Here is a 58572-nt window from a genome sequence, read left to right as displayed (position 1 = left end):
TATGGGCAGTTGTCCTGTCAAGGACATGCGGCACTGCCGCCCTGAGGCATTATCCTACCGAGGACATGGATTGATCCCAGTGACTTGACAGCCCACGACGACATGACAGCCCACGGCGATTTGACAGTCCACGGTGATTTGACAACTCCTCAGTTGTCTGCACCATCAATGATAGAGCCATACTGTATTCTACTATAAAACGGGGTAAGGCAACAGTATTGGTAAGGCCTAAGTTCCAAGTCCCAAAGTCCCAAGGGCTGGGTCTCCGGGAAGCGCCTCTTAGCTCTTGAGCTCCCTTTCTCTTTCCCGCTCTCCCGCTAAGTCTCTGATTTTCCACTGTTGTCTAGTCTCCTCTCTGACTTGATCGTCGAAGGGTCTCTGCCGGAGGCATCTCCGGTCCGTGCAGACTTCTCTTGCAGGTGTGTGACACTGACGATCGGACGACGGAGAGATTGGCCGCAACAAGAGCAGTGATACTAATGCAGCTGCGGCAGCAGTGACGGTAGCGATCGATGGTGTCAGTGAAGATGAAGATAGAGAGATTTCTATATTTATGGATGGGCATGCCACTGCAGTGGCCGATGATGAAGAGGAGGATAAAGGAAAGGGCAGCAACAAGGTGGACTACAGTGATGATGAGGTGGAGAAAAGAAATTATAGGAAGAAAGGGAGGAAGCCCGTGAAGGCTCGTCCTCTCAAGTCTATGCTATAAGTGTCATCTGCTTGTAATGCATATGCTGTTATAATTATTTATTTTTGTTATCCTACGATGGATGAAGTTGTCATGGATTAGATCTTGTTTATGTTAAAAAATATAGTTTTATAGATAGGTTTTGCGGGGATAGGGTCTGTGTTTGAAATTCACGTACGTAGTTGTTTTTAATGCTCTAATATAATTTTGATGCTCCAAAGATCTAAAATTGGAGAGATGAGTTGTTGAATGAGCTCTAAGATGGTGGAGGATGCCCATAATTTTAGGATTCAATGAGTAAAAAAGGAATCTAAGCCACGGTAAAGATTTTGAAGAGTGTAGGCTAATGATAAAGCTGAATTCTTCTTATGCAAATAAATACAAAAGTAGTGGCTTTTAGATGAGGTTGAACTAGTCTTGATATCTTCAAGGCCCCTTCTCCATTCTGGCTTGGATAACACAGCCATGCATCTTGCATCTAAGATACCATTGTTTTAGAAAATTTGACATGTCTTGAGATCAAATGTTTGAGAAATACATTGGTTGGGGTGTTATGTTCTAGCCACAACAATGCCGGAATGACCCTTTTTCAGAGGCACTGATCACCAAACTATTGAGTGCCTACTTAGATATTCCTGCAAAAATATCTAGGAGCATGACCGGTCTATGTCTCTTTAAAGACCTGCTCAAGTCTCAGCCTAAAGCCTGAATGTTTGCAAAAAGAAGAAAACAAGATCTAGCAATGTCTTATTGTTTTTCCTTCCCATGAGTTGGGAGGTGTTGGATTGGTATAGGTCCTTTTTTTTTTTTTTTGGGTAGAAATATAGGTCATATTTAAAATGAGTGGTCTATCCACCAATTTAGCAGAAAATTCAGTCAAATTCTGTTAGATTACCCAAATAGTCCCTACATGAAAATTCCACCTAAAAGTAGATTACCACTAATCATTTATCACATTGTTTGATATGAGGGCTCTAGCTTGCCAGGTGATGGACTAGATTTCATAATTCTTTTAAAATATTTTTTTCCCCATGAGATTTATATCATGCGCAATGGGACACGAAAAGTCTTGGTGACTTCTAACTATGGTTGCTGCCGCTGGAGCCCAGTTACTTTGTACGGTGAAGCTGGGTTAAATAATTCTAAAATTTTGAATAACGAAGTTATACTATTTAACAGTTAGAGTAATAGTTTCAACCAACCCTTGTTGCATTACTGAGATAAATGCGTGAACAAATATAACAGTTATTATTTTCATTATTTCAATTATTTTCTTTATAACTGACTATCATAATACAAACGGTAGCCATCATTTTTTTTGTACTTTTTTAAATAGTCATAAAAGATAAATAGAAACTAACACCGTTATTTTTTCATTATTGTCTATCATTTTCCACGATAACATACCACAGCAAAAGCTATTATTTTAGTGATTATATTAAAAAATTAAAAATATTTTTTTTGAAATAAATAATGGCCCTTATGACCATTTCAATGGTCAATAACGAGTTTTTTTTTTTTTTTTTTGGGTGCAGGTGGGGTGGTTGGTATAATGTGGCTGTGCTTTGTTACAAACTATATATGGTTCCTTGGAAAATTAGAGAGAGCAGGAAGTGTGATGGAATCATAGGAATATGGGACAATCTGTAATTGAGTACTGGATGGAATTGGTCAGAGAAGCAGGTGAGAGACATTATGAACTGCTAATTTCTGATGCTTCGCATCAAGATCAATTGACATGTCTTATGCCTTGTCTTTCATGAAGGGCTTATTCCCAGCCAACTCCTTTTTTTTTTTTTGGTAGAAGAACATTACTTCATTAAGTTAAAATACAGTTAGGAATTTACGTACAGCAGCCTGTAACACATCTACAGAAAATACAGGCTGAAGTGGAAGGACTTCATACAAAGGATAAAGAGCTTGCCATCTAATACAAAGATAAGTAATACAAAAAGGAAAGAACCAAAAAAAAAGAATCCCTATGCAGAAGTAACTGTATGTCAAAAAAATGACGTATATAAGCACCAGCACTTGGGAGGGTGTATCTCTGCAAGCTATGGAAGACCAACTGAGTCACATGAAGAGCATTAACCGCTACTAATATTAAGGCAGCAAAACACAGAGCCAACATCAGAATATTTGAGGCAAACTGATGAATATAGCACAGCACCTGTAGCCAAGGAATAAATAGACAGGTATACTCCCAATAACACTGTAAGTCAGGAGGAGAAGCCCAGGACTGAGATTCTTCAAGTGACCACCAGGGCATTAAGCTGGTACAGTGAAAATAGCAACTGCAGCACTCCTTTACTAGAAAGCTGGCTATGGAATTCATATAAGCATCCTGCATTTCACCTGAGCCAAAGATGAGAAAGTATATGTAGATGATACCTGGATGAATATAGACTGTTGGTGCAAAAATTCGTCTGCGCCGGAGAAGCTGGAGTTGAGGAGGCCGCGGTCGCCGCCGGGACCTGCAAGGGAAGTCTAAACCGGAGGTGGGGTTGCTCCGGCAAGACCCTCCGATGCTCAAGTCAGTTCTCTGCCTCAACAAGAATGGAGTGCTCAAACGGAGAATTTAGCAGAGTTTTGAGATAAGAGAAATGAGCTTAAAAAATAACGTATCTGAGTCCCCCCTTTTTATAGGCGGGGGAGGCAGCGGACTGATGGCGACGTGTGTAACCGTCTGGTAGTGGGCCGCCCACGGTCAGGGAAATTAATTGTGGAGAGTGGTGGGGTAGACTCGTGGCTGTTGTCATAGTCTGCCACGTATGGCCTGTTGCGGATAGTGGGGCGGCGTCCGTCGCCGCTAGCTGTCAGTGAGTAGTGGGATCGTGCAGCACCTGCCGCAGGGAGTGGGACAGAATCGTGGCCGTTTGCTACAGCCTGTCAGGGAGTAATGGGTCCGTTGCTGGAGCCACGTAGAATCCGCTGTAGGACCTGGAACAGGATCATGATTGTTGTCGCGATCTGCCGAGGGGGTGCGGATCTGTCGATTGAGGTTCGGCCGCGGTTGAAGTCCGGCCTCCGTAGGAGCCCGGGTGGAACCGCTCTGATGTCGAAGGTGGAGCCCGGCTCCCGTAGGAGTCCGGGCGGAGCCGTTCTGGTGTCGGAGGTGGAGCCCGGCTCCCGTAGGAGTTCGGGCGGAGCCGTTCTGATGTCGGAGGTGGAGCCCGGCTCCCGTAGGAGTCCGGGAGGTGCTGCTGCAAACAAAGTCAAGGGTGAAGTCCGGCTCTGATAGGAGTCCGGATTGAGCTTACCAGCGATTGATATTGAGAGCGGAGCCCGGTTCCCGTAAGAGTCCGGGCGGAGCTGTTTTGATGTTGGCGGCGGAGCCCGGCTCCCATAGGAGTCCGGGCGGAGCAGCGCTTGCTGATGGCGGTGGAGCCCGGCTCCCGTAGGAGTCCGAGCGGAGCTGTACTTGCTGATGGCGGTGGAGCCCGGCTCCCGTAGGAGTCCGGGCGGAACTGTGCTGATGTCGAAGATGGAGCCCGGCTCCCGTAGGAGTCCGGGCGGAGCCGCACTTGCTGATGTCGAAGATGGAGCCCGGCTCCCGTAGGAGTCCGGACGGAGCCGCACTTGCTGATGTCGAAGATGGAGCCCGGCTCCCGTAGGAGTCCGGACGGAGCCGCACTTGCTGATGTCGAAGATGGAGCCCGGCTCCCGTAGGAGTCCGAGCGGAGCCGCACTTGCTGATGTCGAAGATGGAGCCCGGCTCCCGTAGGAGTCCGGGCGGAGCTGCACTTGCTGATGTCGAAGATGGAGCCCGGCTCCCGTAGGAGTCCGGGCGGAGCCGCACTTGCTGATGTCGAAGATGGAGCCCGGCTCCCGTAGGAGTCCGGGCGGAGCCGTTATGGTGGGAATTTCGGCCGCGGATATTTTATACCCAACACCAGTCCCCCTACTTCCAAGTTTGAATTTCAAGCGAAGGAAGTACACAGAGAGAGATGCGCAGCCGAAATTACCTCCTCGATCCCTGTGCGCAGCTGCCCCCACTTAATGTGCGCGTGTCAGAATTCATTTTTTGGCAAAGGCGACTTGAAAAGTCTTTTCGAAACCCCCGTTGAAACGCGATCCCAGGCGTCGCCCTGTGGGAATCTGTGAGCGGTCAACCCTCGATAGCAACGAAGCGGATAAGCGCGACACGCGGCACACACCATCTGGCCCAGGAATTCTCGCCGTCATAACTGCGCCAGGATCCGCCGGCTATTTAAACCCTTCGATCCATTCACGGTCTCATCCCGGCGTTCTTCTTTTCCCCTGAGAGTCTTGCTCCCCTCGTGCCAATTCTCGCCGCCTTTTGCCCATCAATCCTGTTGGTGCAAAAATCCGCCTGCGCCGGAGAAGCTGGAGTTGAGGAGGCCGTGGTCGCCGCCGGGACCTGCAAGGGAAGTCTAAACCGGAGGTGGGGTTGCTCCGGCAAGACCCTCCGACGCTCAAGTCAGTTCTCTGCCTCAACAAGAATGGAGTGCTCAAACGGAGAATTTAGCAGAGTTTTGAGATAAGAGAAATGAGCTTAAAAAATAACGTATCTGAGTCCCCCCTTTTTATAGGCGGGGGAGGCAGCGGACTGATGGCGACGTGTGTAACCGTCTGGTAGTGGGCCGCCCACGGTCAGGGAAATTAATTGTGGAGAGTGGTGGGGTAGACTCGTGGCTGTTGTCATAGTCTGCCACGTATGGCCTGTTGCGGATAGTGGGGCGGCGTCCGTCGCCGCTAGCTGTCAGTGAGTAGTGGGATCGTGCAGCACCTGCCGCAGGGAGTGGGACAGAATCGTGGCCGTTTGCTACAGCCTGTCAGGGAGTAATGGGTCCGTTGCTGGAGCCGCGTAGAATCTGCTGTAGGACCTGGAACAGGATCATGATTGTTGTCGCGATCTGCCGAGGGGGTGCGGATCTGTCGATTGAGGTTCGGCCGCGGTTGAAGTCCGGCCTCCGTAGGAGCCCGGGTGGAACCGCTCTGATGTCGAAGGTGGAGCCCGGCTCCCGTAGGAGTCCGGGCGGAGCCGTTCTGGTGTCGGAGGTGGAGCCCGGCTCCCGTAGGAGTTCGGGCAGAGCCGTTCTGATGTCGGAGGTGGAGCCCGGCTCCCGTAGGAGTCCGGGAGGTGCTGCTGCAAACAAAGTCAAGGGTGAAGTCCGGCTCTGATAGGAGTCCGGATTGAGCTTACCAGCGATTGATATTGAGAGCGGAGCCCGGTTCCCGTAAGAGTCTGGGCGGAGCTGTTTTGATGTTGGCGGCGGAGCCCGGCTCCCATAGGAGTCCGGGCGGAGCAGCGCTTGCTGATGGCGGTGGAGCCCGGCTCCCGTAGGAGTCCGGGCGGAGCTGTACTTGCTGATGGCGGTGGAGCCCGGCTCCCGTAGGAGTCCGGGCGGAACTGTGCTGATGTCGAAGATGGAGCCCGGCTCCCGTAGGAGTCCGGGCGGAGCTGCACTTGCTGATGTCGAAGATGGAGCCCGGCTCCCGTAGGAGTCCGGGCAGAGCCGCACTTGCTGATGTCGAAGATGGAGCCCGGCTCCCGTAGGAGTCCGGGCGGAGCTGCACTTGCTGATGTCGAAGATGGAGCCCGGCTCCCGTAGGAGTCCGGGCGGAGCCGCACTTGCTAATGTCGAAGATGGAGCCCGGCTCCCGTAGGAGTCCGGGCGGAGCTGCACTTGCTGATGTCGAAGATGGAGCCCGGCTCCCGTAGGAGTCCAGGCGGAGCCGCACTTGCTGATGTCGAAGATGGAGCCCGGCTCCCGTAGGAGTCCGGGCGGAGCCGTTATGGTGGGAATTTCGGCCGCGGGTATTTTATACCCAACATAGACCATAGAAGTTAAGAGAATCCAATGGTCCAAGGAAAGTGTAAGTAGAGTAACCTGATCTCCCTGACTCCATGAGATCTCTATTTTCATTCAGCATGTAATGAAAATAGAGCCTCATGAATTCCCATCCAAGCTCCTACCAATTTGGCATAAGGTACTGAACAAGTGGGTAAATTGCAAGTAGCTGCCCTAATAAGATGACCCTGATAGTCCCTAATAACGTATGCCGGCAGCAGCACCGTCAGGTCCAACAGCACCATCAAAATTCAACTTCAGAACCCCAAAGTGAGGGGGCTGTCGGGCAACAGAAAAAGAGGTAGAGAGCCTCTGTGATGATTAAAAGAAACAGCCCCGGTTCCTTGAAGCATCAGAAGTTAAAAAATATTGATGCATTACTCCCAATTGACGTATAAGATCGGAAGGAGTTAAAAAAGTACTCGCAAATATACGGGCATTTCGAGCCTTTCAAATGAACCAGGCCACACAAATACATAAAGATTGGTACACCCTTTCGCTCGATCCATGGGATAACAAATCAAATAAATCAGCTAAAGAAGCAGGATGTGAGTGATAGTTGCTTATTTGAGTAAACACCTCCCAACAATTAGTTGCAAAAGGGCATTTAAAAGACTGACAACAAGAACTTTTATTCTTTTCTGATGGAAAAGGGAAGCAGTGAATTGTCATCCGACTTTTATTCATATTCATATGTATATGTACAACAGAAAAAAATATACAAAAATAGAGCAAAGAGTAAAATATTAAGAAAAATATGTTCCTCCAAGCAAGAGCATTGAGGTTACAGCAATAATCAGAATAATAGAAATATGCTCGTCTACATGTAACAAGAGAATGCGATAAACCGGAGTTGAACCTAAACACTCTTCCTCGCTCATCTTTTGTCCATGATTTTCAACTCAATCAAATAATGGGGTTGCAGGGACTTCATGTGCCGGTAGTTCCACCGGATGCCGAGAAGCTTGGGAGTAATCCCAGCAATTTGATCCACAGAGCCTCAAATCCGACAAACCACTTTGAAGTGCAGAGATTCTCTCACATTTTGAATCTTTGGAGTATTCTTTGAAGGACTGAATACATGATGTATTTTTTTCCTTATAAAGATCCTACTATTTCTTTCCAACCACACTTTCCAACACAAAGCCGCAATGAATTGATCCCCCTGTCTTCTTGTCATGATAGTGAAAATCTTTCTTCTCCAACTAGATCAATAATCATTGAAATTACCTAATCAACCTTTAATGTTGAGCTGTAACTTGAGAGCATGCATTAAGAAGTGATCGAGTAAAAGAACACTTAACAAAGAGGTGAGAAGTAGTTTCTTCAGATGCACCACAGAGAATGCACTTTTGATTGATACTCAATCTCTTTTTAGCAAAGTTAGCTCCTGTTTTGGTTCTATTCCTCACACTCAACCATAGAAATACTTTAACCTTCAAAGGAATTGCGGCTTTTCGGATCACCAATGGTAAGATCAAACCAATCTACAATTGTTGAGAAAATTATATGGAGATTCAATAGTGTACCATCTATTATGAGATAATTTCCAACTTGATGTGTCCCCCACTCTAAAAGGTCAAAAGTTATTAAGAATAGTATGTAATGCATCCAGCTGATCTATTTGTGCTGAAGTTGGAGATCCTCTGAGGATGATTTTTCAGGATATGATCCTGGAAGACCACTGGGACCGAGACAACAAGAACATAACCTTGTAGAATAAGAGGTTTGTGTTCTAGCTAATGGTTAGAGATATGGTTCATCCCGTAAATACTACTTTAGTTATTTTTGGAATTGGTTCTCTATGGTCAAGAATTTTTTTCATGGATTTACTACCACTTTAACGTAATGGTATGAAATGGAGGTAAATGATGGGGGTAAAACTGCAGCTCTGAGGAGATACACATGTAATTGAATACGACAGTATGTATGTAAAAATTTCTTTAAAATATCAAGTCCTTCATTTGACCCGAGAACAGGCATGTACTTTTTTAGTCCATAAATAACCTAAATAAAGTATAAAGATGGCTCAACTTGCCACTCAACCAACCATAGCGTCAAGTTAAACCAAAAATTTCTTAAAAATATCAAGTCCTTCAATCTTAAATCGATTTGACCCGAGATCAGGCATATATTTTTTAGTCCAGAAATAACCTAATTAAAGTACAAAATTGGCTCAACCAGCCAAACCATCAGGTTAAACCTCCAGTTTGGATGGAAGCAGAGAAAAAAATAATAGCTAAGCAATTTACCTAGAAAAAACAAAGCAACTAAAACAACTTCCAGATTTGAATGGTCGTCGTTCAGCTAAGAATACAAGTTTGGCTCAGACTTTTGCCAAATGCATATGACGGTAATTTGCAAAAGGAAAAAAGAAAAAAACATGGACTTATGTGTGAGTTTTGTGAAGCCTTGGAGAAGAAGGTTTGGATAGGAATTGCATCTTTCGCACGAAAAAATGATTCATCTTTTTTTTGCATGAATTTATCAATGAATCGCACAAATATCATTTTGAGATATGTATAAACTAATGAATAAAAGAGTTTAGAGTGCTTTGAGAGCTAGGTGAAATGTGATCCAACAAACGATATCATGAAAGAAGATTAATTATTCTTTTGCGTGAAAGATACAATCCGAACCCAGCATTTGGCCTTCATTTTTCCTCCATTATTTTATTTATGCTTATACCCAATTAAACAACATATTTCAGATTCAACACAACATTTAATTAAAACATAACATTTGGTATGTTCAATTTTCTCTGAGCTAACTGTCATTCAATAACAGTAAGATACCGGCGTAATCAATAAAAGATATACGTTTCAATTGTTATTTATTGAAAAATATTGTGATACATGTAAATATACATGCATAAGAAAAGCTAATAGTGAAATAAAATATTAAATATGTCCCATTCCTCACGGTGCTCCACTTCATATTTTGTGTTCCCTACGTTGCCAGTAATGAGAGGGTTTGAACTCTGGGAAATTTTCAAAGTGGGTCATTAATATTTCTTTAATACAGAATATCAACACATTTGCATTTCTCATTATTTTGTATTACTTAAAAAATGATTAAGATTTTAGAATTCTAGACAACTGCAAAAGCATACAATGAAAATATAATAGATTAATAGTTGGTTTGTAATGCTTAATTAAAATATAATGACTTAAAATATCGTACAGAAACATGGTTGAAAGGAATTGCTTGTTTTAACGCTATCTTCTCAACAGAAAAAAAAGAAAGAAAGAAAGAAAGAAAACCACACTAACTATCAAGGTTAATGGTTTTATGATAAAAATCTCATTGGCATTGATTGATATCCATAGATTCTACCATCATTGATATATGCCTATTTTAATTATCTCTTCTAACAATTTATAAAGAAGCAGACCAAACTAAATAAAAGTTTTTTTATGTTTTAGAAAAAAATAATTCTCTTGCTTTTGATGAAACGAGATAAGGTGAATCGGCTATTTTTGCACAATAAAGAAATAATTTTATTTCTGCTAAAAATATTAACTATTACTTATAAATCACATTCACACACTGTGGCAATGCCGACATTCCCAGTTTTCTCTTATTATGCCTGTAAATGTTTGGCACGTGCAAATGCACACAAATTTAACTAATGAGGAGTGAGAATAATATTGGAAAATGCCTTGGTGGGGGCTTACAGAGGAGCAGTGTTACGTGTATAACTTTTCGTCCTAGATTTGCAGTGCGGACCACCATAATGATTTATTTGGACCTGTCGTTAGCCAATGTCCCCAAATCTTTTTCAGTCGATTGACGTATCTTTTTAATTATCTTATCTCCAGTCCAATGTCCCATCCAAAGCCTTCAATTTGCTATTGAGGCTGGTCCCACTTTCTCTTCCGGCCACTACTAAAGCTGCAGATGGGCCGGATTGACCCGCGATTCGACCTGATCCACATAAACTCAATTCAAATTATTTTAAAAAATTTATGAATCTAAATCGAATTAAAAAATTAAATTTATTTTATTTTTTAAATTAAATTTTAATTTATTAAATTTTAATTCGATTCGATCGATAAAAATTTTTAAATTGATTTGGATCTTGAGATAAATGATCTCACCTGAATCCAATATAAGATCCAAATCAATCCAATACAAATTCCGACCATGATTACCTTATGGTTCTCTGTTTATTGAAGTTTAAAGTTTTACTCCTTTTTATTTTTTTTATCTCTTCATTTATTTTTATAATTATAATTTTTTAATTCTTTGAAAGATGGTCTTTTTAAACTTATATTTCTACTGCTCCGTTAATCTTATTCAAGATTTTAAATATATATCAAGAAGAAGCATGATGGAAGTAACGTTAGCATATTTATTTATCTAACATTACAGAAGTGATAGAAGCAAACTAATTTAAAAATGGATAAAATAGAACTTCCTGACTTCCTCCTATCTTCATTCGCCTAGACTTTACATACAGGTTGAAAAAGAACCAAGATTCTATTGATCAAAGGTCGTTGGCTGTCATTACTAACTTTTCAAATTATGTGAAACATCTTGGTACTCCTTTTTACATGCTCTCATTAGTTTGGTCTTGGTACTCATTAGCTTTATAGACTTCATTAGAAATATCAACAAGAATAAGAACATAAGTAAAACTAGATATGGGTTAAAAACAAGCAATAGATTCGGCATCTGTTTGACAATCTAAAAATGGATACATAAGCCAACAATAAAGAGCACATACTACAAAAGTAAGTCCTTGGCAGTGTTGCTGCATAAAACAGTGCCATGACAACTATTTGGTACTTATTGATCTTGTTATTTATAATCTGGACCTGGATCCGAATGAATCCATATTTCATGGATCGGGGTCGGGTTATACATAGATCCGATCTGATCCAACTTAAATGATCCATTAGATCAAGAATTTGATCATGGATCCGACCCAATCTTCTATTAGACTGAGTTTAAGTCTAATATTCAGATCCGATCAAAGAATCGAATCTAATCGAGATCACTCATGACCTGATCCGATTCGATCCATTTGTATCCCGACCCACTACAAAATCTCTGGCTACTTTCCTTCCTTTTTAATGCTGAAATTGTTGGTCACAAAAAAAAAAAAAAAAAAACACCGAAGCCCTGAAGGAACGAAGGCATATGAGGTCTTTATAGGAACTGATATAAATATATATTCGATATTATTATTATTATTAAATTTTATTTTAAAATATTTTTATTATTTTATAAATAAAAATAAAAATTTTTTATTTTTTATATTTTTAAAAATAATAAACTTATAATTTTTATCAATCATCTCTACCATCAACATCAATTATCTCATTATCATTATAGTTATTGTGTCAACCATCTTCGTTACACTACAAATGCCATTATTGCCGCTTCTGTTATATCTCACCTTCATTATTATCTTTACTACTACTATCTATCATCATGCCATAGCCATCATCTCGCTATATTGCTTATGCATTGCCACCACCATTATCGCTACCATCTTCATCGATATTGTTGCTGATATAACCTATATTTTCATGATTTGAATCATTTCTATCATCATTTTTTTTATCACCACAATCATGTTATATTTTTAAACATAATTTAACTATATCAAATATATTTATATTTTTAAATACAAAATTTAAAATAATATTTTTATTTTTATTTTTAAAAATAAAAAAAATAAAAATGATGTCACAATGTGCATTTTTTTTCCTTAAAGAGAATTGGATTACATAAACTGTGGTGTGCCTTTCTTTTTAAAAAGCCATGTTAGTAGAAGCTATAGCCATTAGAAAGATTGAGAAATTTTTTATGCACCACAGCTAGTATACAACTGCACACAACGCTCATGATGGTTGGCCCACATGTGAGGATAAAAAAAAAAAAAATTATTCATGTACTGTGCTCCAGCTTCGTGCATGAGCCAATCACGCACCGCTCATGGTGCACAAAAAATTTTTCTAAAAAAATATATGCTACAGTCAAAAGCCCATGACAATTTTGTGGTTGCAAACTTTAGCGGCGCGGACAAGCAAGCAAAATTTTATAAAGTTGTTGTTTGAAGCAGGTATATCAATGCTCCAATTACTTGATAATTATCACAACAGGTCCCATTTTATTATATTTAAGTATTTAAAAATATCAAGATTTTAAATTTTTTATTTGTACTTATATAATATAAAAATAAAATATGGAATCTGAATTTTAATTTTTTTCAATGTTTTGCAACAACTAAAGAATGTTTTTTGGCAAATTATGATCCTATAACACCCATAATCAAAGGTTAGTGCATGCTATGATTTAAACTTCTATAAATAACAAAGCACGGAGCGTGTATATTTTTGATAACCATAACATTCTTTTGCAGAAGAGTCGCAAATAGGTTTTATGTCTAACTTCAGCTTGTAATTAAATTCAAGAATCTTGATTTGGGCATGGGTGGTAAATTATATACTCAAACCTCACATTTAGAGCTGACTTTTTCAAATGCGAACAAACTTGTTTCACCCGAACTAGAATAAGTCCCAGTCTCTACCAAGACATCAAACACAAGTGGTACAAGAGTAAGTCTACCGTCCAACTATATTGAACTTAATCTGGGATAGAAAATAGATCCAAATGAACCCAAACAAGTTTAACGGGGGTGTTAATTTTTATGTACATGCTAGCTAAAGTCAATTTAAATTGGCTTCACATCAAGTTGAGACAGAGTTAGGTCAAACTAGACGGACATCTAATTAGGGGTGGTATTTAGATCGGATTGAACAAGGTATAGGCCGCGCTGGATGGGATGAGGATTAAGATCGAATATAAGATAAATCAAAAATTGATAAATCTAAATCTAATTTATTTATGAAATGGATCAAAAATTTAGACTCGAATGATTATTTTATTAAATAAGAAATATAGCTTGATCAATAATAGATTGAATCAAATTAAATGATTAAGTATTATCAGCCGTATATCTTATCACATTTTTATATTCATGCAGATTTTTTTTTGAGTAAAATGTGCTCAGGATTATTAGTTAAGAATAGAGTTGAGCAATGGGTGGGCTTGGGCTGGACTTGCTAAGATATTAACAGTTTTTTTTCTCTATCCAAGTCTAACTCGATCCAATCATCGAGCTTATCTTTGCTGTCCAGGCCCAGCCATAGGTGATGGACAGGTTGCCCAAGTCCGTCTAAGAGGTCTGTCTATTTTTTTCTCTTTCAAAATGTAAAGATCCTATGTAAAAAATTATATGGATAAATAGAATAAAATACGAATAATTTTGTATAATTAATAAAAATTTAAATTCAAAAATCAAGACTAATAATTATGTATAAAGAGTCAAAGATCGTGAAGTATACCACTGATACCGCTTTATACCTTTATAAATCAAAAACAATAAGAAGTTTTTCTAAATAAGTCTATGGAGGATTTTTAAATCTCTATTTATTTATCTACGAGGTCAGGTTAATTATTTGCATAGATTTTCAAATTTGATCTTAAAAGAAAGCAGGTTTCTCGGGCCTTGGGCCGGGCCAGGCACCGAGGACTATCTGGCCAGGCGGGCTGCCCGTCCCATGCTTACGTCTACTTAAGAACCTCAAGTGGGGGCAAAAAAAAATCCAGACCGTAACAACATATCCTTCGCACGAGCAGCTAGGTGAGGGCCATTCCATCATGGCTGTTAACAACGGCCAGCAGTAAAACTGCGGGATCCTAAAACCCCGCTATACTTAGAACGGCGGAGTCCTCAAATCCCGCCGCAGGTCATGGAACCTTAAGCTGAGTTCTATAAAAGATAAACCTTGCTGTTTTCATAGAATTTGTTTTACAGAAAATTGAAGCTTTATGATTGCTTGTTTTAAGAAATATTACAGACAATTAAACAACCCCCTTCAGTTGGCGTTCGGGTCTCGTGTTCCTTGAGAGTTTGCATCCGACTCAAATGGGGCAATGAGAGACTCCACCAGGAAAGCGAAATAAGTGATCATTTTCATTAACTCAAATTACTGAGGCTGATACCAACGAAAGATAAAATGCTAGTTTTAAAAGTTTGTGAACTTATCTTTCTACAAGTTTGTGAACTTATCTTGAACTATAAACAACGGATTATTTCATAAGGTGGCATCAAGATGAGGATAGAGTCGTGAAACTAGAAACAGGTTGCAGAATTTTTGCTTTTGCACAATGCTATCGCTCTCTAGGGAGCATTAAGAAAGAAAGACCAAAAAAAAAAAAAAAAAGAAAAAAAAAGAAAAAAAAAAAAGAGGGCTGTTTAGTAGTAGGTCCTCCTCGTCCCCTTCCTTATACTCAATCCACCGCACTTAGGACTAGAAAAAAGTCTAAGCCCGAGGCTGGTGGTACTGGCTAGGGGTTGAAGCTAGGAGTTGAAGTGAAGGCTAAATTTTAGAAATCATGATCTTCTTTTTGGATCGGACTGATTATGGAAGGAATTATGATCGGACATATTTCGAAAATATCCATCAAAAAATAGGTGGCATGCGTATTAAAATATTAAAAAAATAAATAAATCTTAAAGATATTTGAACAGTTTAGATAAACATTACATAACTGTTTTTTTTTTAATGGATGTCTCAATATATAGAGATAGACGATGACGATCCGATTATAATTTTTTTCATAGTCGATCCGATTATAAAAATTTTATCCTTGATTTCGATGTTATCGGTTTGCGAAGAGCATGGGAGAACCCCCCTGCCACCCAAAGCTTAGGTTCAAATTCTAAATACGTTGGACTAATGATTCTAAATACGTTCCAGTGGGGCCCTACCCAAAAGATAAATCGATATCCGGGTCGAGAGGGATAGATACCCACTCTCTCAATTGGTCTTCCGTGACCATCTAGGTTACTGGCAGAGCTTTTTCACATTATTTAGGTTTTTATTATGTAAATAACTTATTGTTGGGTGCATCTCGAATGAGTTGGCTTGTCTACGGGCAAGTTAGAACAAGTGTATTAGGCTTGGCAGATCAAATACCTTAATTGTTTTTCTGATTAGGCAATTTGAATAAATATATCACTGGAGATTTTCCGCTGATCTTGATTTTGCGTTAATAAATCTAACCTGAGTTCAGTCCCAACCAAAACCATTTGGTCCTAAGACTATTCTAACTTGATTTTCCTTCTATTACCCCATTGAAATCACGTCCTTGTATACTAAATTACCCAAAACAAAAGCTTGTACATACTATAAATTAGTATTATCAGTTGCTTGACGTTTTCGATGAACGGTCATATTGAAACATGTTAACGCTTGGTTGGGACTTCTAGGCATGATGCATGCAATGGTATAAGAGGAGCAAATGGGCAATTATTCTTGCTTGTCTGCAAAAGTTTAATTATTATGCTATGCTCTTTTTTTCTCTTTTCGGTAACAATTATGCTATGTTCTTTACCTTATTGGAGTAAACCTAGAGCCTCGATGGGCACAAATTAGGTGTCATGGTGATACATGGCATGGCACAGAATTTGTTTATCTATGATGAAATAAAGTTTTTGAGGCGGCATTGGAAAGTGATCGTAGGTCTAGGATGGATCTCAAATCTGTCGTGTAAAATCTATAATCTATGATTTCAACATTTTTCGTTATTTACACCAAAATGAAACAAACACTTTTAGTGGTAATAGAATTGAAAACATTTTACCGTGCTTTCCCTTTCTTTACAATTTCTTTTTTTTCTTCTTTCTATACATCTTTGCTTAATAAAGTGATGGCGATCCATGTCCAACCGCTTCATATTACCATAAAAATGACATAATTTAAAAAAAAAAAAAAACAATGAGATATAGCAACCATTGGACCTAAAAATTTTAAGTTAATAGGGAATTGATGAACAATGTATTTCAGACTTGACACCTATCTCACATACGACCGATCTTTTCCGTCATTTTTTTTTAACAAAATGGAGGGATACATGTCATTGGAGCTTTTCATGAGTTGGACGGCTCACGCGGCTCGCTTGAGCCCGAAGGTTTTTGTGCCTGATGGATGGGGGCAGATCTCAACAATAGGCTCATCTAATAAGCTGAGGTTAGGCTCGGGGATTGAAGCCTGACCTGGACTCGGCACTTTCTTATTTATTTATTTATTTAAAGAAAAAATTTTTATGTTATTTATTCTTATTTTATATGTTTGCAGATTTAATCAGTAATTATTGTTGATATGTGAATCTAATAGGATAATAGGCATGTTGTAGTTTGTTAGCAATATTGGATTATTCATATTTAGTATCTTAAATATTTTAATTATTTTTTTTTTAAAAGGTAAAAAGATCATTAAGTCCAAGGCCTAATAGGAAAACCAAAGCCTATAAGAGCCTATCTTTGGGCTAGAAGGTTGGGCCGAAGGCTGGACCATCAGTCGATAGAGCCCCGCTCGAGCCCGACATGATCCATGAATAGGTCTATGAGAAATTCTTTATACACCACATGCGGTATAGAAAAAATGTACTATCACACTTGATTGTGCCACATAGCCATCATTTTCTAACGTGCATTTACTGTCTACAGTTCTGCTTTTTTATTTAAAATTTTGAATGATGAAAATGCCCTTTCTTTTCTGAGAAATTATAATATTCTATGATCATATTATGACATTCTACAGTCAAATTATGACCTCTTGCGCACATGATGTCATAATTTTTCTTTCAGAAGTCATAAAGAGGAAATGCCACTTTCGTCAATGAAAATTTCATAAATTTTCAATGACAAAAATGCTCTTCCCTTCCTTATAACATCCTACGGTCAAATTATGACTTTCTATGTGTAAGAAGTCATAATTTGAGTGTAAAATATCATAATATGACTATAGAATATCATAATTTTTTTTTTAAAAAAAAATATTTTCATCATTCAAAATTTTAAATGAAAAAATAAAATTACATATATAGGTCTATACACCATTGTGTATAAAAAATTATTTATAATGGAGAAAAAAAATGAGCCTTTTTTGATGAGGAAAAAAAAGAAAAGAAAATATGAGTCATGCCGATACAAGCAGTCATTGCACCCCCAAAAATGCTTCTCCATCCAATCAAAATGAGTTAAGAGCAAATCCAAGTTCTGTTACTACAATTACTAACCACTGGATCCTAAAAGCGTAAGTTGATAGAAAAAAACATCAATAATGATTATCAAGCTTAATAAATTTGATACACTTGGGATTATGGTGGCCTGTCAGCCCACGCAGGAGACTATACCAATTTTATTAATGGAACAAAATCCTCCACTCCAGATTTGTAATAAATCAACTATGATGAATCTTATTAACTAGAGCCTAATTTTGTAGACGGGGGATTCACTACCAAGGAATAAAGTGGTTTTCTTGGGGGCGGAGAAGACCTCCTTCCGGTTAGCATTTAGAAGAATCATGCAAGTTCACAGTCCCAATCTGTGCATGCTTGTTGAAACTAGACTTTGTGGCCCGAGCTTGGCTCAAGCCCGCCCTTGCTTCCTAGCAAACTAGGTGTTCTAAGTTGTGGAGTCTCGGGACTTAGTCGGAGTGATTATTGTTGTTTGGAGAATGATTGTTGTTATAGTGGATGTGTTTCATAGATGTACCTAATATGTTGCAATTGTCATTTCTCAAATGAATGGAGTTACTTGGCTTTTGTCCAGTGTATATACCAGCACTGACTATAGAGAGAGGAGGACTGTATGACAGGAGATATCTTGTTTGATTGATCAAGACATTCTCACAGAGCAGGAGATTTCAACTGTATCATAGGGGTACATGAGAAGCGTCTTGGGAGACCGTTTGTGGATGACATTAAGTTTAGAGAGTTCAGAGACCTCATACAGTCCATAGGAATAGTGGATCTTGGGTTTGTTGGGCCTAGCTTTACTTGCTGCAACAATTGGCGAGGGGGAGCTCGATTCTAGGAGTAGCTTGACAAAATTCGTAATGGCCTTCTAGATCTAGAGTTTTTTGAGTTACTTGATACATCACTTACTGAGAATATCTTCTAACCACTGTTCAATCCTATATGCTTCAAATTCCTCCTCATCTTATTAGGGTCTATTTTGATTTGAGAAGTTCTGGCTCTCTTACCCCCGATCATGGGAGATTATGAGAAAGGTCTAGCAGTTGCCAGTAAAGGGGGATACCAGATATCGGGAGACGAAAAGGCTTGAGCTAACGAGGTGGCGATTACTACGGTAGAACAAGAATGAGGTGGGTGACATCCTCCGAAGACTTAAGGCTGTGGAGACTGCTATCTTGGAGCTCTAGGAGCGTGAGGACCAGGAAGGTGGGCTCGTCGATCATGGGTTGGCTAATCTTCGAGGTAGGCTCTCGGAGCATCGCTTCCTTTTAAGATAGCAAGAGATACTGTAGAGGTAGAAGTCTAGGATTCAGTAGATCAGGAAAAGGGATCGAAATACGAGATTCTTTCATTAGGCCACCATCATCAAGAGACATTGGAACCAAGTCTAGGTGATCAAAGGGGCTAATGGTCAGTGGAAGACTAAGGAGGAGGAGGTTAGACAGGAGCTAGTTCAGTTTTTCAAATCAAGATGGACGATGTCCTTAGGTGGGGATGATGCTTTTTGGTCCCCTCCCCCTAACGAGGTGGTTGTGGAGGAGAACAAGGCATTGGTCGGCACAGTGATAGTTGATGAGGTGCGGGGGCGTTGTGGTCAATGGGGGAGGACAAAGCCCCCGAGCCTAATAGCTTTCCTTCATTCTTTTTCAGATGATATTGACCTATTATCCAATTGGAGGTGGTGACTACTGTACAGGAGTTCTATACTACTGGTCATATGTTAGCAGATTGAAAACAGACCTTCATTGTTCTTCTGCCGAAGTGGCAGGATGTGTCAGAGCCAGAACACTTCAAACCCATCATCCTATGCATAATCCTATACAAGATTTGTGCCAAGCTGATGGTTGGCAGGATGAAATCGATTCTTCCATGGTTGATTTGCCCAAAGCAGAGGGCATTTGTCCATGGCTGGAGCATCTTCAACAATGTCCTCATCACTTGGGAGTTCATGCATGATCTTTGTTGAGCTTTAGTTTGCTGCAGCCTCATAGCAATCAAACTAGATATGGAATGGGTATATAATCACATGAGTTGGTGGTTTTGAAGATTTTTGCGGGGCTCGATGCCTGAAGGTGGCGGTGTGCACTTGCTAGCTTGGGATATTGTGTGCCAGCTGCTGACGAATGGCGGTTTGGAGATTCAGTCACTTATCATCAAATGCGAGGCCCTTATTACCCAACATGTTGTGTGAGTCCTGCTTGACCCTAGTAGTTGGTGGAGCTTGGTGATGAGGGATAGGTATGGTTCGTGGGTTGCTAGAGTGGTGATCCAAACGAGTCGAAGGTGCTCCTTCATTTAGAGAGAGATTTGTGAGCGGGCCCCTAAAGTCATTGCATAGACTAGGTGGTTAGTGGGGGATGGGCAGTCTGTGAATATCCTATTGGATCCATGGGTGGCTGAGGTACTGTTCAACCGTTGGCTGACTTTCATCAGTATGGAGGTAGGAGACTCTACTAGAGTATGCGACCTGCTTGCCTAGTATGGCCAGGATTGGAATTCGAAGTTGTGACTTAGCTGTTCGGGGAGTCTTTGGCTGAGTGTATGTAGTCCTTAACAATTCTGATCCATAGTACTCAGGATGTCAGAGTGTGGAGGTCATCATGTTTATCGAGAGCAGTTACGACAGACCTCTATCACCAATTCTGGAGAGATCCATCGAAACAGATGGACATTGGATGGATCTAGAGATTTGGAGTGCACTCGTGGGTGAGACTTTTCCTTTGAAAAGTTTCTTGGAGGTAGCTTCCAACCCAATACATCCTGAGGGCGAGAGGCATGGATATCCAGGCTATCTACCTGATCTATTATAGGAAGAAAGAAACCATTGAGCATGTTCTTTTCCTCTGTCCAAGTGCGGCACAGGTGTGGCACTTGGCAGGCATATTCAACTTCTCCTCTCAAGAGGAGACCATGGACTGAAAGTTCCTGAATCTGCTAGGACAAAGCATTGGTGCTGAAGTGTAGAGGCTAGTTAGCATTTGGCTGACTTATATTGCTTACCAAATTTAGCTATCCAGGAATAGCTTGGTATTCGAGGCCAAGAGATATCCGACGAGATTTATTTTGAAGAGAGCCCTAATCTTAGCTATGGAGGTGATGGATGTGACCTCGAGACCTTTGGAGATCTAGGACTTCCTATAGACTCATGTAGTAGCCCGTGGGATATTTATTATTTGGGAGTCCCCTATTTCGAAGTTTCTCAAGATCAACTTCGATGGCAGTGTCAGAGGCAGGAGCGATGGAGCTGGTTTTATGATCCATGACCACGCCTCCAGACTTGTAACGGCCGAGGATAGTCATCTCTTTGACCCTTTCGTTCCTGCTGTAGAGTTTCAGATTGTATGAGCCGAGATTACTCATGCATGTCGGACTCTCTATGCTGATCATCCATTTTTTGAAGGTGATTCGATCATGACTGTGACTTGACTTCAGAAGTGTAGGTGAGAGAATGCCAATCAACCCCTTCTGCGAGACATCACGGCAATACTGTCGGACTGTATGGATCTCATCGTCAGGCATATATACCGAAAGGCGAATACAGCAGCTGAATGAGTGGCTACATTTATCGCGAAGCACTCTAGATCGTGTCTTTGGACTGACTTATGAGAGACGCCTAACCCTCTTTGAGATATTTTTATGTCTGATTATTATGGTTGTATTTATATTAGAAGGATTTGATTGATCCATCTTATCCAAAAAAAAAAAAAAAAGAATAAAGTGGTTCCTTTAACCAGTCAACAATTGGGCTGATATGTAAGCCCAGTACTTATTTGCTTACTCCTGCTCGAGGCCCATTGTTACAAAATGGCCATGGGCTTATTTGCTTACCAATATGATTGTCCAGAGTAATTCCCGCATCTCGGTCCAGTCAATCAAGAGAAGTAGGCAAATCCCTTGGAGCTCTAATAGAATGCGTCCACATTTATTACAGTTTCTACGATGATCATATCAATGATATGCACTGAATTGAGTAATCCAATGAGATGCATAACTATGACAAACATTCACCTTCTACCGTACGTGGTCGAGACGCAACAAATGGTATGCTGAGCACGGAATTAGGGACGGTTAGATCATCCATTTCTATGATTCTGTCGGTTAAGTGGGTCCCACACGGTCACATCCGCTCCAAAGTCCAATAGTTCTAGCTCCGCTTCTACTCAGGTTCGTGACTGGATAGACGCTGAACCGGAAACCAGCCACGCGAGGCACGCGCTGGAATGCACGGTTGGGTCAGCGCCGGTTTAGAGAACGTATTTTTGGAAAATTGACAATCCAAGTGCCACCCATCTCATATCCGGGTCCATAATTCTAATGCAAATCCGATTTGCTTATCAAATGTATAACCTAGAACTATCCATACAACCCATTTAATGAGGAGATCACATCAAGTTGGCGCAAATGATACGTTCAACTTGGTAATGTGAAACTGACATGCTCAAATCTATGCTAATATGCTTGGTCTAACACCGACCTGATTAATCTACTAAGGGATATTAGACCATAAATTGCACGTTTGATTAACCTATAATTCTTGGTATAATTATATTAGGATATAATGAAATGGATAAATATAGGATTGTTGTGTGTGCCAAGTGTGTCGAGCCTGTGGACTTAAACCCAAGCCAACGAGTCGTCTTCATCAACTTGTTGATGACTCAGAGCTTGATTAAATTCAATCCCAATCCACTAACTTGATATTGCATTTGTATCGATCCAGCAGCTCATGTCACCCTCACCTGCTATGAATTATACTTTATTTTTTTTGGTAAACCAAAAAGAGGTGGGGTGGGGGAGAAGGTGTGTCACGGCATAGCTACCCCTCTGGGTGCAACCATAAAGTTCCGACCTCGCTGAAGAATATTCGATTTGATAATAAATTTTAGACAATAAGCATCCTCCTCCCCACCATATGAACGAACCCAACAGATCAGTACGTCACTCTAGCACCATCGTGAACCGGTGGACCAGATGCCTCTTCTAGGCCCCGCATCTAGGCCGTCAGGAATAACTCGCTTCCGTTCATTATTTGATAATTTGACAAGTAATTAAAATGGAACAAGCATGGACTATGTAAATAGATAAAAATTTATAATTTGTAGACATATAAACCTAAAAATTAATAAGAAAAAGACTAACTAGCCTCTGCAACTTCAGCATAACTGGGGAATCCATCTATGCAAGGGACATTTGCTGAATATGCAGTTAGTGTGGCCCACCTCAAAATACAACGAAATTCTCTATCTCCTAAATACACAAAGACAAGCATGAAATGTTCCAATGGGGCAACGAGCTCTCAGGTCTAAAGGATGTAGAATCCACGTTCACCATTCGGAAGCAAGCTAAACCGGGTTAAATTGGCCCGAAAGGCGAAAGGTACCTGAATTTGGCGCAATCAAATGGCAGACAAGGCAACATTGCCGTGCACGTCGCTAGTCATTGAAACTTGTGACAATTACCACATCCAATAGCAGATGATGTATATTCAAGTGGAAAATTTTGGAACAATTAATGATGTAAAATCACGTCCGCCACTAGGCATCGCAAAAAACCCCCTCGTTAAAGAAGCTTACAGAAAAATTATTATCTACACGACATGTACCAGCATGATTGTAAAACACCGTTTGTTCTTACGGTGGTGCATCAAGATCCATGTCTGATGAATAATGCCCATAAAAACCAACGATCGTGATTGGCTGCGTGCACGATAAATATAATGCACATAGCACAAGCAATAATTTGTCCATTACGTGAGAACCGATCTATTTCTTTTTTGACGAGGAACCGATCTATTTCTTGAACCTTAAATTTTGAACGCAGAAGTCAAAACGTGCCAAATGATCTAAAACTGCGAGCTAGTCAATGCTATTAAACTCCAAAACAGAATAGACAAAAAGCGTCAAGTACGTTAAGACCAGTTCCAACCTGGTCATCATCCAATCGTACAGTGGAACCAAGTCTAACCATCAACGTGACTTAAAACGGATCACCTTTCATTTGCATCGCCACTAGCCTAGGCTCATCAAAGTCTTTTCCGACTATTACTTATTGAATCCAGACCAAATTGCTACTGCACAGAATTTAGTTCAGGTCTGGATGGCCTCCCGTCAGGTTATGTGAACATCATGTTAACCAGCAATTAAAGATACAAAACTAAGCCATGTACTTTCCTTCCTTGAGACATATCAACGGCTCCAGTCCACAACGACCCCCACCTACAGCTAATACTCCCAGAAATTATCCGCGGACGCTCCAAAAAAGCACATTATTACAACAACACATGCATTACAAGCAGACGCTAACTATAGCAGAGATTTGAGAGAACGAGCTTTCACGGGCTTCCTTCCTCTCTTCCTGCAATTCCTCTTCTCCTCCTCCTCCTCCTCCTCATCATCATCATCACTCCTATCCTCCTCGTTGCAGCAGCCCTTTCCTCCATCCTCCTCCTCGCTATCTTCCTCGTCATCACCCATCACCGGAGCATTATGCCCATCCGCCGACTCCGAATTCCCTCTGCCTTCTTCTTCAGTGACGTTACCAAAATTATCACTGCTACAACTACTTCCTCTCCTCTTTCCCCGCCAAGGCCCGAACCCATAATAATAGTAGTAGTAGAAGTTATTGCCATCTCCGGCTATGTCCGCCTTCCTCTTCTTGCGATGTTTATCGCCGCCTCCGGTTGCCTGGTCGAGGGCTTTTCTGTGATTGTTATTGTTGGTGTAGGAGCGGAGCTGGGTGAGGTGGTATTGGCAGAGCGAGTGGGAAAGGTGCGCCGGTCTTTTGCAGTGCCATCCCTTGCCATCACTCTTCTTGCACAAAGGTGTAGCGGTCTCATCAGTCTCGGTAGCAACAGTTGAATCCATCCCTTTCTCCATCCTTTTCCTCTTCACTTTCTTCTTCACCTTCTTCTCCTCCTCCTCTTCCTCCACCTTTTTCCTTACACCACTGCCATGAGAGTATGCATAACCTAGCTTGTTGGTATAAGAAGAACTTAAACTCTATATCTCTATTATATTGGGTGCATTGGGGGTTTGGGTTTGGTAGCAGTCAATCTAACGGCAATAAAAGGAAGGGAAAGAGAGAGAGGAAGAGAAGAGAGAGGATGCTTGCCTCTTGATAAGAGGAGGATCGAAGGGTTTCCGAGCACCTTTGATACCGTCGTCGTCGATGGGGTCGGCATCCTCGTTTTCCTGCCAAATGCCAAATCCCCCCAGTAACCATTCAAGTCCCAAAGGAAGCCGTAAAGGATGAATTAGAGGGAACACAAGGGCCAAGGGCACGCCCCAAATAGAAGCAGCAAATGACCCCTCCCACTTCTAACGCCTTCCCCTTCCGATTGACCCATAAATCGGTCGATCAAAAGTTCCCTTCTTCTTTTGTTTTTTTTTTTTTTTTTTTTTTTTGTTATTCTCTCCGCCCTCGCTGTTGCAGCTATGAACCCAAACTCTCTCACTAATTAACTTTCGAAGACGCCATCATAAGTCGGAAGAAAATAATAAAAGTAAATTAATAAAGAAAGCTACTAAAAGTCCAAGTCGATCATCCCCCACCCACTTCTCTCACGATCCCAGTTTTTAGGGCTTGGAAGGAGGAGCTAAAAAGAAACCCTTAAAGGAAGAAATGACCTATTTTCCACCCTCTAGAAGAGAAATAGGAAGGAACTGAGAAGCAATCGTCAAGAACCCAATCTATTACAAACTGACAGCCTGAAACAAAGAAATAATGGAGATAGAAGAGAGGGATGGATGGATCTGACCTGGGAAACGACATTCTGCTCATTGGGTATGAGATCCCACGGAGAGCGGTTCAGCTGGCAGAGAATCCCGGCGGCGGCGGCGGCGACAGAAGCAGCGTGCGAGTCCCACTCCGGCGATGAGCTGGGCTGCTGCTGCTGCAGCTCCGGCGGCGGCGGCGAGAAGTAGGCGATCGTGGAGCCCAACAGTTTTAAAGCACACTTTCTAATCCTCATCACCAGATGAAATAAAGTAATAGTAGGACCAAGAAGAGAGCGGAGCAGAATAGAAGGAAGAGAAGGGAATGGAGGGAGGAGATCTGGAAATCTTCTCGTTTGGGGCGGGCGATATTCGCAGAGAAAGACGAGCAGACGAGAGTCGAGTCGTCCGGAGAGGATGGGGGGGCGAAGGGTTTTATGGAGACGAGTCCTCCCCTTTTAGCCCATTATATATTTATTACAGTGAAGCCTTTTTTTTTTTTTTTCCCTCCGAATTCTGATGGGGTAATTGCCCGTTTACTGGAGTAGAGGTAGGTAATAGATGGAACGGAGAAAAATGGCTAAATGTAGCGTGGCCCTGTTGGCTCTTATGAGCCTCCAATAGCCCCGCTTTATCCGGTTCAATCACTGTACTCCATTCTGGACTATTTGTACTGACCCACGTCGGCTGACAGCGAGTGAGCGAGTCCGAGCTCGACGGACAATAACATGAACGCTGTCTAGCTCCATTATAGTTTTAGAAGTAAATTAAACTGAAGAACGTTAAGCATGCTCGATTTTTAGACAGTTCAAGTCATACATTAAAAACTTTTGGTGTGACAGAGTGGCACCCTATGGCATTAAACATGCTAGTTGATTATGGGTATGTTGACATCCTAAAACTATGCATGTTGAAGTACAAACTGTCAATTGCATGAAGAAGAGATTCTTTGTTTTTTTTGGTAGAAGCATGAACAATAGTTCACCAAAAAAAAAAAAAAATTGCATGAACGAGAGCGCATGTTAGATCAGCTGATTTGCATGAAGGTATGAACTACACCTTGAGCAATGGTGGACCAAAAAATATTGTGCACAAAACTTGATTTTGAAGTCACTCATTAACGTGTACTTCCTGTGATCTACCACCCGATATAACCAACAATGCATTCAGGTTTTCTCCTTATTTATGCAAAAAGAAAGAAAAGGTGCCAATGCACGATAATACTTTTGGAATTGATGATCATATATACATCGCAATCAGGTTTGGATACAAGTTCAAGCTTACAACCTCTCAATGAAGGAGGGTTGGTTTATAAATTGGATACACCCTTTGTATGTGGATTTTTTTTTATCAAGAAAAGAGATGAAGAGAATCAGGAGACACAGAATCATGTATTAAAAGAAATGTTTTAATGTGAGCAGGGAAGGTCAGACCTGCATTAAGGGGGTGTTGGATGCTTTGCCTCCGCTTTGCATGAGCATCACGACACCCCCCAGAATTAATACGAAGGAGCCAAGGAAGGTCGTTCCAATTTCAGGCATAACTAATTCCTTCTCAAAGGCGATTTATGCTTGTCCCCAAAATTTAGAAATTAGATAAGCCTTTCTTTCCAACCAGGCAACCACCTATTGGCTTCAGTCTGATGGTAACTTATTCATGAATATTGGATGCAAAGTAGCCAAGTAGGCCCAACATCTTTTCATTCTCCCCAGAAAAGAAAAATCCAATGTTCAAACGTGATGATTAACCCGCCTTTCTGCTTCTCTCATCAACATTCTCATTTCCCTTTCTAATTTCTTCCAACTAGAATTTGTTAAAAGAATAAAAGAAGTATAGTAAAGCATAAACAAGATCCAGAATCTAATTGGGCCATCACGATTCCTAATAAATTATACTTCACGAACAGCTTTAGACTTTCGTCATCGTAAACAGCTATAGACTTTTGTCATCTTTTCTTCTTGATCGAGTATTATACTTCACAGCAAGGAACTGGTGGGTACTTCCTAATAAATTATATATATATATATACATGCTGGGCCATCGAATCAAAATGAGATATTGGTGCAAGTTAGCCCATCATGATGAACTAGCCCGGAAGCGTGCAGATTGTGTCCATTACTATTTGAATATTATACTTCATGCCATGTCGCATTATTTAGATCGGATGGTTCGGAAAAATCTTAACTGGTTTGAGATGCGCTAGGAAAACGTAACGGCAAGAGAGCAGATTTCTGCAGTGCAAAGTCTGGACAGCAAAAGACTCGAGCTCTTGATGAGAACCGTAGCAGGCCATATTGCTGGTTTTCATCTCTTTCTTTTTCCTTTCCTTCAACTATGGTGAGTCCTATATATCGCAATGGCTTCCTGATCTCCCTCTCCTCCGATCGCAACTCTTCCCAAACCCACGGCCACCGGCTAGCAGAACCTCTACGTCATGTTAGCGATCATGCTGTAGGCCTTGGCCTCGACCTTTCGGAGGAGATTGCGTAGTGTGAAGAGGTTGTCGATGAGTTTGGAAAGACTTTTTTGATGGAGAAGAATCATATGGTGGAAGAGCTAGCTGGCAACTTGGGAGGTAATGGATGAGGTTGGGGAGGACAAGAAGGGAAAGGCATCGGCACCACGGGCCATGGAAGTCAAGGCAGGGCTAGAACAAAGTTGCTCCACTGAAGGTATTGAGATGATGGTTGCAGAGGCGGCGGCAAAGGCCATGGCACCAGAAGAGAGCCATGAGGAAGGTGTTGAAGTGGGCGGCACGTACGGATGGCCGAGAGAATCTGTTGGCTGGGAGTGAGGGTAGTGATGAGGAAAAAGGAGGACGAAGATGTTGTTATTGGCAGCGAAAGAAACCGAGAAGATGAGAACCGGCACCAAGGGTCGCTCCGCGGCTCTCATCCATCACTAGAACTAGAACACGTGGTGAGGCTCAGATGAGCCTTCAAACTTTAACATGTTAGTGGGCAAATGAGCCAGACTATACCCCACTATTAAAAGATAAAAGGTAAGCATATATATCCTAGCTTTCCCTTTCCCACCAATCTAGAGCTCATCTTTCTTCCTTCTATTTCTTTTGCTGTCCTCCCTTGCCCTTTATATTATGAGTTAGAATAGGAAGGTAGAAGAGAGCAATGGCATCATGCCTCCTTATTGGTAGGGCCGGTCCTGATATTTTTTAGGCCTAGGGCCAAATAAAAAAAATTTTTTTTACTAAAAATTAATATATTTTAAATATTAATTATTATTGAAAAATTAATCTACGTATATTTTGTAATGCAAAATTTTTTATAATTTCTTTGTAATCAATATTTGACAATAATTCTTCTTCAATAGATAGCATAGCTAAACCATTTAATCTTTCTTGTAACATTGTTGATCGTAAATATGATTTTAATAATTTTAATTTTGAAAAACTTCTTTCAGCAGAGGCAACAGTGACAGGTATGGTCAATAATATTCTATATGCAATTGATGTATTTGGATAACAATTCATTTCATTAATATAATTAAGTATATCTATAGCAGTATTGTTTTCTTTTGGCATAATTGCTTTTAGAACTTTTAATTCTGAAAATAAATCAATCCCATCAAGATCATAATGATTACCATTCGTTAAAATATTTTGAAGATTAAGACAAAATTTTTTCAAACTTTCTTCATCCAATGAAATTAATGTTTTGAAATCAAACAAAAATCCAAAATTATTTTCATATAATTGAAATTGTTCAAACCTATGTTTCAATGAAAAGATAGCTTGATCTACTAAATATAAAAAATAATTAATTCTAAATGATTCTTCTGGTGATTGTTCAATATCTACATTAATATTTTCATCAAATTATTTTTTTCTTTTTACTTGACGTTTTATACGAAATATAGGATCAATTCCCATCTCATTTGCAATTTCCTTAGCTGAAATCATGGCAGAAGTAAAGCCAGTCTCTCTATATCTTTCAAAAAATGAAACTAATCCTTTTAATTGATCAATGGCAACATCTATACGCATATCCTTAGATTGTAAATTTTTACTAACTAAATTAACAGTAAATAGTATATCATACCAAATAATCATTCCTAATAAAAATTCAAAATTTTCAAGCTCATGTGTTGCTAAAGATTCAGTTTCACTCTTTGTTTTTGAATCCTCACAAATTTCAGCTAATTGATATAAAGCTTCTCTTATTTGTGGAGTTTGAAATCTTATTGCTTTGACGCTCTCAATGCGACTTTCCCAACGTGTTTGTGACAATGGCTTTAATGTTAAATTAGGTACATTATCAAGTAAAATTTTCCATCTCTTTGTAGAACCACCAAATGCATTATATATACGTTGTATTACACCAAAAAAAGTTTTAGCTTTACTACAAGATGAAGCCATATCACAAAGTGTTAAGTTAAGACTATGACAAGCACATGGTGTATAAAATGCTCTAGAATTTATTTCTAATAATCTTTTTTGTACTCCCTGATTTTTTCCTTTCATATTAGATCCATTGTCATATCCTTGTCCTCTTATATCATCAATGTTTAAATCAAGAGTTTCTATAATAGATTGTAATTCATTAAAAAGGCCTAAACCTGATGTATTATCTACTTTTAAAAATTCTAAAAAGTATTCTTCTATTGTTATTGGTCTTTTTGAAATATTCACACATCGTATGATCAAAGACATTTGTTCTTGATGACTTGCATCTGGAGTACAATCAAGTATAATGGAATAATATTTTGCTTCTTTAATTTTTTTAATTATTAAATTTTTTATATTAGATGCTAATGCAATTACTAACTCATCTTGAATTTTATGACTAAGATAATGATATTGAATTTCATTATTTTGAATACGTCTAAGATGTTCTTGCATAATTGGATCAAAAACAGCAATCATTTCAATTAATCGTAAAAAATTACCATTACTATTTTGATAAATTTTTTCATTCGTTCCACGAAAAGCTAGAGAACTTTGAGCAAGAAATTTAACAGCAGCTACTATTCTTAATAGTACTTTTTTCCAATGTTCTTTCTCTTTATTAATTTGCTCTTGAATATGTTTATCGATTGTTTGATTTTTTTTAAATCTATTCTGTAAATCAATCCAAATGGTCATATTATGAATGTGATCATTACTAGTTTCATGAGCTTTAAGTCTTTCACTAAGGTGTTTCCAATCTCTAAAGCCATCACTTGCTAATTGACTTCTACTACTATTATCATTTGATTTAAATAGCTTACAACAAAAACAAAACAATTTGTCTAACTCTTTTGAATATACTAACCATTTTCGATCATGTTGCTCTCCATTTGGTAAAGTTCGATCATAATGTGTTAAAGAAAAATGTCTATTATATTGATCAAAAGGAAACTTTATATTAATATCTCTTTTAGGACCATTTTTAATTAATAAATCTTTAGAATTTGTATCAAGACTATCCCATATCCTAGGATCATAAATGTCAAAAGTATTTGATTCACTTGATTTTTCATTCATTAAATTTTTATCACCACTAATGAGATCATCTGTGCTATTAGTATTATCATTATTAATAATATTATTATCATTATTTAATTCATAAGTAATATTTATATTTTTATTGACAAATTCACTAGCAATATTATTTGAATTCTCAACTATATCACTTTTTTTACTTATAATAAATTTATCAAGACCTCCTTTTAATGATTGAGTTAATTGTTCTTGTTTTCTTTTTTTCTTAAGTTTTTCATGACCCGAAGGATATTTTCTAGGTATCATTTTGATAAATAAAATAATAAATATTAGCTAAAATTAGTAATCAATAAATTTAAAGTTTAGAACAATAGAACCTGATTTAAAGCTTTTTGATAGAACAATAGAACTTGTTTGAAGGCTTTGTTGATGGAACAAAATTTGAGCAAAAGCTACTGTAATTGTAATAAAAATTTAAACCTGAAAAATAAAACATGACAATTAATCAATTATTTTAAGAATAAGATATAGTAAAAATAATAAGAAAATGAAGTGAAACCACAAGCTATCTAAAAAAATAAGATGGATATAAAGACCATAATTATATTTATTTAAAAAAGCAAGTCCTAGATGTACAAAATTAAATATATTCCATCATATGCAAGAATACTGACCTATTGATTGAGACTCTCACATAGACGAACCAAATTTCATATACCTAAACCAATTGGATTATAATTAACAAATCCATGTAATTATATTGTGTGAACCATTTTTTTTTTTTATTGTGTGGACTGTGGACCATCTTTTTTTTTCCTTCTTCTTCTTCCATAGTAAAACAGAGGACTCATCCTCTCTTTTTTTTAATAGAACAGTGTGGATCATTTTTTTTTTTTTCTTTATTGTGTGAACTGTGGATCATTTTTTCTTTTCTCTTTTTTTTTCCTTTTTCTTCCATGATAAAATAGGGGATCCTTTCTTTTTTTTTTTAACGGAATAGAGGACTCATCCCTCGTTCCTGAGGTAAGGTCGTAAGGGAGATCCTCCTCTCCGACCAACACCGTCCACAACTAAAGGAGCGGTCTCCGACGATCGGATGACGACAACCACAGGCTCCAGTGATTTTTTTTTTAATTTTAAATTTGTTACATATGTATAGAGAATGGTCAGAGAAAAAGTTCATCTGGAAGACTCAATGAGCTGAGAACAAGAGAAGCTGAGAGTACAACATATTCAAGGATCTAAAAAGAGAAATAAAAAAAATTATATATAAAGCATCAAAAAATCCAATTCAGCCAACAGTGGTCGAATAGTTTTTTTTTTTCCTTCTTTTTCCACGGTAAAACAAGGACTCTTTCTCTCTGTTTTTTTTTTTTTAACGAAACAGAGAACTCATCCCTGTTCCTGAGGCAAGGCCACAACCCACAAGGGAGATCCTCCTCCCCGGCCAACACCGCCCACAACTAAAGCCTTCGACGACCGGACGACGACAACCACAAGCTCCGGTGAAAAAAATAAAAAAATAGGGAGAACTTATTCAGATTAACCTCTATACTTGAGAATTAATGAGCAATCATTATTTATGGTTTTCATTCTGGGCATGAGACACAAGAAGAGGCAAAGAAGAGAAGAATCCTGATGAAGTTAACTTTAGTTTTAAACATTCACGGAAGACCACCATGAAGAATTTGGGGAATGATAGGAGCATACTACAATATGCGCATAATTTATCTCTCAGTTCTGCAGACCTCTAGCGGAACCATTTTGCCATTTGAACCATATCTGCTCCAATGCGCAGCAAAAACTAATAATGAACAAAATAATTCATTCACGCGATTACATATGCGGCCACCATTAACACTAAGATATTCAAACACAAACAACATCCTCATCCTGGGTTTAATTGTTCGATTCCAAGAATGTTTAGGTCCCTAACTTTGGCTTCTTTCTTTTAAATCAGGGGATCTAACAAGAAGAGTGCAAAAAAATCCAACCTATATAAAAGATCGAGAAGACAAATCAAATCAAACCTATCATATGAAATTGCAAGCAAAAATCAATAGAAACTCAAAAAAAAAAAATCAAGAAAGAAAAGAAAAACTCACGCCTTTCAACAGCCGAATCTTTTTGTGGAGACCTGAGATCTCCTCGTCCAAGTCTGCGTGCATAGGATCGATCCGCAACTGGATGTGAGACGAAGGAGGAGGCAGGGGAGAAGAGCTACAGGTTGTGAGAGGGAGAAGACGTTTGGTTTATCTAAAAAAGCCGTTGGGGTGCTGGGACTCGGGAGAGGAAGAGGCGTTTGGTTTACCCAGACGGAAAAAAAAAAAAGGGGCCTGGGGCGGTCGCCCGCTTTGACCCACCCCAGGGCCGGCCGTGCTTATTGGACCAATGTGTATCGGACTAAGCATCTTCCAGGCCTTTTTGGAAATCTAGTTCTAAGAGTTTAATTAGTTGCTCTGCATCTATGAAATTTGAATCTAGAAAAATTCTGCAGGAGATGTTCTGTAGGAGACATGTTCTAGCAAGTGTAATGCTGTAACAACGAAGTTGTGAAGTTTCTTGGCTGATCAATATATACTTCCGAACGGTTGTGAGAATTTTTTTTGACTATGGACGGTCATTAATTATTTATTTTTATTTTATTAAAAATTAACTGATTATATAATCCGGATTAATGAATATGTATGTAAACCCAATGTTGTTGGTGATCCATGTGTTTGGGACTATGCGGACCTTATGTTGGATGGTGTGGTTGGGGTGGCACAATATAGGTCAGAACCTGACTTAAGCCCGTGATGAGAGGGTCTATTAGAGTTTGTTTTAAATTTGGCTAAGTTCCCTCTCCACTTTCTATAAATACCATGAGATTACTTCTCAGACTTGCCTCATCGAATAGCCGCCTATTGAGAGGAAACTGCGGAGAAGGATTTGGCCTTCGATGTTCGTCTGAGCATCTGAGTTTTGGAAATCAATAGCGAATATAAGTACGCATCTATGATTTTATATTCTAATTTTTTGCATATGATCTTAGAAAAAATTCTTACAATTGGTATCAGAGCTTAGTATTTTTGTAGAAAGCTAGAATCAAAAATAAAAAAGAGAGAAAGAAAAAGACAGACGGATCTCCCTATGGCCATCTCTTCTTCTCTTCTTCTTGTCGCCATTAGGGACCTGTTCCGACGGCCACCTAAACAAGTATCCCAAAGCCAATCGTCAGCCTGTTGACGGTTGTGCTCCTTTTGTATTAGTACATGAATTATAAATAAATAAAAGTTATTTTGGCATTTTTTCATCACAAATGTTTCATCTTCTAATGAACTCTTGTGTTGTGGTGAAGTCCTTAGGACTATTTAGACTCGACAAAGAAAGATTTGTCGCTTAGTCCTTAAACCTGTTCGCGACCAAATGATACGTTGTTACCAAGGACGACAACGTTTATCGAGCATAGGTCGTTGTGTGCCATATGGGTTGGTTGTCCTCATAATCAAGGAGTGTGGAGACACTGGTATGGCATACAGGTGAGATGTAATGGTACATCTGCACTGAACGTGACCGACTCCGGAGCTATTTCTGCTGTCAAGATTTGCTCCGATGGGATATGGGTATAAATGTCCCTCTGACCTGAGACCGCCATGGTGACTTGCAAGCAACTCACTGTACTTAGGCACTGGACTACCTGAATTTCTAATTCAGTGATGGAAGGCTGCTGGGTGTAGTCAAGTACTTGACTTGTCGGTGCGTGTGTCAAGATGGGATTGACCACTCCAGTTTAGGAGCTGTGTACAGTCGTGTTTCAATTTAGCAAAACTTTGGCCAGGGTAGTCCTAGTGAGGAGTCACAGGACTAATTGAGTTAAGCACGATTCGGATGATCTCACCAGGGTTGACAGTTTAACCCTGAGTCATCCTAAACACAGGGGTCAAAAGGGATGAATTATGCGGTAACCATATTCACGTAGGTTCTGAATGTTGCGATTGCGACTATTCGACCTATCCAGTCGTCGGGTACCATTGCTAGATGGTCACTTCGATTAGTACAAGAATTAGTTCCTGTATCACCGGCTTAGGTTCGAACCTGCGGGGTCACACATATTAGAGGTTCCTTTCTGATCTGATGGCTGATTATGAGTCTTATGTGTCTAGGACTCTATGATTGAGAATTAGGATTCTCTGATCATGAGTTCCACACATTTTGGGTACCGAGGTCAAAATTTTGAATTTCAAATTTTAAATTTGAAATTTGAACTCTTTGATCAGGGTTTCATATCGATGGTCTATGATGCCTAATTGCCCATCGGATTTGGACTCAATATTTATGAGAGGTTTAATTAGTGATTTGATCGTTAATTAACTCAATTTGATTGAGTAATTATTTTTAGATCTAGTCCAATTGAATTGGATTCAGTTTGGATTGATCCGATTAGGTTAAGTGTTGATCTAATCGCTAAGGTGGTTTAGTCCCTGATTTGATCAGGGGTTAGGCTTAGTTAATTTTTGATTTGATTAGAATTTTATTGAGCCTAATTAAGCCTAATTGTGATGGGTTTAATCTGGTCTAATTGTGCTTAACCTATTTTAATTAGGTTGGCTCAATTTGAATCAAACCACCTTGTTTTAAATTTCCTGTGCCACCCAACTTCCTTGCGCCCATTTGAATTCACGAGAAGATATTTTCTCCCACGCAAAGCTCTCTCACGCCCATGTTTCTGTGCGCTAATTATTTGGATTAACTTGGTTTGTTACCCATCCAAATTCAAAGGAGTTTTGAATTTGAATGGATAACCAAATAACCATGCACCAACTTATCCTCTTTTGTGCGCCCCATATTCCACACGAGAAATAAAAAAAAGACCACGCCATCTCTTCTTTCTCGCACAAATGAATGAGGATAAGATTGGTTGACACTTGAATTCAAATTTGATTTGAATTTAAGTGAGCAACCACCTCTTCTTATCCACTCACACGCTTTCAACATCTCTTGCGATGTTTTATAAAATGAGAAAGGGAGGGGGCGTGGGAAATGAAAGAAAGAAAAGATAAGGGGCGTGGGGAGGTTCTGAAAAAATTTTGAAGTGTTCAAAATTTACCGAGAGGAGAGAAAAAGGAGAAAGAAGTGGACGCAGGGTTTTTGGTGTGTACCCTAAGGTTTCTACCTAGGGTTCGAAAAGTGAGATTGGTGTGCTACGAGTGTCGTGAGTCCACCAAATTTCAGGAAGAGATCCATCAGCCTCTCAACCAATCGTGCAGACGATCCGAAGCATCCGAGGAGTCGGCACACATCGATCGAAGGAGTTCGATCAACATCAGCCATCAAAAGGGTGAAATCACGAACTAGCATTCGTGAGGAGCCGATCAGACGGGAGCTTCGTGTGGACGATCCGCAGAGGTCAGACACTAGTGTGGCTGTAACGTGACGATCAGAGCTCTCTGACGGTGATCAGATTACGGTGATCGACTACCTGCAAAAGGTGATGTGTTCTGAACACAGTACAGTAAAAAGTTTACTGTTTCAAATTTGAATTTCAAATTTAAATGCATGCTGTTGTATCATATTTAGATCCTAGTGTAGGATTAATTAGTATTAATTAATGAGATTAATTAATAATTTCGCTGTAAAATAGTAATTTTGAAAAAATTTAAAATTACCATTTTGCCCCTGCACTGAATTTTCACTTCAAGTGGTATCAAAGCATGGTTCTAGAATATGATATACATATGCATGCGTAGATTAAGGTGTAATCTATAAGTTTAAATTTAAAATTTAAAATTTTAAATTTGAAATTCAAAATTTGAAATTTAAAATTTGAAATTTGTTAGAAGTTTCAAATTTGAAATTCAAAATTTAAAATTTAAATTTTAAAATTTGAATTTTGAAATTTGAAATTTAAAATTTGAAATTTGAAATTTAAAATTTGAAATTCAAAATTTAAAAATTTAAAATTCAAAGACTGGAAATTTAAAATTTGAAATTTGATTGAAATCTCAAATTTAAAATTTGAAATTTGAAATTTAAAATTTGAAATTCAAAATTCAAGATTTAAAATTCAAAGATTGAAAATTCGAAATTTGAAATTTGGTTAAAATCTCAAATTTAAAATTTGAAATTTGAAATTCAAAATTTAAATTTTGAAATTGGTATATTTAGATATACTTGATCCAAGTAGCAAGTAATCTAATTGGGTTGGTTGCCATGACCGTCCGGTCATAGGAGAAAAGTAGGGTTTAAAGGCCCTCTCTTCCCATTCGATGGGGTCTCCTATGGCGGTAGGGGTACCGATGTAATTATATCCCATGCCGATGAAGCAGCGAAAGGACTTAATTATAAAATTTATCATGAATGTGTTAGATTAGATCTAAAAGAAAATTTATGATTTATTTTGAGTTATTTTCTGTTATGAAATGAGCAATAGGATTGCTGTTTATGAATTATGCTGATCCGTTTGTGAAATGAGTCAACACATTTAGTGAATAGAAAATAAAATCTTTCAAAATTTAAAAATTATTTTCGAAATGCCAAACCCTGACCCATCAGCCCAAGTACTTAATTAAAAGAATTAAGTGTTATCTAGTAGGTCTAGAATTGTGAATTAAGACCTAAGACAATTGCATAAACTTGTGGGTCAATGGGTTAGATGAATTAGGTCCATAATTGGGTTAGACCTAAGGTTAGCTTAAAAATGGACTAAATGGAGTAATTGGTCAAATCTAATCAAAAGTTGAATTAGATTAGGTCAAAGATACTCTAGACTTAACTTCAATAGTTGTAGTTGAATGGGTCCATGTCTTTAACTAGACCAAGATGGACTTAATTCATGGCTACGCGGTGGAGCCCTATTTACTAAGTTGATCAAAATTAAAACTAATGAACCGGTTGGTGTCTAAGGTAAGTTCGGCAGTTTTGACCAGTGGTTCTTAAATGGGAGCTACTCGCATTGATTCGATCATTGACGAGTTAATGGCAAATCCCCACCACTGGTCTCACTTACCTGACAATCTAGTAAGTTAGATTTTGATTAGATCACTTGGTGATTAGAGCTCACCCATGTCATTAGGTAAATCAGTATGACTGATTTAGGTGCTCCTAATGCCAGCTTTAATTAAATCTTTTTTTAATCTGACTTGGTGAAGTCAGTGGGAGGATTGAAATTGGCTGGATGATTTCTTCTCTACTATCCTTTAATAAAATCCTCAAAAATTATTAGGTCCATAAAATGATTAAGTTATAATGATAACTAAGTCAATGCCTCCCATTAAGTGAGTGATAATGAGTCCATTAGTTCAATGATCATTGGAGGCCCAAAGGCCTGGTGCTCATTGGCTAATGAAATTATCATTCATAATATGATAATTTGGTTGAGTCTTTCTGATGGTGGTTAGGTTGGCCGGCCAAAGTCGGGTCTGATCATTTATTGGTCTGATTCACCAAATTAAGTCATGTTAATGGTTGGACCTAACCAGATCTTTTCAGTGGAGGCCAAAGCCTACTGATTAGGTTCTGGGGCAAAATCAATTACTAGAAGTTGTTTAAAGAAACAACTGGTTAAGAACCTACCCATAGATGCAAATGGGTTGACCAACCAAAGTTGGGCTCGTGTGTAGTCTGTATGGATTCTAATACCCATTAAGAAATTAAAGTAATTCTTCGAATTGGAGGTTGAGGCTACCATTTCGTAAAAATATTGAGAAAAATTTTAGACTAAAGTCCAAGTCTTTAGTATTAATTTATGTACTAATAGAGGTCTGATTTTTCTTTATACAGCTATGGTCACTATCCTGTCGCTCCGGTCATTATTAGATAATGACAAGCTCATGGGACCTAATTTCGATAGCTGGTATCGAAAATTGAAAATCGTCCTTGAGCATGAGCGAATCCTTTATGTAGTAACGGATCCAGCACCTAAGGAGCCAGCTCCGAACGCTAGTAAGGCGATCCGAGACACTTACCAAAAATGGCTCAATGACCACACCACCGTCCGATGTATTATACTGACAGCAATGAATGACGAGTTCAGCCGCAGGTTTGAGAATGCCTAGCCACAGGAGATGCTTCAAATGTTGAACAACTCCTTTGGCACGCCTGACGATGTTGAAAGGCACAAAACTAGTTGTGCCATTTTCAATGCTCGGATGAGGGATGGGGCCTCAATCACTGATCATGTACTGTACATGATCGAGATGATTGAGCGCCTAAGCAAATTGGGTTTTTCTCTGATGAGTAGCTCGGTAAGGATGCGATCCTTAATTCCTTGCCCAAGTCCTTCCTCCCATTCCTTACTCATTTTCGAATGACAAAGCCTGCAGTAAACTACCACGGGTTGTTGGGGTTGCTGTAGAACTTTGAGAAGGATCACCAGCTCCATAAGGAGTCGGTGAATGTAGTGGGAGGGTCTTCTTCTCGTCGTCGACCCTTTGGGAAGGGAAAGAAGAACAAGAAGAAGAAGAACAAGAAGGTGCAGCCTCATGCTGGGACGGTTGCACAGGGTCAGACCAAGAAGCGTAAGCCCGACCAGAGCCAGGCGGAGTGCTTCTTTTGCAAGAAGCAGGGGCATTGGAAGAGGAACTGTCCTCAATACATTGCCTTCCTGGACCCGAACAGGCCGAAGAAGAAGCAAGGTAATTATATGATAACTCCTTGCAACTTTTTCATTTGTGATACTACTGCCTGGGTATTGGATACCGGAAGCCCTTATCATATTTGTAATTCGATGCAGGGTCTGCAGGTCAGTAGGAGATTTGATGAAGGCGAGAGGTTCCAGAACGTTGGAGATGGAAGTAAAGTTTCAGTTCTAGCTTTAGGAATCATGAGTCTTGTAATCAATTCTTGTAATGTAATTCTGAGTGAATGTCACTATTGTCCAAGCTTTTTATTAAATATTATTTCTGTAGGCCTTTTGGCCATGTACGGTTATGATTTTTTAATAAAAAAAAATATTTGCAATATCATTTTGAATGGTATTACAATATTTGTTGGATAATTAAATAATAGAATTTACTTACTATCACAGCCTGTTAATGTGGTTCAAAACTTCGGTAAATATCCTAGAATAGATAATGTGTCAGAAGTCTACCTTTGGCATTGTAGGCTAGGTCATATCAATAAGAACAAGATAAACAGGTTGGCTCAAGAAGGAATTCTTGAACTTGGTGATTGTAAATCACTTTCAACCTGTGAGTCTTGTCTTCTTGGAAAGATGACCAAGTCACCTTTTACTGAAAAAGATGAGCGAGCCAGTGAACTCTTGGATCTGGTACATTTTGATGTATGTGGACCTATGAGCTCAAGTGTAAGAGGTGGATATTTCTACTTCATAACCTTCACAGACGACCTATCGAGGTATGGGTATGTCTACTTAATGAAGCATAAGTCGGAGTCATTTGAAATGTTCAAACTATTCCGAAATGAGGTAGAAAAATAAACTGGGAAGTGTATTAAAATTCTTCGATCTGATCGAGGAGGTAAATACCTTTCTAATGAGTTTCTGACATATCTAGGAGAGAATGGGATTCTCTCTCAGTGGACTCCTCCTGGAACACCACAGCATAATGGTGTGTCTGAAAGGAGAAATCGGACCTTATTGGACATGGTTCAATCCATGATGGGGTTTGCTGGTTTGCCGATCTCCCTCTGGGGATATGCGCTCGAATCGGCTTGTTACCTTCTAAATAGAGTTTCGAGTAAGTCTGTAGCCAAAACGCCATATGAGATATAGATAGGACGTAAGCCAGTACTCTCACACCTTAGGATTTGGGGGTGTCCGACTTATGTTAAACGTTTAATTACAGACAAGCTTGGATCTAAGTCTGACAAGTATAATTTTATAAGGTACCCAAAAGAGACCAAAGGGTATTATTTCTACCTTGCTGATGAGCAAAAGGTGTTTGTCAGCCTTAAGACAATCTTTTTAGAAAAAGAGTTCCTTAATGAAGGAACTGTTGCCTTGAAGGTCGAACTTGATGAAGTTCGACAGGTGGAAAAACCGACACATGTTATTGAACCTGAACCGGATTTGATTAGATCAGATCCGAAGCCCATTGATTATGCACCCTTAAGACGGTCTGGTAGAGTATCACATCAACCGGACAGATACTATGGTTTCTTGATCCTGGATGGCGATCCTGTCAAACTTGATGAAAATGATGAGGATCCGATCACCTACATGGATACAATGCAGAGACCTGACTCTGAGAAATGGCTAGAGGCCATGAAATCCGAAATGGAGTCCATGAAGGTCAACGATGTGTGGACATTGATTGACTCACCCGAAGGAGTGAAACCCATAGGGTGTAAGTGGGTCTTCAAGAGGAAGAGGGACGCAGACGGAAAGGTGGAGACCTATAAAGCCCATCTGGTTGCCAAGGGATATCGTCAACATTATGGTATAGACTATGACGAGACATTTTCTCCTGTGGCAATGCTCAAATCCATTCGAATTATGCTTGCGATAGCTGCCCATCTAGACTATGAAATCTGACAGATGGATGTGAAGACAGCTTTCCTAAACGGAGAGCTGGACGAAGAGGTGTATATGATACAACCTGAAGGGTTCACATCCACAGATGAATCTAAGGTATGCAAGCTACAAAGGTCCATTTATAGACTTAAGCAGGCATCTCGGAGTTGGAACATACGTTTTGATAGGACGATCAAAACGTATGGCTTCGTTAAGAATGGAGAAGAGCCCTGCATTTATAAGTGGGCTAATAGTCCAATAGTAGTATTTCTTGTATTGTATGTGGATGACATTCTCTTAATCGGAAATGATATCCCTGCATTACAGGGAATAAAGATTTAGCTATCATCACAGTTCTCCATGAAGGATCTGGGAGAAGCTTCCTACATCCTAAGGATGAGGATCTATAGGAATAGATCCAAAAGGTTGCTTGGCTTATTTCAGTCCACGTACATTGATACTATGCTAAAAAGGTTCAGTATGGAGAATTCCAAGAAAGGTTATCTATCGATAGGCCATGAAATTTCTTTCTCGAAAAAGGATTGTCCGACAACACCTCAAGAGAGAGAGCGTATGGGTAGGATTCCATATGCTTCGACAGTGGGATCTATCATGTACGCCATGACATGTACACGACCAGATGTGGCATACTCACTAGGGGTAGTGAGTAGATACCAATCTGATCCAGGGGAGAATCACTGGAAGGTTGTTAAAACCATCCTAAAGTATTTAAGAAATACTAAGGACTAGTGGCTTGTATATGGTGAATCGGACTTGAGACTTATAGGGTTTACAGACTCTAGTTTTCAGTCTGATCGCGATGACAGCAAGAGTGTGTCAGGATTTATTTTTACCCTTAATGGTGGTACTGTCTGCTGGAAGAGTTCCAAGTAGCACACTATGGCTGATTCAGTATGCAAGGCGGAGTATATTGCTGCATCAGATGCTGCCAAAGAAGCGGTGTGGCTGAGAAAATTCATCATCGAGCTCGGAGTAACACCCTCCCTTGTTGGTCCAGTTTTGCTTTACTGTGACAGCTCTGGAGCCATTGCTCAGGCGAAGGAACCGAAGGCACACCAGCGGACGAAGCATATTCTGCACCGCTACCATCTCATCTGGGAGATCATGGATCGAGGTGACGTCAACCTTCAGAAGATCGACGGAAAGGAGAACCTGACCGACCCATTCACTAAAGCCATTGCGGTGAAGGAGTTCAACGACTACAAGTCGAAGATGGGTATTAGATACTGCACCGATTGGCTTTAGGCCAAGTGGAAGATTGTTGGGAATAGTGTCCCTAAGTCAATCGTCAGCCTGTTGACGGTTGTGCTCCTTTTGTATTAGTACATGAATTATAAATAAATAAAAATTATTTTGATATTTTTTCATCACAAATGTTTCATCTTCTAATGAACTCCTGTGTTGTGGTGAAGTCCTTAGGACTATTTAGACTCGGCAAAGGAGGATTTATCGCTTAGTCCTTAAACCTGTTCGCGATCAAATGATACATTGTTACCAAGGACGACAACGTTTATCGAGCATAGGTCGTTGTGTGCCATATGGGTTGGTTGTTCTCATAACCAAGGAGTGTGGAGACACTGGTATGGCATACAGGTGAGATGTAATGGTACATCTGCACTGAACGTGACCAACTCCAGAGCTATTTCTGCTGTCAAGATTTGCTCCGATGGGATATGGGTATAAATGTCCCTCCGATCTGAGACCGCCACGGTGACTTGCAAGCAACTCACTGTATTAGGCACTGGACTACCTGAATTTCTAATTCAGTGATGGAAGGTTGCTGGGTGTAGTCAAGTACTTGACTTATCGATGTGTGTGTCAAGATGGGATTAACCACTCCAGTTTAGGAGTTGTGTACAGTCGTGTTTCTATTTAGCAAAACCTTGGCAAGGGTAGTCCTAGTGAGGAGTCACAGGACTAATTGAGTTGAGCACGATTCGGATGATCTCATCAGGGTTGACAGTTTAACCCTGAGTCGTCCTAAACACAGGGGTTAAAAGGGATGAATTATGCAGTAACCATATTCACGTAGGTTCTGAATGTTGTGATTGCGACTATTCGATCTATCCGGTCGTCGGGTACCATTGCTAGATGGTCACTTCAATTAGTACAGGAATTAGTTCCTGTACTACCGGCTTAGGTTCGAACCTACGGGATCACACACATTAGAGGTTCCTTTCTGATCTGATGGCTGATTATGAGTCTTATGTGTCTGGAACTCTATGATTGAGAATTAAGATTCTCTGATCATGAGTTCTATACATTTTGGGTACCGGGGTCAAAATTTTGAATTTCAAATTTTGAATTTGAAATTTGAACTTTTTGATCAGGATTTCATATCGATGGTCTCTGATGCCTAATTGCCCATCGAATTTGGACTCAATATTTATGAGAGGTTTAATTAGTGATTTGATCGCTAATTAACTCAATTTGATTGAGTAATTATTTTTAGATCAAGTCCAATTAAATTGGATTCAGTTTGGATTGATCCGATTAGGTTAAGTGTTGATCTAATCGCTAAGGTGGTTTAGTCCCTGATTTGATCAGGAGTTAGGCTTAGTTAATTTTTGATTTGATTAGAATTTTATTGAGCCTAATTAAGTCTAATTGTGATGGGTTTAATCTGATCTAATTGTGCTTAACCTATTTTAATTAGGTTGGCTCAATTTGAATCAAACCACCTTGTTTTAAATTCCCTGCGCCACCCAACTTCCTTGCGCCCATTTGAATTCACGAGAAAAAATTTTCTCGTGAATTTTCTCCCATGCAAAGCTCTCTCATGCTCATGTTTCTGTGCGCCAATTATTTGGATTAACTTGGTTTGTTACCCATCCAAATTTAAAGGAGTTTTGAATTTGAATGGATAACCAAATAACCATGCGCCAACTTATCTTCTTTTGTGCGCCCCATATTCCACACGAGAAATAGTTTCTCGTGAAAGTCTCCATGCACAAAAAAAAAAAAAGGCCACACCATCTCTTCTTTCTCACACAAATGGATGAGGATAAGATTGGTTGACACTTGAATTCAAATTTGATTTAAATTTAAGTGAGCAACCACCTCTTCTTATCCACTCACACGCTTTCAACATCTCTTGCGATGTTTTATAAAATGAGAAAGGGAGGGGGCATGAAAAATGAAAGAAAGAAAAGATAAGGGGCATGGGGAGGTTCTAAAAAAATTTTGAAGTGTTTAAAATTTATCGAGAGGAGAGAAAAAGGAGAGAGAAGTGGGTGCAGGGTTTTTGGTGTGTACCCTAGGGTTTCTACCTAGGATTCGGGAAGTGAGATTGGTGTGCCACGAGTGTCGTGAGTCCATCAAATTTCAGGAAGAGATCCATCAGCCTCTCAACCAATCGTGCAAACGATCTGGAGCATCTGAGGAGTCGGCACACATCGATCGAAGGAGTTCGATCAACATCAGCCATCAAAAGGGTGAAATCACGAACTAGCATTCGTGAGGAGCCGATCAGACGGAAGCTTCGTGTGGACGATCCGCAGAGGTCAAACACTAGTGTGGCTGCGACGTGACGATCAGAGCCCCCCGATGGTGATCAGATTACGGTGATCGACTACCCGCAAATGGTGATGTGTTCTAAACACAGTACAGTAAAAAGTTTACTGTTTCAAATTTGAATTTTAAATTTAAATGCATGCTGTTGTATCATATTTAGATCCTAGTGTAGGATTAATTAGTATTAATTAATGAGATTAATTAATAATTCCGCTGTAAAATAGTAATTTTGAAAAAATTTTAAAATTACCATTTTGCCCCTGCACTGAATTTTCGCTTCACTCAATGATCAGAGTACCCCTGAACAAAAAGATTATTTTGTCAAATAAAAAAAGTCTAATAGGCTTACCTTGATAGCTATTAAGAAGTTTGTTTCTGAACATCTTCTAAGTGGTCTATTAGAGACCAGTAATGCTAAAGAGCTATTTAATGCCATAGGACAGAAATATCTTATATTTGAGAATGTTGAGTTTGGATGCCTAATGAAAGAACTGACAACCATGAGTTATGATAATATTGGGAGAGTCAGAAAATATATTCTGAATATGGTTCATCTCCAAACCAAACTTAAGGATCTCAAAATTGATCTGCCTGATTTTTTTCGTGTACTTCATGCTTTGAATTTTTTACTTACTGAGTTCTTTCAGATCAAAACTACTTATAATACTCAAAATAAAATTTGAAGTGTTAATGACTTGATCATCAAATATGTTGATGAGGAAGAAAAGCTTAAGAAAAAAAGAATGAGAGTGCCCTTCTTTCCATCCAATCTAAATCCCATTCTGATAAGAGTTCTGTAAATTAGAAAAGACATAAACCTACTGCTTCTAAATAATTTAAGGGTGCAAAAGGATATGGTAACAACTCCAGTCAAAATCATTCTGTAGGAAATCCCAAAGTTGCCATTGAAAAAAATATCAAGTATTTTCACTGTAAGAAGAAAGACCATATAAGGAGTCAGTGCTACAAGTTCAAGTCTTGGATAGAAAAGAAAAAAAAAAAGGAAGATAAACCCCTAGCTCTTGTTTGTTATGAATCAAACCTAGTTAGTATCCCTATTGATTCCTGATGGATTGATAGTGGGCCACAACTTGTGTTATCATTTCTTTACAAAGGTTCATAAGCAAATAGAAACCAAGTCTGAAGGAGGTCAAGCTGAAAGTAAAAAATGATCTTGAAGTTGAAATAGTATATATAGAAGCTGTCAAGTTATTTTTAGAGTTTGATTTTGAAATTTCTTTGGAGAACACCTTTTATGTACCTTCTTTTAGAAGGAATTTGATTTTTGCTTTCTATTTAGACAGGCTTAGATTTGATTTTGATTTTCATAATGAAAAAATTAATTTGATGTTTAACTCTCAGATTGTTGATTATGGTATTTTAAATGATGGAATATATAAATTATATTTAGCTTGTGATAATCTCTATGCTTCTTTAAATGTTAAGAATGCAGTAGTAAAGTATGCTAAGACTAAAGATAGATCCTCTATATTATGGCACAAGCACTTCGAGCACATATTTAAGAAAAGAATTGAGAGATTGATTAAGGATGACATCCTATCTGCCTTAGATTTTAGGGACATAGAGACTTGCATTGATTGTATTAGGGGTAAACTGACTAAGATTAAAAAGAAAGGGATAATTCATAATTTAGATCTTTTAAAAATAATTCACACTGATATTAGTGAACCTTATTTCTCTACAATCTGTGGTAATAAATATTTCATCATATTTATTGATAATTTTTTTTGTTATGATTATCTTTATTTAACTAAAAAAAATCAGATTCTTTTGAAAAATTTAAAATTTTTAAAATAGAAGTTGAAAAATAATTAGAAAAGATCATCAAGATCGTGAGATCTGATCGTAAGGGTGAGTATTATAGCAAGCATGATGTGGCAAAGCAGTATATGGATCCATTTGCCAAATACTTACAGAATTATGGGATTATTATCCAATGTACCATATCTGGTAGCCCTGAGCAAAATAGTATGATTGAGAGATGTAATCGCATCCTTAAAAATATGATGAGGAGCATGACAAGTAGATCTAACTTGCCAGAATATCTGTGGGATGAGACTCTTAAAACTATCTTGTATATTCTTAACAGAGTTTTCAATAAATCTATGCCTAAAACACCTTTTGAACTTTGGACTGATAGAAAATATAGCTTAAATCATTTTTAGGTTTGGGATTATCCTGAAGAAGTAAAAATATAAAATCGGATAGAAAAAAAGACTAATCCTAGAACCAATCATTGTTATTTCATTGGATATTCAGAACATGCTTAAAGATACAGGTTTTATAGTCCTAAAAGAGGTAGCAGAATTGTAGAATCACAGACTGCTAAATTTTTAGAATTGATGTGGCTGATGTTGAATTTTCTCCGATTGTTAATATTGATACACTACAAGAATTTGGCAATTTAGAGAAAGACATTTAGCAACGTCTAAGATCGGTTGGTATGCCGTCACTAATAGTGACGGAATCATGACAACATATGACAAACTATAAAAGTTATTGCTGAAATACTCGCAAGGCAGAATCATGACAACATAATGACAAACTATAAAAGTTATTGCTGAAATACTCGCAGGTGCATTAGTGACTAATTCATGATGGATTCGTAATGATTATAAAATGTATAATAGTAATGGAATATTGATAGAAAAATATCCATCACTATAATTGGCCTGTACTATTCACATATTTTTACTAACGGCGTAGTGATAGAATTGCGACACTTTTCTGATAAAAGAGAGACAGAACAGCAACCACATAGTGACAACACTCAAACATAATCGTTGTAGTACTTGCAGGTGATCTAGCGATAGATTTATGACAGAATAATGACTGCTATATGATTCATAATAGCGACGGAATGGTGATGGATATGCTTTAGTAGCTAAAATTATCGTGTAATTGTCACGTAATATTAGGAACGGTGTAGCAACAGAACAGCGATATTTTTCTGATAAAGGAGAGAAGGAACAGTGACAACATAGTGACAACACTCAAACATTGTCACTATAGCACTTGCAGATGGCCCAGCGACAGATTTGTGATAGAATAATGACCGCTATATGATTCATCATAACGACGGAATTGTGACTGATATGCATGAGTCGCTAAAATTGGCATACAATTATCGTATAATTTTAGTAACAACATAGCGACAAAATAACGACACTATCTTGATGAAGAAGAAATGGAACAGCGACAACATAGTGACAACACTCAAATGTTGTCACTATAGCGCTCGTAGGTGATCTAACGATAAATTTGTAACGAAATAATGACCGCTATATAGCAATGAAATTATGACGGATATGCATCAGTTGCTAAAATTGGTGCATAAGTCTCACATAATATTAGTAACGGCGTAGCGACAGAATAGCGACAATGATATGAAAAAGAGAGATGGAATAGAGACTAAGTAGAGATGGATGTTGTTCTCCACATAATATCTTTTAGAAATAGTATAAAGAGTGATCATGGACAAATTCGTGATACATGTAGCGACGATACTGTGATAGATTAGCGACATATTATATATCCTGAATAGTTTTACTTTAATGGCGGAATAGCAACCAATTATCAATGGATATATATTCTCAAATAAAATATTAAAGAGAGACTAGCGATAAATTAGCAACTGTATTTTGAGAACAACAGTTGTGTAGCAACGATCGAGCGACAACAGAGAGATGAATCTTTATTTTTTATCTGCAATAGGGGCGGAATAGAAATAAAATAGAGATGAAAGTTTAAATTTAGATAATTATTTTTAGATTTATTTTTTTTAAAAATTATTCTTTATTATACTTTGAGACATCTATTAATTATGTGATTAATGTATTAAAAATTTTAAAAGAATAAGTTAGTATCATCAAATTTAATTATATCAAGTTTTTAAATTAGTTTGTTTAAATTAAATTATTTTTTATTACAGTTAATTTGCTTGTCTATTTTGTGATTTATGTATTAAAATTTTTAAGATAAATCAATTAATGTCATAAAATTTAATCCTAATCAATTATTTTGAGATTGGTTATTATCTAAAATTATTAATCATTTATTGTACTTTTATCATATATACATTAAATACTTTAAAATTACTTTAAAAATAATTTAAAACTATCTTTCGTTTACTTTAAATTAATTAAATTAATCATCTTAAATTTTAAACTGTTCAACCAATACAGAGCATACCACAAGTTTCACTCATTCTGATTTAAAATGCTTCTCGATGATGAGCTAGTTGACGGCCCTATCGATCTTGGTAGATAGTACTAATCACTTCAACTCCTACAATATTTGCCGAATTCAAAATGACCTGCTCCATAACATTGATGAGTCAATGATCTAGTGGAGCTGGACTTCTCCAGTTTACGAGCCAACAGTTTCACCAAGTCCAACGATCCTCCTAGATCATTAATTCATAGTGGCCAAAATGATTCACATTAAATCTGATGGCCCTCCTGGATCATTAATTTATTTGAAATATGCTTAATCTATTTCTGTTGTATTTAAGCTAACCCGCTTAATATGTTTAAATCCATTAAATCCAAATCGATTTAACATATTAAATCTATATATATATATATATATATATATATATATATATATATATATATATATATATATATATATATATATATATATCTTAATTTGATCTATTTAATAAATAGATTATATGAATTAAATCAAATCATCTGTCTAATAAATGATCAAATTAAATTTAAATTAATTTTTTTTATTAATATAAATAGATTAAATTAGAATTGATGGATTTTTGATCTAATTTATATTTAATTTAACTCGATTTAATTATCAATTCTACATTAATAATAGTTTAAAATAAATTAAATTTAGATTTCAAACATAAAATTTTGCTTGGCGTCTGGCAACCCGCGCTCAAGCCTCCCACTCGATTGAGACTCACCGAAGAGGAAATATTCAGCGCCATTCTCCCATCCGATTGAAACCAAAAACAGAAACGAAACAAAAGGAAATACCCAACGCGAAACCCCGGCATCCTCCCGTCGTGCAACCCTATTCGACCGTCGCAAGCCTCCCACCCGGTTGGGACTCCTGATGACAGAAAAAGGGAGAGGAAAATAGGACAACAATTGACCCTATTTGGACGCCCCAAGCCTCCCACCCGGTTGGGACTCCTGATGACGGAAAAAGGGAGAGGAAAATAGGACAACAACTGACCCTATTCGGATGCCCCAAGCCTCCTACCCGGTTCGGACTCCTAAGGATGGAAAAAGGGAGAGGAAAATCGGACGAAAACAGAGGAAAAATCCACGAAAACAGAGGAAAGACAGAAAAATTTAAGGTAAGACCTTTTCCCTGATCATTTTTTTCTTTCCACTTCTTTTTCTATTCGTTTCATTATTTTTTTTGGGGTAAGGAGAGCACTTGAGAGAGATGGAGGGGTTTCTCAGGTTCCATTTTGGGCTTTTGTCTAAAATATATGGGATTTATGGGATTCCAATCGTTTGTGCCAGTGTGAGTTGATTCTTGAGATGAAAACAAAGAAAAATATCGGGAAGATGAAGTTGGAATGGAGGGCTTTTCATTTCATTTTCTTTTTTAGAGATCTGTGGGGAAGGAGGACTTCATATAGGTATGGACCTGATATACATTGGAACGGATATAGAATGCATAAAACTATAAACTCCTCTTGAAGTTGGCTGTTTATATGCTAAGAACTTTTTATTTTAATAAGTTTGGGGTTTTAAACTCTCTTGGTTTTTTTTTAAATTTTTGCATACCTTTTGAGCATATGTTTGCTTAAATTTTGTTATTTATCACTTCATAGAATAGGCAGAGATGACGAACCAGAGTTGGATGCATCGTAGGATTTATAAGGGAATGGTGACAGATGAATTTAAAAATGAAGTTGCTAAGTTTATTGACATTGCAATTTCTAATCCATCGCACATGGAAAATGAGAAAATTCTTTACCCTTGTCTTAAGTATAAGAATAGAAAATTCTTGATACCTGATGAAGCGATGGTTCATCTCTACAAGAAAGGCTTTGTTGATGGCTATCGGACCTGGACGCTGCATGGAGAATCTTATTCTAGATCTGAGGAGTCTAATCCTAAAACTATTGATAGAGGAGTGGCAGGTGGTATGAACTCTTATGTGGATATGGTTATAGATGCCATAAGGATGCCTGAATTGAATAATGATGCTAGGGAGGATTTTGATGAAGTTCCAAATCCAACAGCTACTAAGTTCTATAAATTGCTTAAAGAAGCCGACGAGTCACTATGGGAGGGTTGCAGTATGCATACTAGGTTATCAGCGGTCACTCAGTTGTTGAATTTGAAATCAGAGTTTAGTATGAGAGAGGCATATTACAATCGAATGCTTTTAATAATTAAAAGCATGTTACCTAAGGATGAAAAGTTGCTTGAAGATTTCTATCAATCAAAAAAAATTGTGAAGGAATTGGGACTGAGCTATCGGAAGATAAATATTTATCCAAATTTTTGCATGTTGTACTACATGAATGATAGTCAGAAAATAGACTGTTCTGTATGTGGTCATCCTCGATTCAAGTCCAATGAGGAGGTGGGCAAAAAAAAATGCAATGTACCACATATGGTATTGCGATATTTTCTTCTTGCTCCTAGACTCCAACGATTGTATATGTCAAGCAAGACTGCAATGCATATGAGATGGCATAAGGAAGGGGTTCGACGTGATTCTGCTGTAATTTCGCATCCGACGGATGGGAAAGCATGAAAGCAATTTGATTTGATGCATCCAGAGTTTTCAAGTAATTGTCGGAATATTAGATTAGGTCTTTGTACTGATGGGTTCAACCCATTCACATCAAGCTCAACACCTTATTCATGCTGGCCTATTTTTTTGACTCTGTATAATCTACCTCCTGGAATGTGCATGGATAGACGTAATTTATTCCTAACATTGGTCATTCCTGGTCCGAAGTCACCTAGTAAAAGTATAGATGTTTGCTTAAGGCCATTAATCGATGAACTACAGATGTTGTGGAATGAGGGTGTTTGCACTTTTGATGCACATCGAAAACAAAATTTTAACATGAAGGCTGCATTAATGTGGACAATTTGTGATTTTCCTGCTTATGGGATGTTGTTAGGATGGAGCACATACGGTAGACTTGCATGTCCTTACTGTATGGGAGATACTAAGTCTTTCACATTAAAGGGTGATAGTAAGAAGTTATGTTGGTTTGACTGTCATCGACGATTTCTTCCCTCCAATCATACATTTCGAAAACAAAAGGATGCATTTACTAAATCCACTGTGGAGAAAAAAGATCCTATACTTCGATTGACTGGAAGGGAAGTGAAAGCTAGAGTAAAATAGTTTGATCAAATCACTTTTGCTACTAAGAGTGGTCCACAAAAATTCATTGGGTTTGGATGGAGCATAATTGGCTTAAAATAAGTATATTTTGGGAGTTACCTTATTGGTCCACGAACCTCATTTGTCACAACTTGGATGTTATGCATGTTGAGAAGAATGTATTTGATAATGTCTTTAACACTATCATGGATATTAAAGGTAAGACAAAAGATACTTTGCAAGCCCGTTGTGATTTAAAACAGTTCTGCAAACGACCAGAGCTTGAGTTAAAAGAAGTTGGAGGCAAATTGGTTAAACCCAAGGCATCCTTTGTCTTAGCACAAAACCAAATTAAGGATGTGTGCGAGTGGGTTAAACAATTGAGGTTTCCAGATGGATATGTTTCTAATATAACTCAAGGTGTAAATGTGGATGAGGGCAAAATTCATGGTATGAAAAGTCATGATTTGTCATGTATTCATGCAGAGGTTGATACGTTTGGCATTTCGTGATCTACTACCTAAGCCAATATGGAGGGCATTGACTGAGCTCAGTCAATTCTTCAGATATTTATGTATTCCTGAATTTCAAGTAAATCAGATGAAATTGCTTGAGAAAAGTATAGTAGAGTTAATTTGTAAGTTAGAGAAAATATTTCCTCCTATATTTTTCGATTTTATGGAGTACTGACCATACATTTGCCATATGAGGCAAAGGTAGGAGGGCCTGTGCAATATAGATGGATGTACCTTTTTGAGAGGTAAATCTCCCCATCATTATGTTCTTATTTTCATACATGTCGTAATAAGTATGAATTAATTAAACCTTTATGCTTATTGTTTTAGGTGCATGCATGAATTAAAGAAAAAAGTTCGCAACAAAGTTAAGGTTGAAGGTTCTGTTAGCGAAGCTTATACAGTTGAAGAAATTTTTAATTTTTGCTCGCTTTATTTTGAACCTCATATTCAAACTCGACGAACTAAAGTCCCTCGCAATGATGATGGTGGATATGTTGATATTCAAGATCGCCTATCTATATTCACATTTTTGGATCGTCCATTAGGAAGAAGTTGGAAACAATATTTGTCAGATGAAGAGATACGAGCCGCTGAGTTATACGTTCTCCTAAATTGCATTGAGGTTGAAACTTATATTGCGTAAGTTTACAGTCCATCTTATATTTACTCATTCCAATCACATAGCTATTTATTTGTACTGGTTTATGAATGCTAATAAGGTTGTCCTCGCATAAATTGCTAGAGAATTTGACAATGAATTACGACAAAATAATCCTTCCATTACTGATGCTGAGGTTGAGAAAATGCGTGAACTGCATTTCTCACAGTGGATAAAAGAGCTTGTAAGTTTTAGTTACATAATTTAATTTATTTACATGAAATGATGCAATATCATCTTGAAGCTTGTTATACTGTTGTTTCTATTTTAGGCTAACAGAAATGAAATTCAAGACCCAAAAGTTCGAAAGTTCATCTATGGTCCTTTTAAAGAAGTGCGATATTACAATGGTTATATAGTGAATGGTTATCGATTTTACACTCGTGCTCATAGGTAGAATAAGAGGACAAATAATAGTGGTGTTTGTGTTCGGGGGAACAATTATAATGAAAATGAATTAGATTACTATGGCATTGTGGAAGAGGTGTTGGAATTGGATTACATTGGATATGGTAATCGTGTAGTTATTTTCAAATGTCATTGGTTTACCCTTCACAAGGAGTTAGGATTGATAAAAAGTACAACATTGTTGATATTAATTACAAGTCAAAATTGAGTACATATGAGCCATTCATATTAGCAAGCCAGTCGCAACAAGTGTACTACACCAAGTATCCAAATTCAAAGAATAAAGAAAGAAATGATTGGTGGGCTGTTTGTAAAATGAAAGCCAAATTGTTTCCTAATGAGATATATGAAAATGAGTCAATGGAAGAGAGATCAAAAGATGATGATTATTACCAAGATGATGAAGTAGGACCATCTCACATTGATTCTGCCATAGATGATGATCTTAATGAAGCCATAATACTTAATGATGAAGATCAAACAGAAGAAGTTGATCCAAGAGAGGTGTTAAGATATGTTGATGATATTGATGATGGAGATAAGGTTGAGGATATAGAAGAAGAGGAAGAAGAGCTCCAAATGATCGTGATGATGGTGAGATGAGGGACAATGTCGAGTTGGAACCAGACGCACCTAGCGACGATGATATTAATTTTGTTTAATGTCCAGGTATATAATGTTGTGTTTTTTTAAAAGAAAAATTATTCTCTTTAGTGTTCATGTACTTATATGAGTTTTCATGATGTTTTTTACTATGTGATGCTTGTTTCAGAAAACAATATGAGGTGTTTGAAGAGTTTGAAGAATTCTAAAGAAGGAAAGTTGGCTCCAAAAAGGGGGATCACAAATATTGTGCGCAAACGTCGAAAGGGGGTGATCAACATCAATCTGGAGATGGATCTCTGTGACAATCTCCATCTAACCACACAACTTGTGAGTTGCATTTGGCACAAAATGATATCAAATAAGATAGTATTAAATGGGCACATTAACCACGATGCGGTTTTATTGATGCTATTTGGTTTTCTCAATATAAGAAATCTTTTTTACACCTCTATTACATGCCTATTTGTTTGCTTTCTCCATATGATTCTTACACAACTCATACTACCCTCTTTTTTCCCCCTTTCTTATGGTATTTTTTTATTAGATAGTAACATCTCGTCCGAACTTCAGAGAACTAAAACAGTGGCTTTCATTGTTTGTGCAATGAGTCATTGTTGTGTTCCAGCAAACATAAGAAAAGGGGTCATTGTTGTGCCAGTTTGGTCTTTAGAAAGAAGCAGTGACAAAAAAAAGAAGTGAACATGATATTGTTTAAAGCATGACATTGTGCCAGTTTGGTCATAGTTTAAAACATGATATTGTTTAAAATATGATATTGTGCCAGTTTGTTGTGCCAGTTTGTTGTGCCAGTAATGATCTTAGTAAGAACTTATTCACATAATATTAAGAGAGATATTTCAAAATGCTAGTGAAAGACTTTGCTAAACACCCCCCCTGATGGATATAATTCTGTGATGCCTTCTGTGAACTTATGGAAACAATGTGAACTTATGGAACAAACGTGGAAGATGAATGTGACAAGCCCACAAATCTTTTGCATATTGGCAAAAATTGATCAGAGAAGAGTAAGGCAATGTGCATGTTTATGTGCATAGAGTTGGATTTGAGTGTGTCAATGTGCTTCTTTGCTCGCAGGTTTCAAGTTCCACCTATGAGTGCCAGTCAATGTTTAACTGGCATGTATCATACTGATCTAGTACTGGGCCACCAGCACTTGGTATTAGGTCAACATGGCACGTACTCAGTTATTTTTTTTTAAAGTTTGACTGTGTTTATAAAGTTAGTTGAAGAATTTCAAATTAACTTCATGTTTAAAATTCTCTGTCTTCAATGTTTGCTAAATGAGATGGTTACATATTCTTTTTTCTTGATTGTACAAAGAAGTTGGTATGTAAAGCAAAAGTTTGTAGCATGGTTTTGTATATAAAGACTCCTTTTGTTCAAGAGCCTTGTGTCAAGCTAAAGTTTTTTTAACCAAAAAAAAAAAAATGGAGCATCTTCATTTACATCATGATTGCCTGCTTTTTATTTCATTTCGGTTCTATTGCCAGATTCTGACTTTTCTTGAACACAAGGTGATTTATTGGTCAATTCATTAACCATAGAAGGTGATTTAATGTGATTAATGGTCCTTTTCTTTTAAAAGAAGATTAAATAGCAGCATTTCTAATAACTGACAATAATAGCATATCTAATAACTGATCTTTACATTGTCATGACATGAATGCATAATGACATAAATACCTGTATTTTGGATAAAAATACAGCTCAAGAGACTACACCTCTAGACTTAACGGCATCTACAACTATAGTTAATGCACCTCAAGATACAACACCATTAGGGATAGTCCAAGACAATGCACCTTCAGATACAGAATATTCAGAGACAACCAAGACAATGCTACTCGAGACACAGCGTCACTACCAGAGATAACCCGAGACACAGCACCACCTACAGCAGCTGCAAATATAGCACCAGGAGAACCAGAATCGGGTCTTCAAAGATGATGAAGAGCCTGTCCTGACTGTTGTTCCTGCACATGCACCGTGAGTAAAAACAAAAGTAGGCTTTGTGGTTGTTCTATATTGTATAAATGTACATGTTGGCACTTAACTATAGTTCCTTTGTATTATTTTTGTTTTAGGGAGAAATTTTATCCTGGTGATGCCGCACGATACATCTCAAGAAAGATTTTGGATAACCTTTCAAATGGTTGTATCAGATGGTCCATGTATCCCATGGAGTTGAAGAATTCTTGTTTGATGAATTTTTGTATATATGAAACAAACTTGTTTAGTAATTGTATACTTGATTCTTATTTTTATTAATTTTAGGTTAATACTTTTTACTGATTGATGTGCTTCTATAACATTTACAGGATAATTATAAATTTGCTCCTGACCTTACAAAAGTGTATTGAAAAAGATTTTTATGAAGTTGTAGGAAGATGACTTAGTCAAAGGCTAAACTATTTAAGGAAATGGGTAATGCAAAATAATAATACAGAAGATTTGAGTGAAACAAAAGTAAAGGGCCCTTTTTTATGACTGCTGAGAAATGGACGAATTTGGTGGCGAGTGGACAAAAGAAGAATAGCAGAAGAAGTCTAAGACTGCATCAAAAAACCATTAACAGTCTGATATAAGCATCCACACAGGCAGATCTGCTACCATGTATGCTCATGGTAGGCATATGGTATGTACTTTTAGAGCTCTCTTTGGCACTAATTTTATCTGCAAGCACCTTAATTTTCGAATTTGATTTTTGATTTTTTCAATGTTTGGAGACGTGTTTAATTACACCATCAATATTCCAACCTTCCACATCTTTTTCAAATCAATATTTTTTTGTGGTAGAAGAGAGAATATTTATTTAAGCCGTAACAAAAGATACATTGTAGCAACAAACCAAAATAGAGGACTTGAGAAGATAGGAATTAACAGCATTAGTATTTTTTCATTTCTTTTTTTACCATTATTGTTGACATTTGAGTTCAGATCAATGTTTGGAGACATGTTTGAAGTAATTATTGTTTCCTTTATGATACTTTTTCATAAGCATAGAGCATTAATTTATAGTCTTTAAATTATTATAGAAATGATGCTTGACAGATCGATATGTCACAAAGAGTTGTTTGAATACACTCACAAGAGAAAAGATGGTACCTTTACATCTGAGAAAGCAAAGATAGTGAGTGTAAGTATTTTTCTTCTTTTGTTCTTTTCTACTTTGCGTATATTTATTGTCGTAAGGCATGTTGTCATATTAATTGTTTATATATTGAATTTTTTTTTGATTTTATATTGCAGGAGAAATATGATACTATCATGCGACAGAAGTATGGTGAGGATCTATCTTCTTATCTTTCTTTGGATGAGGAGGCTTGGTTGGCTGTTGCGGGACCGTTCAAAAAGGGTAGAATATTTGGGTTAGGTTATACCTTAGTTCCTCCATCCAAATCCAACAATCCATCATCTCAAAATAGCATCGTTGGTTGTGGTGCACAGCCACATTCGAACGATGAGGAGACGAGGGAGATGCATCTTATGTGGGAGAATATGGATAAGTTAAATCAGAATATTCAATACAACAAAATTCAATAGGTCGGTTCTTTTTGCACAACAACAATCTATAGACCGGATTCTTCATGGCTTGTCTCAATTGATACATCCACAACCACCACTGACATCATCTGGATCGACAGCTGAGAATTCTCCTAGATCTTCGGATACGACTCTGACTACAGCTCCATGACGATGGTCATTTGCTTGGTGGGCTGCTCTTCCTGGATGGATGCCACCACACCCATACACTCCATCTACATTTCCTTCGACAGCTCAAACTCCAACTCGACCTCGGATAGTTGAAAAAATATAATTTTTATATCTTTCTTCATTTTTTGTGTTATATCATACTTATACATGGATGTATGATGTTTAGGGCTCTACTTCAAAGCAACATGTGTCAGAGAAAGATAGAAGTGGATATAGCTGTGGTAGAGGGGATACAAATCTAGACACTTCATAGTTTATTTTGTGCCATTTGTCTTGTTTTGGATACTTTATTGTTTGGGTATTTCATATGTTTTAGACATATGTGATTGACATTATATGTATTCTATGTGTATTTACACATACTTATGGTATTGTGAACATTATAATTTATTGATTTTAGATAAAATATTATAGATTTTATGATTGAGTGTATCTTGTGAAAATGGAGGAATTGATATTGCTTGACGCAGGAAATAGGAGATTGGATATTGCTGGATATTATTAGTTATATAGGTACTAATTTTAGGTATTGAAAAAATAGGAAGAAAAATTAAAAATTTTAGTGATAAAATAGAGACGGACTGTCGAAG

The 58572-nt window shown here is 38.1% G+C and overlaps 2 protein-coding genes, 1 long non-coding RNA gene and 2 pseudogenes across 3 annotated transcripts; 3 read left to right on the top strand and 2 right to left on the bottom strand.

Moving 5' to 3' along the window:
* LOC140857288 (uncharacterized) overlaps positions 1–712 on the top strand; it is a 7268-nt pseudogene extending 6556 nt beyond the window's left edge.
* A 22968-nt stretch (positions 713–23680) lies between these two features.
* On the bottom strand, positions 23681–25744 carry LOC140857431 (uncharacterized). Its single transcript, XM_073256231.1, has 3 exons — positions 25325–25744; positions 24679–24758; positions 23681–24513 (listed from the first exon to the last, which is right to left on the bottom strand). The coding sequence occupies exons 1-3, from the start codon at positions 25535–25537 to the stop codon at positions 23871–23873; spliced, it is 936 nt and encodes a 311-aa protein (XP_073112332.1). The 5' UTR covers positions 25538–25744; the 3' UTR covers positions 23681–23870.
* Positions 25745–28438: 2694 nt separating this feature from the next.
* Positions 28439–29115, bottom strand: LOC140857287 (uncharacterized; the record flags this gene model as incomplete). The annotated part of the gene is made up of 1 exon (XM_073256067.1): positions 28439–29115. A coding segment is annotated over one exon (597 nt), but the record flags the coding sequence as incomplete, so codon positions are not given.
* Positions 29116–49701: 20586 nt separating this feature from the next.
* LOC109505769 (uncharacterized) lies at positions 49702–58355 on the top strand. Its single transcript, XR_002164512.3, has 4 exons — positions 49702–50051; positions 54414–54574; positions 57304–57404; positions 57518–58355. It is a non-coding gene; the product is annotated as an uncharacterized lncRNA (long non-coding RNA).
* LOC140856913 (uncharacterized) lies at positions 50861–54244 on the top strand (annotated as a pseudogene).
* Positions 58356–58572: the final 217 nt, after the last annotated feature.

The sequence above is a fragment of the Elaeis guineensis genome, chromosome 4 (genome assembly GCF_000442705.2).
Source record: "Elaeis guineensis isolate ETL-2024a chromosome 4, EG11, whole genome shotgun sequence".
Taxonomy (NCBI): Eukaryota; Viridiplantae; Streptophyta; class Magnoliopsida; order Arecales; family Arecaceae; genus Elaeis; species Elaeis guineensis.
Note: the sequence above shows the minus strand (reverse complement) of the source record. Positions and strands in the feature narration are given on the sequence as shown.

Coding starts and splice junctions, on each gene's coding strand:
- LOC140857431 (XM_073256231.1), bottom strand. CDS start 25,537: ATGAGGATTAGAAAGTGTGCTTTAAAACTGTTGGGCTCCACGATCGCC. Junction 24,759..25,324: donor AGCAGAATGTCGTTTCCCAG/GTCAGATCCATC, acceptor GGCATTTGGCAG/GAAAACGAGGATGCCGACCC. Junction 24,514..24,678: donor GATCCTCCTCTTATCAAGAG/GCAAGCATCCTC, acceptor CTCTCATGGCAG/TGGTGTAAGGAAAAAGGTGG.